Below are 57723 nucleotides of genomic sequence, written 5' to 3' on the forward strand. Positions count from 1 at the left end.
TCTTCTTCCTGTGGAACTGGACCAGCTACTTTCTGGGAAGTCATACGAATTTTGGATCCGTGGGTGACTTGCAGGCAAGTGGCTCAAGGACACCTCTCAGAAATCTGACCAGTTCGTGTGGTGGTGAGCTTACGCTATCCACTATTGGTCTTACGGGGACACTTTCCTTGTGAACTTTTTGTAAACTAAAAAGACGTGGTTGGATTGCACCTCTTCGGAACAACCGATACTTCTTGCCTTACCTCAGATGTTATGTCACTGAGCTTAGATACCTCCCAAATTCAACCTGATTCTTATTCATTATTGACGTAATCGTCGCGTTATCGATGTGTCGGTAACGCCCATCAGCTACGTGTTGTCCGACTTTCTGCAGATAGTCACTCTTATTCCCGACGACCGTGGTCTTTTGTCGGCCCTTGTAATTACTATACTGCCCACATGTTTTCGTGTGTTTAAGTCTCTTCGCTCCGTTGGTGCAACGTTTGGAACCTCTGGTTGCTTGGACTTTGGGACTGTGATCAACCGCATACGTAACTTCACCACTTTGAAACACAGACTCGACACTAGGAGTAATCTTTTCTGCCCTTATGATTCTTACAGCGAAATCCAATCCCTTCTATGACAGACAACGTTTTTCGTCACTTAAGGGCCCATCTGATAAGTTGACTACACTGGAATAGCTAGCAGATGGCTTACTCTTTTCTACTGGTCTCCTGAAACAGCGAGTTGTGGAAAGCAATTTCTCGAACTTGCGTATTTGTTTGTCTTTGCACCGTTTACCTTGAGCTGATTTTGCTATTTTCGCTTTGGTATCAAGTAATTCGAAATGGAAAGCAATTCTCGAACTTGCGTATTTGTTTGTCTTTGCACCGTTTACCTTGAGCTGATTTTGCTATTTTCGCTTTGGTATCAAGTAATTCGAAATCTGCGGGCGAGAGTGCGGACTGAAGATAATTGTTGAAACGACATGCGTGGTAGTGGCATCAATTAAACTTTGGGTCACCTGTTTGAGGAATGATTTGGCCACTGAAAAGATAAATCGGGCAGAAGCGATGGACGGAACTTTGTGGCTTACCAACCAGAGATTTGGGAATTATGTTGTTCTTCATGCATTTAATGTTGAAAACGCAACGGTTCTCCCAATTTGCCTCCAATCTCACCAATCTAACGTATCCGCTTGGCAGTTTCTGAACACATGGTCCGCAGATGCAATCATTTGGGAAATGTTTGGGACCGAGTGAGTAGCCATCGTTTTAGAGGTTTGGTAAACAATCGGTGGATTTATTGCTGTGGAACGTTTTACATTCAAACTCCACGAAAGTTCTTCAGTGGAGGATCGGACAGCAGGAGGCTGTGAGCAACTTATCTCCGCAATCAAGTGCTTCACAATTTGAAGTTTATCCCCGAAATTACAATGAAGACGTCGAGTTCGAATATGTAGAATAACTTCCGAAATCCTCCGCCCAGCCCTGTTCCACGGTTGACGAAATTCCTGTTTTCGCCATGTCGAAGTCTAGTTGTCGTTATTCATTAGCAGTTGCCACTTATTGCAACCGGTTTACAGGATGACAGAATATTTTTAGACAAAACAAAATCTCTCGGACCCAACGTTCATTCTGCCGAGTACAAAATCGTTTACAACTGAAAGTGGAGTCAGTCAATACTGAAAAGCATAGGTGTTTCATCCGTATTGGAAATCGTCAACAGCATGGGGTCAGCGACCTACCGGTCAGTAAGTGAAGAACACACCGTTCGACTAGGATTGGCTGATCAGCGGCCCAACTCGCATCTAGACAGAGTATAACGTCTTCATCCTCATATAACGAAGTCACGTGTTGATTGGCCCCTCGATTGATCGATTCTCACACGGAAGACTGGAGCTACTTGTGAGAGCTCTTCCTTCGTGAACAGACTACTAACGGTTGATGACTGTGAGATCGGAAATTTCGACCGACATTTCTATGCTGAAAGGCATGTGGGAAATGAAGTGCTTCACAGTTACACCAGATCCACTCCAAACGAGGGCCTGTGATACCGTTTCAGATGGTTTTATAAAGGGGCAATGATTTTTGTACTGGAGAACTTTAATGAAGGTCCACTACACTACTCCATTGGCTTCGGTGTTTCGCTGAACGGGTTTTGGTAGATAACCTCAACTAAATGAAGTCTATTTCGGCCGTCCCCTGTTGGTTGTTCTTGTTGGCAGGAATTAATGAATATTCATCCCAATACACTCTATTCGGGGAGAGAAAACAACGGTGTCCCCCGTGAGCCACGATCGGATGCTCCCCTAAAAAGCCACACCAAAAAGAATTCCCTATTCAGGGATAGTCCTTCTTCGAGGTCCGTACAAACCTCATCGTTTACTTTACTTCCGACAGTTTGAATTAGGATGAAGTGAAACAACGAGACCAAATCACCCAACTGTGTACACTAAAAACCCACTAAAAACCGAATCAGTTGATTGCAGTGACAACAGAGTAATAATAAACACAGATAAATAGAATACACGGGAAATCGGCAAGGTAAGAGACTCATTGTTGATGTTGCGTAGGAAAGACTTTGAAACCGAACCCAGGTATTGTAAAATGGAGATGCCCAAATCAGGGATGCAGACAGTAGACGCGTGCAAAGAGCGAAAGCTAGATGAGAGAAAAACAGCTAGAAAAAATCTATCAGAATGGACCCAGAGCTGTTTATGGCAGCATGTGATGATAGCTTCACGAAAAAAACAATCCATAGGAAATCTTCGTAAAGGAGTGAGTGGACAGAGTAGGAATGGTTGGGCTTCTGGATAAGAAAACTAAAGGTGATTTGATATCTGATTGGCGGCTATCAAGTATCTTTCTTATCTTCTTCCTGTGGGACTAGATACCGACTGATGAACAACTGCTGTGCTAGCTTCAGCGTGTCCTTTGGCCTTTGCCGTTTGAGTTCACCGTCCCTGAAAAGAAAAAGTAACAGTTTATTTAGAGAAACAATGAAGTCCCCACCTACTACCACTTCTAACCGGGAGTGGTGGGGGTGCTAAAAACACGCAGTTGACCTTCACTGCGTCAGCAATGCCATCGTCCAACGTGACTCAATGAATTTGTCCAGTATTTTTCAACGTTTTGCCGCAAACGCTGTCTTAAGCCACTGTACATTTTTTCTGTACTACAGGGTGAGGCAAGCGGGCCAAGGGATCAGTGTAGAAATTGAGGGACCACAACACACCATTACCAACCAAGAAAGCAAAAACATAAGAAGCACACGACCTAATAGAGCTTATGTCCAACTTTGTGTTCATTAACTTAATCAGGCTGCTTAAAAGGTGTGTCGGTTTATGCTGGTACAACGAAAGCATCTCAAGGGCTATATACTGACATATACTACATGTCAACTGAAAGTTATACACTAATTCAGTTGATATCTCTTTAATTGCTCTCCGCATACAGTTTACTTCAGCAGCAATGTTGATTGGGTTTTCTGAGCTTTTGCAGTGGTCGTTAGGTCTACGAATGCTCAGCAATACAGCAGTACTTCCGACTTATTTTTGGGTGGCGAACTAGGTGGGTCCCATTATTTCGTGATAGTTCAAATTTATGGTAAAAAAGGCAGTTTGCATATTGCTGGAGAGAAGTTTGGTGCCAAATTTCTAGGACATTTAACAAGAAATTGAGAGGGATTTAGGATTCGGTAAATTTCACGTATAGGCACTTTTGGAATATGTTTTAACTACTTCAGGCTTCGTCATAGTTTCAGAACGGCGAGTTGCTTGCATATTCTGTGTCTTTCGACTTCCCCTGTCTAGGCTTGGAAAACCTGGCAGTATCCCAGTCCTCTTGCTTCCTTCGGGTGGCATGGCAGCTAGGCACCGAAAGGATGCTATAGCTGGACGATTTACTTATTTATTTTTCATTTCATATACTGATACTGAGTTGCGTGACGAAGATGGGGAGGATATGACCACAATCGCACGCTATTCCCAGACAGACTATTTTAGCTGGAGAGGTACTCTTTCCACAAGGATCTTTCTTGGACGGATTAGAGTTGTTGGGAGGAAAAATCAAGTTTGTCACAATTCAAACAGCACAAACTGTCCCAATCAACGGCAGACATAAAATGTGTAATAGGGCGCAAAATCAACATCACTGGTGACAAAAAACGGCGTTCAACAATGGTGAACCACAAGAAACTTTGGTAGAAAGAAGTTCCTCTACGAATTCAGTTTTTCAGGGAGGTACCTTTGGTATGAAAACGGCAGTCGGGCAAGGTATCTAAATAGCACAATGAATAAAAACAAGATCAGGGGCGACACGTACCAGTTCATATTCAGCAGTCCACCGCAGTTTGCTATACTTTGTTGCACACGGCCAGCAAACATTATGCCATCTTCGTCATCGCGCATCCGAGTAGGTGGCAGATACCACACGTCGACAACCATGGCCCATGAACTCATGATTTTGAACGTATATTGTAGAAGGCTATCACGGCTACTGTTCCAGAAGCAGTCAGCAAACAAAGGATTGTACTGGCAGGATATGGGAAAGGAATGAGGAGATCGAGATGATTATGAGATAGGGTGGTGCCACGACTGACAGAGTGAGTTCGTAAGACAAAGTATAAAGTCAAAGGGAACTCCACTAATCATAGGTTCTGGCAATGTGCTTGTTGCGGTTTGCTGTTGCTCCAGGGCGGATAGGATCGACGTGTGCCAAAGATTGTTTTCCGCAGAGGACTCAGTGGGCATCATATACGCCACCTTCTGTGGCAAAAACTTGGCTAGCCATCCAGAATCACTTGGGAGATGGTGTGCCTAGACGCAGGACACACGATCAGTGCAATGTCAGCGAAGGATATTTACGTTAACACGAAGGTAAAGTGGCAACGGGTGAACTGACGAGTACTCAATCGGCTAACTACAATACCACGAAATAAGACACCAAAAATAACAACCATCAGTGGATATTGATTCGATGGAAGTTTTTCTGTCCATCAGTTTTGAAAACTGGCAGCGGTTCAAAAGAAGAAAAAACGTAACCTTAGATAAATGAATGTCCAAATCAGTGAAAATTTGAGCCGAAAATAACGCCGAACATAAAAATTGTCACTGTTTTGAGAAGAATGAAGCTGTTACGTCGCTACGCGACGTCCATTATAATTGGGCGGATGATAACAGCTGATAACCTCATCGTAAGCAGTGCAATCTCCAGACACAAACTGATTTACGTCTGCTGACATAAACTCCATTGCACTGGCGTCACATATATTGGTTCAACAGGTTGTTCTGATGAGACGACCAAGCAGCCATTATACACATGTACCGTTTTAGAACACGTAAAACATCAATACACTTACTAATAACAGAGGTCCCAACCATCGGTTATTTCAAGTGCACTATTTTTTCACGTTCGTGTATGTCCAGTGCACCAATCACGTGGTTGTACGGGTATTTATGTATAACACCTTGTAAAAGTCGTTAATTCCCATCTGATATTCCTGTAGGGAGCCACTATCGAGAAGGACGCTGACACAACGTTACATCGTCCGTAGTGGACTGCACTCAGGCATGAAAATTGGCCATGGCGATAAGGTAGTTTGACGTCTATGAACGGTCTTATTTTCCGTCCCTATACATACGCATTCACATGGCCCATAAAAATCCCTAGTGTCAGGAATTGAATCGCAATAGCTGCGGCATGCGACCACCGCGGAGCCGATTTCAGTTGTCCATGGTTACAAAAAACAGACAGGGTGTCATGAAAAGAGAAGACCAACAGGATCGTAAAAGACTCACAGAGTCCGGCCTGAGGCTCAGCGCGGTGACCGCTGAGACGGGTTGTGGTAACAGCTGGTGACGTGACGTACTTATATACATTGTACCTACTTGCAGGCTATTGTTTCCCGATAAAAGAAAAGCATACATGTGAGTGGCAGAATGCGCCAAATGAGTCGCAGTAATACACCCTTTCGGTGTCTAACTACCATGCCATCCGAAGGAAGCACGACGGCTAGGATACTGCCAGGTTGCCCAAGCCTAGACAGAAGTCGAGATGCAGAGACCGGGTTCGAACCACGGACCTTCCGATCAGTACATTCCCGCTCTAAACACTGAGCCATCTCGCCCCCATTAGACGGATCCACAGATGAGTTAACCCGAGTGTTCCCACAGTTCAAGTCTAAAGGCCCAAATCTGGCATTTTCATCACCTTAATTCATTAAGATGGTAGCTTTTGCATGCTGGGAAGGAACATCGTGCATGCACTGGAACGAAAAATTCGGTGTGACAAACCACCTGTCCAAAGTAATTAATTTGCCTGAAAATCTGCTACCGATCATATGAAGCCCATTTTGCGTTCGTTAGGCATGGCTTCTACTGTGGAGGCGAGCTTCAACGGTATAGTTTTGCATGTTTGACTAGCAAACCATAGACATTTTAACCAAAATCGTGGAAGTTCGTTCCAGTCTCTGGCTTATGAGTGGTAGCACTGACTGGTGGTATAGACACCTTGAGCATACGTATATTCTTCTGCCTGGAGATTCCGGCTGGTTGGACAGTCTGTCTCACCTGAAAAACTTTCGAAAAAAGCGACGTACCTTGATCGCGACAGGATGAATCGGCGCACCAACCTCAAAACAGCCCTTTTTGAACTTCATAACAGACGTGTTGTTGATACAAGTTCCCTCAGGAAAGATGAGCAGGGGTTCGGCGTTTGGACTCATGACGTGTTCTTTTAGACGGGCCGCAGTACGTTGCCTGTCCAACACTTCATCTCGATCAAACCACACGGCAGGGACGGCCGCGGAGATGATTTTTTCGGCCAAGCCGAAGAAACCGGAATGTTTTTGGCCAACCTACGGTAATGAGAAGATAGATCAAAGAAGGTGAACACACTCAAAGCAACGGATGTCGAAGTTGGTAGTGAACTTTGCGAAGCTTTTCTAAGAATTTTTTCGAAATCGATCACAAACCAGTAAGGTTCACCTGCCCAAACCAGAAACTAAAGGCTGTAAACAGAAATGCCCACCTAGTAATTCATTCCACACCGTACTGACAACGTCCATTAAGCCGATCATCGAACCGTTCAGCTTTAAGACCTTTTCGGTGCCTAGCTGCCATGCCAACCAAAGAAAACAGATTCGATAGATCCTGAAAGACAGAAGCACTTGGTTTTAATAAGATATGGACTGCATAGAATTCGAGAGAACAAAATGCAGGATAAAACTGGGCAGCCAGGAGAAGCCCGTTTGTCTGGATGGATGAGTTGGTTTCTGTGGAATGTGGTGTGCGCATGTGTGGATGACTTGATTTCGATCATAGTTCAAATATTCTTGAGAACCACTGAATATACGGTAAGATAACTATCACGCGGAAATACTGCGTGAAAAAATAAAACAACGTAGTGTACGGCCTGGTCCGTTGCAACAAAACTGAACTATAACTTGTGCGTACAGTCTGGTCAGAAGCTATATCCATGATGAAATAAAGTAGGCAGGTATACCTTGTCAGTACGAAATGAGATCATCAAGAACAAGAATAGGTCGATCGATTTATCCTAAACAAATCCTCATGAAAGGTGACTTCTTTCGTCTCTAACTTTTGCGCCATTGAGTTCCCCTTGCAGAGCGCCTAACAGAACTTCAGCTCATGTACGGTGCTTTCTCACAGGATTTTGGTGAAAAGATTGTCAAGACAAGACTGATCCAATTTAAACCAATTGTGGTTTCATTTTAAATCGCTCAAATGAACAACGACTACAGGATTCCGATTCATTGGTGGTGGAAGAGAGCGACACGTGACCCAAGATTGTCTGCATTGCAAAAACAATGAAAAAATGTCCACCGACCGACTGGAATGCATATGCGACAAGCAAAGCCCAAGAGAGAGCAGAAGATCCTAGTACCAAGTAATGAACGATATGTTCAAAGATGACATAGTGCGACCTGAGCGGTTAACAAGGTTGTATTTGCCGGTGTGCGAGATCCACAGTAGCCGATCCGTCGACAAAGGATCTTCATTGGGACTATGCTTCAGCAGTAGATGTGGTCTGAGCAGACGGGAAAATCGTAGTTAGCTACTAGACTAAGGCACTCCACTGTTATCTCTTTCCGTTTTGATGTGAAGGACAGGTAGCAAAAACGATGTTACGATAAGGAAACGCTTTAATCTGTTGTTAACAAAACCACTGACTTTCTTCCAGCCTATTCCCAGACTGTACTGCACACAAAATCGAGGACATCAACTCACCAAGGAGCACGTGAAGTATGATGAGGCATGCATAAAACAAACTCTTCAGTACCAAGGAGGCAAGTAGAGGATTCGTGGGAAGATAAGACTCCGAAAAAATAACAATGCATAAAATTTCTGTCCTTCGATTACGAGTGATTAGAAGATATTGCATGTGGTGGTTTCTGTACTTCGCTCGTTCTAGCCCTGATGACGTTTTGCATTCTTCTAAGAACGCAACAAGACGTGCATAACGAATCGAATTTAACAAACATGTACGATGAATCGCATATGTGGAAGGCCTGAAGCCTCTAGGATGAATGGGAACAGATTATATCAAGAAGCCATGGCCTTAACGGTGTTTCGCACGCTATACGGGCCTACCAACTGTACTTACAGATGACAGCTATGGTCTGCCAATGAAGCAGCAAGGGTTCTAAAAGTATGGTCTGTAAGGAAGTTATTCGAAGCGGTTACGCCTAGATATTTCACCGCAAATTTCTTGGGGGGTGGGAGGAGACATTAAAAAAAGGGGTCAACGGCTGGCACCCGGCACTGACAATTTTGTTACAAACGTTACGACAACGATCTAAGTGACGTAATTTGTGCGTAATTGGGTGGGGATGCGTCCTTGTTTGTGCTAGTGAATGGATCGTCATAACTTTGACCGGAAGTGAGAGAAAAGATAAGGTATCGGCATGCGGTGAGAGTTGAAGTGAAAAGCCATTCATCTAACCAGCACTATCCAGCATCGCTCATGACTGTGAGTTCTAAGCGCAGCTCTAAGCCAACGCCACCTCTCAGCGTACTTGCACGGGACGGAGAAGAGAGAATCGGCCGTCACGTGTGTGGATTTTACTGACTTTCAATTAGCATGGGCGGGCTCTGTTTATTGCATTTGTCGGTGAAAAGCTGGTCAACGCCATCAAAGGCAACTGTTGAACGGCATTAGCTTTTACATCCGGTGCTGAAGTGACAGCGTGAACCATGTATGAAAAACAAGGTCTATTACGGCGAGGGGGGAGACGATGAGACCTGATCACTTGACTTGAACGTTAAGCTTAATGATGGTATTGGCGAGCTTCAGAAGAAACCGAGACACGTTTCAACATCCAGGAAGCAGACATAAACATAGCGTCAATAATGGTAACAGGTGGACAAACATGCGTCAATCAACGTGAAAAATGAAATCTGAATTTCAACTAACAAAACTTCGCTCGCTAACATGTGCCACGTGCGGCTTCAACAAAACACAGTATTGAATATCAGAGGTCACATGTATGCGACTACAGAATGGGCTGAGTTAATCCAAGGATGCAAGACGTGACTCCTGTCACAGCCAACAGATTTTTGACCACCGACAGAGCAACAACATAGCTGATATGGTCAGACCAAATTTTAGTCTACCAAGAAGGTTCTCTGACAACTTTGGAGTGGAGGACAAACCCTAACTTGGCGGACGGGAACAGGGTAGACTACAAAATGCAGGTGCTGTTGGCACAATCCATCTATCGGTGTGCGATTCATTGGAGTAATCCTGGAGACACTGCAAGATACAGTTAGCAAAATGCTTCTGTGGTGTAGGCATTTCGACCATTCAAAGTTGGTTAGTGCTGACCTGCTCTGCTTTTTTATTTCATTTTTTCAGTCGCAATACTACGGTCAGTGACGCTCTCAATGGGTGTGGCCAGAAAACCAGACATCTGTGTTCGACATCTAAGCTCGTCAGTATACAACATAATACGATCATTTTCCAGGGTGAATAGAAAACGTTTCGAAAATCACGAACAATCCAGAAAGCATCAATATAAGAACATCATCTAGCATCTAGGCTATAAACCTGTCAGCACATTGCCAAAAACGAAATAATCAAACAGGAATACGGCATAATACAAGCACCGACTAGCACGTTAGCTGTTTGGTGTGAGTCACAAGCACGGTTAGTTCTTCGGATATCTCTAATCAGTAAATTAACACAATATCCAACCGCATGGAACTGCATAAAGAAAACCTCAATCTAGTACTAATATATAATGTGGAAAAGAAGACCCCTGGTAATCATGGGTCGCTTGTAAGATAAAGTGGACAACGTCATTGCAGTACCCCGTGACAGGAGCTGGATTCGACTTAATTGGGTTTGATCGATAAAACCCAGTAGGGTAGAATTTTGGGGCATATCAAACAGCTACACCATGGACTGGAGCTATGAAACGGAAGGAAAAGACATTGATCAAGTTCCGGATAACTGCACTCATTTCCATGTAGTTTTGTTCGTTTGTAACCTGAGGTCGAACCTAGTTGCGTCCAAGTAATTCGTTCCCAACCGATTGCTAGTCTACATGCTCAGCGTTTTGAAGCTCTATTATATGCCTCAGCTAGGATGAACAATTCATTTTTATAGAGGTACACGAACAGCGAGATCACGAAGGGTGGGTTGTAACAGAACAACTCATGGACTAAGTGTTGGTTATCCGTAGTTCGGGTAGTAACCTGACAGCAAAGCAGTTCAGATGAGATTACTGAAATCATCCAATGTTTCAAGGATATCTATATAAAAAAACGATGGAAAGTTTAGCATAGGGTTAAAGGAACTAAGCAGACCGTTCATTCAGCTGTGTGGATGAGTCCAGATCCGCTACGGAAAGACACATCTAGTGACAACATGGACACGTGGTCCGCTCACATATGTGTTGGTCGGAAACACGAGATGCTCGGTACTGGTGACCGGATGGATGTGGCTGTTATGCACAGCTGATTACGTACGTTCAGTTCACAAGAGTGAAATACCTAGTAAACGTGTGTTTCAAATCAACAGGACGTCCATTGGTTAGAACACAGAAAGTGACGGCCCAATCCTATCGGAGCTACTGTGGCTCTTTAACAAAGAACGCGTGTTTCTTAGATGTGCACCGACTTATTTTGATGTGGTTGTAAACAAGGCATAGATTGGAATGCAGCTAGCCTTGCGCAAAAGATGTCTTCGTGAAGCAGGTCCGTTTGAAAGACCACAGAAATAATAAAATCATACAGCATCCATCAGTCGACCCCGGTGAAAGGAGTAGACGATCGGACCAGATTAGTTAGAGCGGTGGCTTTAGCTTAGTTAGGTGAAGAAAGGTAAGCAAATCATGCCTGTTCGAACAGCCCCTCTCTTGTTCTGGTGCAGTTAATCTGGTGGGTCCACACAGGACACGCTTTCGCCTCATCAGCAGTGGGGATATTTGATCGTGTCAAGATTAGGAGTCACGGGTCACATGCGAGCTGACCGCGTCATCATAATTTCAGCGACGGACCTGGATTATCGCGTTTGGATAGGCGAACTTGTTCACGCTTGGGTGACGCCTCGAACGAGGATGATGAGCTTTAATCTGCGCGGAATTTGAGTTCGGTGTTCCCTTTTTTGGTGTAGAATCCCCAGAGTAACTGCGTCACGACAGAGGGAAGATTGCGCAAAGGAGAGTTATGTGAACATTATATATATATATATATATATATATATATATATATATGCTGAAACGAAGTGGATCCTGCATACGAGTGTTCTCGGTTGGACAATGTGCAGTCTGTGTAGCCACAATCCCCATTTGAATCCAACCCAAAATCTAACTAAAGGTCTGAACACGATAACTTCCGACAAAAGATCGCATAGGATGCTATAAATGAACACAGTTAACAAATTCCAGTCATCGTTTCGGAGAAGTTTGGTCAACAATCAGTAGATTTGACGCTCGGCTTGTCATAAGAAATCTCACAGGTTGGTTACCTGACTGCCTTAAAACACGATTAACCTGGTTACTTACTCACTTGGTCTGACGAAGCTTTTGTGTCAACCGCGGAACGTTGCCCAGCAATAAATTCACCAACTGTTTAGCAAACGATGACTACCCAATCGGTCCCAAACATTTTCCAATTGATTTAGAATTCTAGTCACCTTATATAAACTAGAAAACAGAACAGTAGGAGTTCATTCGAAAACGGCAGGATTCAAAACGACTTGAATTCCGTGAATTTACTTCATATCCAGTAATATAGATTGTCTCTGACTCGACGAGCTTACGTGCATACAGAGTTGAGCGAGTGTGCAGCCATTTTTATTGATATGCAAAAGGACTATCCAAAGTCACCATTTCAAATTTTTGTGGGTAAGTCGCCTGCAGAACAGTAAATTACTGTAAGATAAACGTATGGCGACAACGATGCAAGGGTAATCATTTTTCACTGGGGATCTACCCAATAGATTTTGAATTACCGAGGGGACGCACCGCCAATAAAATGCACCACTATGGTACAAGTAAGTCTCGTCAAGATGACAGGATCAGGAATAAAGATGATTTTTACACAAAGGAGAGTTTCGCCTCGGCCTCCGCAAAAAAAACTGACCATAAGTAGTCAGTCATTCCGTTGTACTCCATGAAATCACCTGCAAATAATAAGCTACGGAACAATCAGAAACAAGATTGGGGAGCAAGCGCTCAAACGCAGTGTGGTGGTCGCAACATGGTGGAAACTGAGTTAGCTTACAAACCACTGGGGCGCAAACCTTACAGAAGACCCACGCGGTCATGCAAAACATTGTTTACAAAGGTGCGACGGATCTACAGCTGGACCGCGTTCCTCGGAAGACGGAATTCCTCAGAAAAGGAAAGAACTTGATAATGTCACCGCTTTAGTAGAAGGTATGCGGATGAGAGAGAGAGAGAGAGAAACCTAACAATGTAATTGGAAAAAAGGCAGTTCAGCTGCGGGGAAATCCAGCACAACTATATGGGATGGTTACACAGGCCATATGGTCCTCCGCCGAGACGAGGGTGGTATTCCGCAAAGTAGCGCAAACTGTGGGATGCAATCATGGACTGGCAGGTGTGAAAGAGAGTAGGAGTTCGAATGTTGCTATTATAGTTAGCTTTAAACGATGGGGTTCTTGTGATCCTTCTTTGGGGCGTTGCGGATAACAGATCTCAGTGGTGATCGTGCTGCCAGTTTCCCGACAATGTGACTGAGCGTTTGAAGGTGTCGTTATCTTTGAGTGCTTAGAGAAAACTGACACCAGATCCCTCTACTGTTTGTTTCGTTATTGACTTAGACTTCAAACGTAACTAAATATGATTTGTGGGTGTGTGGCCGTGGAACATCAGTACCGACAACGATGTGGTTGTCCATGATGACCACCAAACAGGAGACTACCCAAAAAGCGGACCTATATACCTTCAAAAGAACAATGCCATGACATCAAATTAATGGCTAGCGGTGGCTATAAAATGGACACACGACGGGACAATACATGTGCTTTACCCAAGCAAAGAAGATTAGTCCTTGAGGCCAGATCATTTCGTCTGAACAACCTTGCACGTCACTACGGAAGTTACAGTGAAAAAATGTATGAATGAAGGGCGTCACTTCCCCTTTCAACTCGCGAAGGAAAATCGCCAGTCATTCATGGCCAGAAATTTTCTCATCACAGGTTACACCGAGGCACTTACCGTGCTTCAAACTCATTTATATCGAAGTTTTCTCAAGATGTTCAAAAATGGGTGTTCAAGAGAAGCATGATTTAATCCTTAGATTGTCTTTCAAGTCGACCGACAGACCCCCCGCACGCAATCATTTGACGAACACAGTTTAGAGGCGTCACATTTCAGTTTTGCCAGCCGCAGGCTACCGACAACTCACAAAAAGCTTATAACTGATGTCCACCCTTTTACCGTGTCACCCAGTCCCTGCATAATCTAGCAGGCTTTTCTATCGAAGTGAATAAATGAAGAACAAGGAACACTGCGTCTCTTAATATATTCCGTCAAGTCTTATAAGGTGGTTACAAGCCGCTTTTAGTAGAAATAAAAGTTCCCATTACAGCAGAGTAGCACGCTATACGGTAAGAAATATTAGTTGGAAACGATCGGAGGATATTGTTTCATCCGTCAGCCGGAAGAGGGGTGTCAGTCGGGTAATCGTTTCATCTTAATTTTCATCCGACGTTAAGATTTAAAGAGACGAATTTCATTGACATATTCCAAAACAACATCGATAGAAATTGCCCGCTAGGCTCAGCTTCGTGAGAGAAGGTCCGAAAAATGCCTCTAGAACATAGTACCACTTGTATTGTCGTACGGCTGCAAGACTTCGTTACATCGGGTGGAGTCTTTGACAACCGACGTTTCAGAACTAGAGCTGAAGTTGACTGGAACCAGCGAATTAATAACTAATTGATCAGGAGACGGGTTTTTGGTAGGACAGAGGGTATTTCCCTCAAAGAATGTATCCAGCAGTGCAAGCTACGGTAGCTGGGCCAAAAGTTACGTATGCTAAAAAGGGTGTTGGTTTACGTGCCTAATTTGGAGTAGTGGAATCCTATAGGTGGATAGAATTTGACACGGCAGAAGAGAATGAGAAATGCCACGAAAATTTTGTGTCGTTGATGCTGTTCGCCTCCCTGGACGGGGTCCACGTGACCCTGCTCGAACATGGCTGGAGACGATGGACAATACGACGACTGATCAATGTCAGTGGCGTTCAAGCTGTCACTTTCTATCCAAACTGTCTGACAGTATGTTGATGTGTAGGCCTCTCTGAATTTTGTAGTAAGCTAGCTTCGAGTCCTTCCCTGCCCCATTTTTTCTCCCTCTTATAAGGCTTTGTTCCAATAAATAAACATGGTTGCAAGGCACCAACGATCTCCTCTGATGATGCTTTCAATTATGATAATGACACCAATATATGAGCGTGGTTGAAATACATTAAACTGAGGAGCATATGGATACTACAAAGTTTAATGCACATGAGTAAACTGGGGTTGGCGACTGTTGTCCTGACGGACCAAAACATCACCAGTACGATTCAATTCTTGCAGAACGTTTGAAATCCTAGAAGGCAAAGCGGACCAAGGAAGTGCATTCGCTAAGAAAGAAGCAAACCCACGATTGCTATACACCTGAATCCAATACAATACAGTATAATCCAAAACTGGAATCCCGACATGGACAGAGTAGATGAACAAGATGTTTTATTTAGAAACTAATATAATTAATAACAGATATTCAGGAGATTGTTCGAAAAAAGAATCTACCGGGAATGAAAAGGTACATTGGTGGAGTTAAAATCAAGGTTACCATCAGGCTGCAGGAAAAAAGTCGAGGTTTCAAAAGAGGCCACGGTTAATTTACTGGCACATTTAAGTAAACTGTGTGAACATTTGCATTTGTCACATTTTTAACTGACAGTCTGCGTAGGGAAGGCGATGGTGTCTGACGAGTTTAGCACTTTCGGTCATGAGGATATGTAAAATAACTCAAAATCGATCAGCTTGGTGTTTCCATCACTGTGCGCGAAGCATGAGCTGTGTGAAGTAGACCAGTTAGCTGAGAAAAGCCCACAACTATATTTATTTAGCCACCCGCCGCTGTAGCGAAAATAGCGAAAAATGAATCTACTGAGTATGTGTCCAATCGAGGCGTTCCGTGACAGCTGCCGTAGCTACTCCTCAATGGTTGAGGAGAGAGACTTCAAGAAATCATACTTTTTTCAAAGTGGGTTATGGCCAAACAATTGAGCAACACTATTAAGAGTACCTAACCCCACAGTATCAGCTAACACAGACGTCATGTGGAGCTGTTGATGAAGGAAAAAATCTCCAATATCGACCAAACTGAAACTTCAGAGCCAGTCTTCGCTCTGCACGTTCGGTTGAGGAGAATTTAATAGAAACTCAACCGGATGCGACGGACTTTACTAAATTAACTGGCTGTTTTAATGACTCACGATGGGGCACAGGGACGTGGCCAGATATACACTTTTCACCGTCTGGAACATTGTACCGAAGGGACGCATATCTTGTACACCCAGTTAACAAGGGTACTGAGAGCTGAGATCCACTCCCTCCGAACGTGCATTATTACAAAAGAGTAGGGGGTGTTGGTAATTGATCAGGTGGCTGTTGATCTGTTCGCCGAGATTGGCAATTGATTTGCAAACGTTTCGTCACCATTCGAGGAGACGTCTTCACACAACAGCGTACTGAGGATGTCTCCTAGAGCGGTGACGAAACATTTGCAAATCAATTGCCAAGCTCAGCGAACAGATCAACAGCCATCTGATCAATTACCAACTAATACACCCGAGCTACCAATAGTACAACACATTACTAGTAGGGGATGCATTCCCGCTAAATTGCCAATGTATATCCCAGTTACACAGTCTCGATCAGTACAAATATGCGAACGAAACAGGAACCGAGAGGTAAATAAAACCGGTTTGAGTGCAGACATTACAGTCACTGAGTAGGTAGTATAACTTCCTCCAGCTGAAGCAAAGGCTAAACTCAGTTCGTGCATCCGGCTGAACAAGTCCCCTAGTGTACGAGCTAAAGGGATCAATCAATAAGATCACTCTATTCACTCTCCCATTTGGAAGGAAAGCGATACATTCAACAGTCCTGCTATAAGATGGGCGAATTCCTTTCACTCGATAAATTGCGTAGACTGTTGCTGCATGTGGCTGAATCCATAACGCGGATAAAAAATAACTTGTGGGCTGGTGAATGTCATTCTCTTTATTCAATCAATTATTCCCTCACCAGCGACACGTTTTGGCTTTTCTCTAATTGATCCCTGCTTGGATAATTCCAGATAGTACTTGGTGAACGCCCAGTGAGACCAAAATATGTGGTTGTCTGGAACAACAGCAGAAGAAGCATTTCATATTGGGGAGATGCTATTCTTAGTCACGTTGTGATGCGTTTTGCTTTTTGGATTAAACCGCGGTTAGCATTCTTAAGTTGGTCAAAACCACTTCATCCAGGGAGAGTTAACGTGCCAGGAGGCTGTTTACGGGTGTTCGAAGCACCGAGCGAATTGCGTTTCTAAACTACTGCAGGCATCATTTGGCACAGACATACCAGTGTGTCATACCAGTAGTGTCATGAAAATCGAGTGGGTTCCGTCGCGGCCGCGGATACATCAGTCAAATTTTCGCTCTTCGAGGTACCATAACAAATAAAGACCAAAAACTGTCGTCTTCTGAGAAATGACAACGGACTACACCCATAGTGCATACTAATTTGTTTTTAATGGGAGACCCAACTGGATCTATCGTTCATGATATCATTCCAGTGAATATGCTGAACAAAAACTGCTCCATGTTTTGGTGGGTACGATTTCGGGATATCACTCCTGCTTGATGAGCCCCAAGAAGATTGAAACCAGTTGTGGGCTATCGAAGAGTTTTGAGCAACCTTATGAATATTCACCGTCGAGAGAATCTACTGCGATATCTCGAACATCGTACCAACTGAAGTATAAAGCGATCTTTGTACAGTACATTCGGTTGAAGAATATGATAAACAAGCTATTCAGCTGGGATTCAGTTGATTCACTCGGTAACATCAAACCACTGCGCAAATGAGTGTTTCGAGAATCACGAACTTCTGGAAGAGTGCGCGACTAGGCTGCTGTCCTGTTCGCTGGAACCGAATAAAAATTTGTGCATACTTCTCATACAATGTGCTGGCGTAAAGCTGTTCACAGTCAAGTTGCTGATCACTCCATGTCAATTACTAAGCTGGCCACCAATCACGACCATTTTTCCGTCATATATACATCACGAGTAAACTTGCAGGGTTGCACAACCATGTGGTGCCAGGTCTAGTTCCAATTTCTGACTGTTCGTTGCACGAGTCTCTAACAGATGGAAAAAGTTGAGTGGCAAGACACAAGTTAGACCCTAGATATAAGTCCAAGGATAAACAAAATGCAAAACTAAGCGAAAGTTTAGGCTGTCTCGAGTGCCCATAGCTTACATACAGCTAGATCACGAGGCATATCAAATTCACTTGATGAAGTTCAACTCTCTGGAAAATGCATTAACTGTTGTAAGTGGCTACATGCAACATGCTACTGAACGAGAGAAAACGGTTCGGTTACGGTATATGTCAGTTATAGGCTGACAAACCACTTATAAAAACCCGAGGGTAAATGCAATATCAAGTAGTTTAACCAGGAGTAAGCGACAAGTCGGCGGATGAACGAAAACCACGAACTTTTCCGGATAAAAGTTTGTCCTGAAGTACTGGGATCAACCAGAGAGATGTAAGTCCTTAAACCAGGTATAACACGGCTGCTGGCTTCCCAATACACTGCGACGCCTAAATCCAGCATATGAAACGCAACCAGGATTACAAAGAAGTGGGGAATACACTAACCGTATCTTTACATTACGTAAAAATGCGTGAGCAGCGCCAAGTGTGCCGCTGAAAAAAAAAAAACAATAGTTCCTCTTGACTACAAAACGAACCTTCAACTGCGGAGATAGAATAGCCTTCCATTTTTATCCAAAGTCATGATACAACCACGAAATACAGCCTCTAGTTCCTCTGACTACAAAACGAACCTTCAACTGCGGAGATAGAATAGCCTTCCATTTTTATCCAAAGTCATGATACAACCACGAAATACAGCCTCCAAGGGACCGGAAGTCTAAGAACACGGACGGCACCCGGAAAAAAGATTAGTGGACTTGAATTATGTGAACATCGTTCTCCTATTCGATCACCAGCCTGTGCAACTTTGTGCTAATCAGAATGAATAAATTCGTCCCATGTGCCCCTTTGAAAATTCACGGTGAAGCGTTTGAAGCCACTGATCGGTCTGTGTATCTTGACAGTTACATGGCCGCGAGGGCAGAGGAAGTTAACGCAAAGCCAGCTTCCATATGTGGCGGCAAAGATGAATTTCACTGGAGCTGAAAGACTGTACATACTGTAAGTCCTACTTTGTGGTCGTGAAACCTGCGATCTGAAGAAGGTAAAAGCAGAAGTCAGCTGACTGCAGCGTGTACGTAGCACAGTTGTAACTAAGTGAGCACTTAGTGACAAAACACAATCACTGGAACAGCAAATGAAACTTGTCAGGTTAAGGTGGCTGTGGCGCGTACCATACATAATCAACCACCGTCTACCTGGGCAAGCGGTATTTTCCAGTCCGAATCCACGTTAGTGAAAGAGGTAAGGGCAGATCATGAAGTGGCTGCGCGAAACGAAAACCGCTGCGGTCGAACTGGGTGCTGTGGGGTCATTGTGTCCTCGTGGCTGTCGTTCACGTATTCCGTTTACACGTGACGTGAGGCTTAACCATGGTAGATTGACTGTCTACTTAAATTTGGTCTACTGTCGTGTCTTGCGCTTTTGTTGGGTGAGGTCTATCAAACGACGTTGGGTAAACCACACCGATGGCACCTTATTCCTGCATGGTGCTCAGATAGGTTTGTTTAGTTGCTGTTCCGAAGTGCGTATACCTTGTTCTTGATCGTCTCCCCTTAGGATGTAGTTTTTTCATGAGGACTATATTGGTTCCGTTTCATGCAACCTTGTATTGCGTTAGACACCGATATCGACTAATGGTGTATTGGGGTCGATGAGGTCAATGACTGCCCCGGGTTCGACCAAAATATCCAACAAACGCGACATTCCTATAGAGAAAAGTACACCGTTCTTTCCTCCACTCTTGGTACGAAATGAAGATTAACGTGAGCACAGGATGGCTTGCTAGCTGTGAGAGTGAAAACAACCAAAGGAAACAGACCTGTATAAAAGACCTGTGTAAAAGAGCAGAACCCGGGTAAGAGAAGCAGCTTCACTTGCCAAGCCGGTGCGACAGAATCTCAAGCGCAACAACCAAGGTTATTGCGCACAGATGGGGTGCTAAAACAGGGTGCTCTAACTCTAAGGTAGTTATTATTAAGAGTCAACATCACCGTGAATCCCCTTCTCGTGCCAGTCGCTGGCGCTTTTCTGTTATGGCTCTTGTGAATTGTGTAACCATCTACAACGAGGACTGACAACCTCGCACATTTCCCATAGACAAACTATTTATATCAATTAGTATTGCTAATAAGTTGAACATCCCCAGCGGCCAAGGTATTTCTCATATCCATTCAGTTAAGCATCAAGAGATGTGTCATTTCGGGAAGGTCAAATGGTAGGGAAAGAATAGTCTTTCGAACACTCATGTCCATACCAATTTGGTTTGGACGGGAGATTCACCTGGAACTCAGCTGAATGTCTCGTTTATGATGTTCTTAAGCACCTGAATGTGCTGCACCAGGCCGCCTCATGTTTTAGTTGCTACGATATTCGAGATGTCGCGATACATGCATATTCGTAATGCACTACTCATAAGGTTGCTGAGAATTCATCGACAACCCACGACCGGTTTCGCCCTTTTCGGGCTCATCAGGTAGGCACAGTCCCCGAGTTTCCGTCCAGTTACAATAAACTTTGTGACATATCTCCTTCTGCAGGAAGGAGTTCAAACCTCTCTATTCTGCATGGCGTTGTCCTCAAAAGGATATAGCGAATTGTTGCTATGAGATAGCCGGCCATTTGCAATTGGGTGGGGCAATGAAGTGCGCCGCCTGATAGTTCTGGTGATGAGGACCGAACCATCATGAAATGCACATGCTCGCACACCAATTTAATTTTATCAAGGAACTCGAGTGAATCCCGGCTGAATTTCTGGTTTACATGAAGTGATAGCGTTGGGTAGCCAATTAGATTCAAATTAGTGGATAAATGGGTGAATCTCGTGCAATTCGTTTTAAGAACACACGGTTGATGAAAACCCGGAGAAGGTGCCTACTTAATGGACCTCAGGAAGGGAGAAACGGGTAGTGGGCTACTGAAGGGTTCTTTAGTAACCTTAATTAAGATGGAACAGTCAGTTTTACGTGTGCAAAATTGCTGATGCAAACTATTTGTTTGCGATAGCAATAGTTATGACCCACCATCAGGTCACATGATTATGCACGTTTCTTCGGTGTTGTCATCATAACGCCTGTCTATAAATACGTCGTCTCTGTTAGTGATTGATGGCGAGTAAAGCGTTAACCTTCTCACGGTCACTTCACATGGGCTTGCCAAACGGATCGAGGGTTATTGATCACTCATACAACCGACATGCCTGTGTGCGTCACAGTACATGCTACCTAGTAGGCATTATCAAACAACGTGGCAGGGGAAGTCCTGGCGGAAGCTTTCTTGTACCGGAAGTTAACGAAGAGGTCCAGCAGCCGGTGCGTGAAAAGGGGTCTGTATACGAATGGACGCAACTTCCCCGCAATCAGCCTAGACGTTAAGGCGTCCTTTTCGTTACCCTGCTTGAAAGAATGGGAGAAATTCCCCATTGTCAATTTAGGACAGACATTATTACTAACACAAGTACTGGGTAGGCAATGGTATGTTTTAGGTATGTATATAGTTCGAAAATCAACAATGAAAGTTGGACACTCAAGAATCGTATATAAAACTGGATGAGGTGACAATTAACATGTATGGTAAAAGTGTTACGAAAGCTCTAGAGAAGTATGGTATTGCGCCTCTTAGTACTGAATGAAAGTAACGATTACTTGACGAAAATATGGGACCGCTCGAGCTCTTTTGTCGTAAACTGACATCCAATAAATAAAACGGAGCCATCTACAGTCTCAAGCAATCGGCTACATTAACCAAATACACTAGGTCGTTTTCTTGTGTTACAGAACATCTGCAGTTTTTCATGACTTTTGAGGGCACTACACCGGGATGTTTGATACTCTCGCGATTAAATATGAAGCCGTTTCAGATTACAGAATGTACATACTTGGAATAATGAAGACTGAAAAACACTAACTCCGTGCCTTTGGATAGTGAAACAATTACAATAGTTGCTTTCCATCACGAGCCAACAGTATGATGAACTAATTTAAAAGATATCACGGCGAGTCACACTTCTCCCCTCACCAAGATATGGTTTATGTTTTGCAGTGTACCGAATGACCCGCGATCCTGATATCAGAAACCCGGGAAGATAATAGCACACCGAATGTACAGGCGTAAAAAATCGTTCAGCTGTCGCACTCTTTCGGTGCCTAACTGTCATGCCAGGTTGCCCAAGTCTAGACGAGAGAAATCGAGAGGCAAAGTCTGGTTCGAACCAGGGACCTTACGACCAATAAATCCACACTCCAACAACTCGGCTATCTCCCCCCCCCCCCCCAAATACAAAAATGCGGGGTTTTGGGCTCCAATGTGCAGGTTTATGGCCTCCACACTAACCTCGCGGTCAAACTGAAAGTGTCGGAATATCAAATAAGATATCAGCCACGTACTCACTAAGTATTCTGAAACAAACCAGACGGAATAAACTATTGGAAAAAGTATCGCTATAAGGGTGTCTAGGTTTTAGTGTTTTTCGTCAGTGTCTTGAATATATATTCTGAGTAGTTCTCCGTTTGGGTTAATAATAGTAACAATTGTTCAGCTGTAACATCCTTTTGGGGTCTAGCTGCAATGCCACTCGAATAAAGCACGAGGGGTAACAAACTGCCAAGTTGCCAAAGCCTAGGTAGGAGCAGTTGAGATGCCGAAGTTGGGTATCGAACCACAGACCATCCGGTCAGTAAGTTCGCACCTAAACAACCTTGGACGGATTATATCCATCATTCAGTGAGCAAAAGTAGTTCCATTCTACCGGTTACTGATCAAGTTACACCGGAAAAGATGTATGGCCCTGTAATTCTATCACAGGGCTTATAGTAACCATGAAATGTACCAGTCTGTGCGTCATACGAGCGTCTTGCTGACTAACACAAGCACATTGCGTGCAGCTAACAAAACAGTACCAAGATCCATCATCACCATGAGTGGTGAAACATTCCCAGGCGAACCAGATGGATGACTTCCATGGAGTTCAAGCCGTTTTGTGTAATGATATTGTGCTGTCAGGCTCTTTTGCCATCTTTGTTTGAACGGACGTGTGTCTGTCATGTTTCTAGGTTGTCCAAATCCAGTAGAAGGGTGCATTTAGTAAGCCGAATCTCGTAAATACTGCGGCGAACGAAGGAAACAAAGCACTCCAAGAAATCCCGAAAGCTATCATTTTTCAGGTTAGTTATTCGGCCACAAACCACATGCGGAGGTTTTAGTTATTTTCGGGTTAGAAGGGGTGTTGGAAACTGAGAACAACAAACTCAGCAGTAGAAAAAGTTGGTAGCAGAGTGACGCTGGCTTTCGTTGAATTATGGGTTAGGAAAAGGGAATGGCAGCCTACCGGGTTTGATGCAGGAGAGTTATTGATCAAGATGGAGGCAACCCGTAACATACCATTCTCAAAATTCTTATACGTGTCGACTTGAATTAGTTTACCCCGTCACTAGAACGCAGTATTGCTGCTTCCAGTCAGACAAGGCTAGTAAATTAGGAACGGGCAGTCCAACCAGTGGTCCGGGGTAACATAACAAAACCATCTTCCTCTCAAGGAAATATTAATTGGAAACGGAAAAATGCATTTCAAGCGTGAAATGATCCAGTGAATGGTACGGCGCGTATATCCGAGGCTAAATTATCGGCTCTATCAAGTCTAGTCCGGTCAAAAAGTGCTCCGGTTAGTATGTGCTTATGACACACCCTTTGAACTGATAGTCGACTAATAGACCTGGGGTCAATGACACTGGACATTCCCACTGCAGTATGCCACTCCTGGAAATGTAGATTTGTCGCTTTGGGAACCAAGTGTCTCAAGTTCCGTTTTTGGAAGTTGGTTTCCTTGATGGCGGGGGGAAGGAGATTGCTGCCGTTCTTCTATCAAGTAGGAACTGCTTCGTTTGGAAACCACCTGACGTATGCCGGCATCATTCCATGCGTGTTCAATTAAGGTCATGTTGGATGTGAATATCATCCAGTGTACACTGAAGTTCGAATACCACGAAACCAGGACTAACATAAACCTATCGTTGAGCCAGCCTCATAGAGAGGTGAGGAGCGTCCGTTTCTATACTCAACCGGTGGCTAGTTTTCTAAATCATCATAGGATAACCCGTGAGCCTGATAGCGAAATAAGCTGTGTCCACGTGTGTGAATCTGTGGCGGTTGTACTAACTGTGTGGACTTGTCATATCTACGTTAATTCTTATGGAAGGTCTGACCTGCACCATCAAGGGAGGACTGATATGAATGTTGTAAACGGTTGTGTGTGGAAATAGCCAAGCACTGTTTCGATCACTTACGAAGGGCGTTTTAACAATGAATATACATTTGACCCGGTGTCGAGCACCACCTAAATCTTATTCCTCTTTACGACAAGAATGGATGTAGTCTGGAGGCGACTGTGCGGCTATCCAGTATGTGAACCTGACGCCCACATTCATCATTATCAATATACTTTGAATCTAGACAAAACAAGCTATCTAAGCTTGTCTCCAACATACTGAGGCGCCGTGTAGCTAGGCTGAAATGTCGATGGTTAATTAACTACGTTGTGATTTAGAATATCTTTGGCTTCAAATAAAAAGTTCAATGAGTAGGAACAAAGCCACAATTAGTTAAGGAGAAAGTACAGATAAAGTTTGGTGAGTATTTTAACAAGTTTCAGTTCTTAGGGAAATGAATACGAAAACAAATGCTTCCAAGCGTCATCTCGGGAGCTGCAAGCAGCGATGGCTTTGAGACTGCTCCAAGTTCGAAGTTGCGCCAAAATTAAGCAATACAGAAAAAGCTGATGGAGAGACTCTCAGGGGTGTGCGGGACAGGATGTACTGCTACGTGTGAACCCGTGAAAATGATGTTCAAGCATGACGGAATTAAAATAAGCATCGGAATAGCAGGAAATAACGATGTGTCTGTTTTCTGTCAGCCCACGTATGTTTCAGTATAAAGGTCTTCACACCCAATAACATAGAACCATGTTTGCCAAAAGCCGCTTAGTACGAACAATTTTGATCTTAATAAACAGATTTAGATACAGTTTACTTTGGACGATAGAGGTGCTTCCCTACTGCATCTATATCGCCCAATTATCCGGTAAAACACCAGTAACCCTGGAGTCTCTCCTTGGATTGTAAGTTGCATGCTTAGTAGCTGCATGTCCAGGAGCATGATATTACACTTTGTTGATGCGAAGCGCACACCAGTGTGGTCAGTTCATCCAAAAGCACTTGTGTCTTTCGCTCCTCGAAGACTAGAATCATCTCGTTTGCATATTCCAGATGGACAAGGTTTTCGTCAGCAGCTATGTGAATCCCAAGGTTTTGAAGACCTTCCACTGTTCGTCTCATTAAATCGTCGACCACGAAACTGAATAATGGAGAGTAGGCATACTTGTCGGGCACCACCTTTTGTGTAGAAGCTTTTTTAAGAACTTCCCGTAGACTGCCACATGCCCGCAAGTCTGAGAATACAGAGAACTCATTATATTGGCAAAATTCCGAAGCATTTCTTGCTGAGATAGAAACGGGCATTATGAAGGTTTAGTGTCAATGGAAAAATTGCAACGGTTGCTCTAAGGCTTATATAGGAAAGACGACCAGGGAACTTCACACCAGAACTGCAGAGCACAAGAGAAAAATAAACAGGCCACTGAGGAATACAGATGAATATTGAGGGTTAATGAGACTCAGCATCAGCGGAGCATTCGCTAGACATGGGACACAAAGTAGGTTTACAAAATGTTGAAGTTTTCAAGTGGGGAATACGGTCCACACCAGAGACCGATGGCCGATGTGGTGGAAATCGCTAAATATCCCAGTGTGAGTAGAATAGAAGGCGTAGAACTAGCAAGCGGATGGAGAAAGAACCGGCAAGACCCTTTAATTGACATTCAACACTGATCTAGTGTGTTAGTCTGAAGGGGTTTTACTGATTGGTTCTCCGTCTATCGTAACACCTGGCCAACTTGATGGTCTACTCATTTGGCCTGATAAAGCTTTTGCGTCAAAAGCTAAACGCTGTCCAGCTAGAAAAAAACACCAATTGTTTACAAAGCGCTTCTGAAACAAAGTGAGATTCATCGGGTACGGATATCAGACGCCACAGTTCCTCTTCGGAGTGTGTCAATAAAGCAAAATCGTCAGTAAAAATATACAGGTTTCCGTGTGGTGTAGCGTTCGGCTGGTTAGAAAGTGATTGGAGCTTAATAAGTGACCGGAGCATCTACGCCATGTCCCGAAATGCCACCAAGCAGACCGCATTTAAATGCAAACTAAATAAGGCTGGTGTCACTGCGTAGCTCCGTTTCACCCCCTCAATGTTGGAATCCGCAGATACAGTTCTATGAGATTACATTCGAGAATGAGTTGGTTTTGCAAGACAGATGAATGCGTCTGAGCAGCCAGATTTCTGAAGGATAGTCCAAAATGTTTCTCTGTTTACCGAGTTAAAGGCTATTGTGCAGTCAACGACAAAGTTATTGGTTGCATTTGTGGCATAAAAATGAGCAGAATCTTCACACGGACTATTCTCCTCCAAGTGTTTAAAGCTAATCGAGTGCTGACGAGTTTGTTGTAAATGGCTTACGACCTATATTCTATCTGTGACAGAGATCTCGATGCCTTCTAACTGATGGATCTAGCTAGAAGAAAGTAGTGATGTTGTCGACCTGAATCTCTTAATATCTTACTGTGATAGCGGCGAATCCTCCTTCGAGAGACAAGCTCAAACAAATAGGGATAATCAAGAGAAATAAGTTCTTCCAGTGAGGTACAAACCGAGTAGGGGAACGCAGACAAGGTGCATCCGGCCGACCAATCGTTCGGTTCGGACACCAGAGAGGGCCGAACCAATAACTTGGTAGATAAAAGTACAAAAGCGTTGGCCCCTGCCATCACTCCGGATAAGATACTCGAGCAGGATACAACAATGACCAGTACGCGATGCACATGCACAACCGGATCACGCAGCAAGTAGCGGTCGCATATCAAAACTGTTACCTTCAGCATGTACTTGTTCAAATTCTCACTTAAACCAGTAAAGTCATCGTTTCCGAAACGCGGCAGTGCACTCCGATCGGCTGAGAACAAACTGCTCTTGTAAACAATCTATAGCTGAATAGTAAGGTGAGACCAACTCATCTGACGGGCTAGTTCATCCGTGCGGTCAACGCTGGAGGTTGGAAAAAGTATATCTCACTCACCTTGCGAAAGGCGGGAGCACATCCAGTCGACCAATCACATAAAATTGTTGACCACACTTATTAGTTCCCTTGTAAATATGAAATTTGAGTTTGTTGATATCCAGCACTTCGTAGGTCTATAAGGCGACCGCATGTGGTGGTACAGATTTTTAAATTCCTTAAGGTAGAATGTATTTAAACACAATTCTATACTAGAAGCTCCAAACTGCTCACAGGCGAAGTGACGAAGGCGTTGTTTTATACCTTGCTGCTGCAAAGTCGTACAGTGTTTCGAACATTCCTAGCTTAGATCTGCGGACATCGTTATGACGGTCTGGAAAGCACCAGTGGCCCTCAAGCTAGGTCGCTGACTAGCTCAAATTTGCTGAAGGAAATCACGAGTGTACTGTTTCATAACAACAAGTCAACAGCCTCCAACTACCCACTGCGGTAGAAAGATGGACAATCACAAATTAAAAGGCGTTGAACAGTCATCCAACGTACTTATAAACTGATGCTCGTAAAATCATGCCTTAACTTTTAGATATTGCGCTTAGTGAAGTCCTGTAAATGGTGCTAAGTAGTCTGTAAGCCAGGGCAACTAAAACCTGTGTCAAACGTATGTGCTGGCGTTGAAAATAAGGCAATAGACGGTTACCACGGAAGTTTAACAGAACTAAGAGATTGTCTAAAAAGGGTCCAACTGTGGTAGCTACTTTACGTTAAAGTGTATCTTGATTACATCAGACCCACGATCTCATGATCACACAAAAAGTTTCCTGATATTCTCACTAAACTCGCGTTACATGCACACCTCGGTTAGAGCAACTACAGGTCAGTGTAGACGCACCATGCTTGTCGTGAATAAAGACTGGAGGAGATTACGCCAATTGGTTACATAAAGATGACTTACCACAGCGTATGTGACATCGGAGGCCAGAACACACCAATCGAATGGTGTTGTATGATTTGCGACGCATATAGTATTGGGTCTCGGACGGTTGTGGCTAAATAAAAAAATGCGTGATTATATGAGGTGCCAGAAAACTTGAGAAAACATAAACATTGCACATGAGGTCGAGGAACAACCGTACTGATGAGTACCGTAGCCAGATATGACCAGTCAGACAGGCAACCGTCTACACGCTGTTACACGCGACACAAGCCCGGAATTCATTCTTGAAGCATCAGGACAGTAAAGTGGATACTTGGCTACAGAATACACTGAAAGACGACAGGAACGAACCAGGATAAATAACCAGCCAAACTACTTGAGGTTCAAGCCAAACCACCTTTGGCCGACTGACCAAGACAGACAACAACAAAATCAAGATAAAGGACCTGAAGTGACCGACTACCAAATCGGACACGGAAAGCTTGCTATGGTAATGCTGCAGTGAGCGAACGCGTGAAAGCATTTACTGGGATGGCATCCAGGTCATCTCGTAGACAGTACTTGGATTCTTCTTCTTCGAATCGGGAACTAAGCTGGGAAAATACTGTTATTACACCAGGATACTAATAAAACCCACATTGTAGAAGCGTCGCGTGTAAGTAAATATGGTGTTTCACCTCGCCGAAGGACGCGGCGACGGGTAGTGTGAAGCGGAGCTTGCGAGAGTATAGAAAACAAATAAGACGACTAAAGAGTACCGGGTGGGGAATGGAAACCATTGGCTGCGTGAAATAGCCACGATAATGAGCACCAGTCATCAATGGATAGCCGATATCCCCAATTCGTAAACATGGTGGATTTTACATGACTCATCTTCAGTTTATGCGCTGCATGCCCTGTGTTACAGCCCGGTAAGAACCACAGTCAAAAGCGTGTAAATTGCAATTCTTTTGTCCTCTAAGAAGCCCGAGATACTAATATGATAATGATAATAAACGTTCAGCTGCAGCACCCTTTCGGTGCCTAGCTGTTATGCCGCCCGAAAAAAAACACGAGGGCTGGGCCGACCATCCGCCTGTGTTAACACTGCTTTCTAAATCACTGACTACATGTTAATAACGCATGTTTAGTCTTTCCTGGGCAGAGGACTGGTGGGATTAGGGACAGACGGGCCATAAAATAACACTGTTAATAGAACTCGTGCAGCACCCTTCGGTGCCTAGCTGTTATGCCGCCCGAAAAAAAACACGAGGGCTGGGCCGACCATCCGCCTGTGTTAACACTGCTTTCTAAATCACTGACTACATGTTAATAACGCATGTTTAGTCTTTCCTGGGCAGAGGACTGGTGGGATTAGGGACAGACGGGCCATAAAATAACACTGTTAATAGAACTCGTTATCCTCGGCAACATAGTCGTGTTCCCTTGCGAAGTTTAAGCTCGGAAAGCTCCTCAGATTCAGCAAATATTCAAAATAACCTAGTATCCTATTTATTCAGGAAAGTGTAGGCTACGCCCTCCTAAAAGGCCTAACTTTCGGAAGCTGTCAGGTTTTCCAAAGAACAGGAAGTTCTGTGTTAGTAATAGTGAGCATAACCCGTTTTGCATGAAATCAATGTAAACTTACACATCATGAAATCTTATCACGGATGAGAATGGACGAAGATTCAGTCTGATCGCTTTTTGAAGACCGTATTCGTGAAGCCATTGACGAATCCTTATAAACGAGGCAGCGTTATTAAGCACAAGATCCAGCACTTACGGGGCAACAGGAAAATTACGCGCTAAATAACCAACGATCCAGGTCAGAGGAATAGAGACTGAAAACGTAAAGACTCTGAAAGTGATATTATATGAAAACTCGAAGAGCAGTTGTGCTTACTTGCAAGGGAATAATAAACCGTAACGAACGAAGAACCCGATAAACCAGAGGAGATTCAGAACAGCAACTTTGTCGGTTCTACGATGAATGAATAAATTGTAAACCGTTGAACACCGACTCACTTCATATACACATAATTTTGGTTTCGACCGAGGAAGTTCCACACGCGTAGCTCGGCTGCTGAAAACCGCTTTGTTACCGAATCCTCGATTATGGCCTAAGGAAGATAGCAACCATGGGAAAACAGCGGCTCGTTTATTCACTTGAAGGCCTTCAAGTGCAAGTATCCGAAACAATAAAATACGAGCTCCGTCGTTCGGCAATGCGTACAATATCAGAAGAAATTATGAAAACATCTTGGAGGTAAGCTGCTCATTCAATCAAGTTTATCAATAATATCATTCGGCTGTAGCACCCTATCGGTGCCTCACTGCCATGTCATCCGTAGGACGCACGAGGGCTGGGATACTGCCCGGTTGACCAAACTCAGACAGGGGAAGTCGAGAGGCAGAAGTCGAGTTTGAACCACGGAACTTATGGTCAGTAAATTCGCGCCCTAACCACTGAGCGTGCATTGACCACATGCGGTTTCGACGGCTGGCAATGTAACAGATACGCTCACAAAGAGCTTCTAGGATAGGCCTGAGCTGACAGCATAAACTACGATGGTCTAAGGCAGTCTATTACCTCAAGTCGCCGTCTCAATCAGCTGGAGACGTTTCTCCCGACAGTTGGATTACACCCAAGCTACTGCTGATACCCATCTCTTCCGACGGAAGTTAACTCCAAGTGAATGAAGCCTTTCTCAAGAGAGGGGGCGAGATGGCCCAAGTGGTTAGAGCGCGAATTTATTGACCGGAAGGTCCGTGGTTCGAATCCCACCTCCACCTCTCGACTTCCCCTGTCTAGGCTTGGGCAACCTGGCAGTATCCCAGCCCTCGTGCTTCCTTCGGGTGGCATGGCAGCTAGGCAGAGGAAGAGTGCTACAGCTGAACGCTTCTCAACTAATTTAGACTATAACAAGATAACCCACTTTTATGCTATATTGTGGATCTAGCAGCCAGTTTGACTCGATAACGAAAGGCGAATGGGTAAATGGCAATGGACACAAGTGATTTCTGCTTGATGTGTTGGTCAGCTTTGGGTCAGCAATGACCAGCAATGACCTTGCGCCCTCATCAAGGCCTAAATGTGACCGGAAAGCTCTGCTGAGTATCAGGCTGTATTGCTACCAAAAGAAATGCTGAAGGGAGCTCCAGCCGAAGCTATATTTACTGCCTCTCTCGCTGTTTACTTATAAAAATGTAGAGGCAAAAGCGGATGCTCCGTACTATGAGGCTGACGGGTCCAGGGTAGTTGGCTGGACTTTGGTTTCAGACCAACAAACACAAGTATCTGAGGACAGCTCACGCGGGTCTGGCGGAAGAGAAAAATTCAGCCCGTTGGGAATAGTCATCGTAACAGCCGCGCACGCTCCCACCGTATATGAAGTTCTGTCAAGGATGAGTTCTGCGAATAACAGCTAAGTGGTCAACCGAAATCTGCACCATGACATATCATTGACAGCTGGCAGTTAGAATGCGAGAGTTGGTGCGTTGTGAGAACAGCGAACGGCCCCTCGATTCCACGGAGTACAACTGACTAACTGTATCCAACACCACTTTCAGGATCCCGGAAAACTATTTGCTCACTTGGTACTCGAGCGACAATTGCACATCGCAAATCGATTATGTCCTGAATTCCACACGATTAACCTGGTCAACACAGGACTGCTGATCCTGTCATCGAAAGGAGACAGGAAACAAATGCAGACGGGATCACAGTTAGCTGCCGTTCGCAAAGCGATATGGCGCAAATAAATGTCCAAAAACAAGGATTCAACTCTAGATGGGGGTGAAAACCACCGTCCGGTCTCCACCTACACATGAGATAATTTGCTGAAGAATTGCAAATTGCCGCAAAGAAAACGGCAAACCACAGTTTACAGCAAGTCTATTCAAGTGACTGGATTTTTTAAACTAGCTGCAGAGCCATGCATTTCTAACGCGTCAAACTTTCGCAACCCAAGATACCCTATTAACCACCTCGCAAGGAGGTCGTATAAAAAGAGCCGGAAATTACATCACTTGAATGCCTTTTAACCCTGATCGTCAGATTTCAAGACAGGACTAAGCACAAGGTTTGATGCCTCGGAACGCTCGGAGTAAACTGACACTGGACCCTGAAGAAGAGATGAATATATAGGCGGAGTAAGTTGACCCTACGCACTGAGTACCCGGCACAGCCCACACATTGTAGACATAGTACGGCTCCCGAATCAATCAAAGTTAAAGTGAAAACAGACAGGCTTCCGACCGACGTTTTTAGGACCAGTCTTACCAATGGACCTCGCAATAAACTTTTGCTTGATAACGCCTATTGCCTATAGTACTCTGTGGAGGGAGAGACCGAAAAAACAACGCCGACACATTAAAAAGACAAAACACCAGTCATAGGTTTAATACATGCAGCTAGAATTGGAAGAAGAGCATTGATTCGAGTCGAAAATAAATGAGGTCTGTAAGAAGCTGAAAAAAGGAAGTGGGAGTGCCCGATTTGTGCAGTTTTGAGAAGAAACAAAGAATATTGTGCGGCAACAGGGATTTTCGTCCCGTAGGATGCACGAGGGCTGGGATACTACTGGGGTGCTCAAGTCTAGAGAGGGAAAGTCGATAGGCAGAGGTTGGGAAGTGGAACCGAAGATACGAGTTCAGAAGGACACTTGGTGAGGTGGCGGCGGAAAACTAACAAGAAGGAGACTACGTCCTGACGGCAGGAAAGCAATCGAAATTCGAAAATCAGATTAAGGGATGTAACAAAGCAAAATGGATAATGAGTGCAAGGTAAGTGAGAGAAGCCCCCTTAATAAGCCACTGTGAGGATTTGTGGATCAGTAGAAATAGGGTCGGGGAGAACGCCTGAATGCGGGAAAACAATGCGACTTTTCTGAAGACCGCAGCGGCAACTAGTTTGACGAGATAAACAGGAATGGGAGGAAATTACAAACCGGAAAAGGAAGTAGGAGACTGTGGGACGAAACCAGTCACTTGGTTGAGTGTAGTTAGGAGTGGATCCAGAACAGACAGCATTCAGTATGATGACGGTTTGCACACTGCTGTCACTCAAATGAAATGAGAGTTCGATGGGTGCTTAAGCTTTGCAGGGTACCAGGATGCATTCGTAATACTTCTGATACGCACGTTAGGTGACAAGAGGATATGCAAAAACTACGGGGAAGTTAGCCCCATAAATCCCGCAGCCACATTATTCGCTACGTTATTCACAGGCTGTCTGAGATCGGATGAAAACCATATCACACCAAGGTGGAATCCGTCTCATTATGGAGCAGCAATTTAAATCCCCAAAATCTATGACGGCCTTTTCCATCGAGTTTCGAACAGCGTTTGATCCGGGCGGGAGAGACCTCCTCGTTAGGCTTAGAGGCTACCGGTGCTAATTAAAACCGGTTGCTGACCAACGAGAACCCAGTGTCGAATGTGTGATGAGATAGTTACTCTCAACCTCGGATCTGAAGTACGGCAAGTCTGCCGATCATCACCACTCTTGCTCGATTTTATAAAGAACTAGATGCGGGGTCATGGCCTACAAGATTATCCTGCCAAGTGGTCCATGAACCTTGACTAGGTTGACGGCGTGACCATTTTGTTAACATCCCAACAACAGCAGTTGATATGGGGCAATTATTGGACTGGAGAGAAGACTAACCCGAGAAAGCTCAATGGTTGCAGCGCGGAATTATTGAACGGAAGGGGTATGGTTCAGACCCAACCTCGGGATCTCCACTACTCCTGTCTATGCTCGGGCAACCTAGCTATCCTTCGATGGTGTGGCAGCTAGGCAACAAAAGGGTGTCGCAGCTGGAGGATTGGTCTAAAAATCAAAGAGGGAAATTCGTAAGTACAAGCTGAGAAATGGAGGTCAGAAAGTCCCACTTCAACCTCAAAGGAATTACTCGAAATATATCTTCGGAGTACTTGGGGGCCGGTAATCCTGAAAACTGGGCACGTGGAATAAGGAGTCGGTCCTTAAACGGGCAATGCCCAGTACGTTACCTTCTGGAGTTGCCTGGAAATTGACACCACTGCGTAACTGCACATATGCAAGGCGGACAGCCGGCCGATGCCAAAATTTGTGAAACCTGGCTCACTTGAGCTATTCAATTCAATTCATCAGCTACAAACCGTGTGCCATATGCACATTTGTTCAGGCTGCTACAGTTTCGATCACCGGGAAACGGGAAGGCGTAATACAAAACCAAGCCTTGGAAGCGAAGATATGCTCAGTTTGCTCGCATTGAAGGCGATAGCACCCATGCATGATCGCCACCTTTGACACAGCCATAGGGTCCCTAACCACTGATTTGTCCGTTCCAGCGGTCCCCAATTGTGGAAAAGGTAGTTACCAACGCAGCTCAGTTGGCTGGTGAGGGCTTTCATGCTTCGTTGCCACGTCCCGGACTGACCAATTGAGTCGCCTCCATCCGAAACAAGACCAGGTGAGGGCTCTATGAGGCAAACGGCCGTTCTGGCATACAAAACACATGGCCTAACTAGTGCAATCTGCGGTGTGTGACTAGGCGACCCATCAAAGGCGGGTGAACTATCCCAGACACCAACTGATGTGCCGCAGCATTACCAATCTGATGTTCTCATAAGACCTGCATAGTACTTCGGAGGCACCGATGGTCAAACAGAGAGCCTTCAAGGGTCTTCCACGCGTAGCGGCCACGTACCTGATCCCTAAAGGATCGATCAAAGTGTTTAGCCCATCGTTCGGAGATACTTTTCTGCAGAGGCGTTGAAGTCGTGTCCTTTTCGGAGATAATTTCACTAACAGCTGTTCACTTCAGATCAACTGATCAAAGTAGCTGGAACAAGGTGCGATTCTTGTCCGCTGCAAAACTTTATCCATTTCCTGGCACTTGCGACCAACCGGTGCTCTATATCAACCCTTAGGCTCTTTATTATTCCGTGGTGTACAGATCTGCGCGAGCCATCACTTTGAAATTTAAAATAATTGTGGAAGACGGCTTCAAAAGCTGTCAGTGTCTTCTTCCACCTTTCGCCGATCATCACCTGGAATTACCATTATGACCATCGTAACCATCAAGTTCTGGAAGCTTCTCAGCCAATGTAGCAAGATAACGCTGAGCAAAAGAGACTTTGCAGGTGATGGACTGGCTAACTTTGCATTAACCGATGCGCTCCAGAGAGGAAGAGAATGGATATGCGTGAACCCACAGTGCCGTAATCAGAGTCCAATGGTGTACGCAAAAATTGTATAGATGCTCTTCACATGATCCAACTGAATCCAATGCTGGTTTGTATTTGGTGATCAATTTACGGTGAAGGCTAGAAACAAAAGATGTTCGGCATATAACTAAGGAATTCGTTCCCCATTATCAGCGTGGCGAGCGTCAACCCCGAATTGGTTGTCAGGTTGAGTGTCATTAGGACTTGGTCGGCCAACCTGAGCATTCATATCACCTGCCAGAATCACAATACATACCCTTCTTTGGGGAGGAACAGTAGGATCTTGAATCGGTTCACTGACTTGACTATTCTACCTATCATGGAGGTGTATATGTAGGTATTCATGCCATCCATTGAAGTCTTGGTAGTCCTCTCATTTAAAGTCGATGTAAGGGTGAGATGGCTCAGTGGTTGGAGCGCGAATTTACTGACCGGAAGGTCCATTGTTTTAACCTGACCACTGCACCTCGACTTCCCGTGTCTAAGCTTGGGCAACCTGACAGTAAACCAGCCCTCGTGCTTCCTTCTGGCGGTATGGCAGTTAGGCACCGAAAGGGTGCTACAGCTGAACGAGTCCTGCAGCAGTGCTTTGCATTTGTGGAGCCCAGGCTTAGCCGTGATGCAAAATCATTAAGTTACTATTGTTTGGTGGTCGTTGGCTTGTTCGCTGAGCTGGGCAATTTGATTGCGAACGTTTCATCACCAACGAGGTGACATCATCAGTGCGTTATTGTGGAGCGTGGTAGTTCTGCACCATGACATATCATTGACAGCTGGCAGTTAGAATGCGAGAGTTGGTGCGTTGTGAGAACAGCGAACGGCCCCTCGATTCCACGGAGTACAACAACGACGGCGTCAGATCTAAGAAAAGCTATGTCGTCTGCGTACTCAATGTTCGTAAACAAACATCGCGGTTCACTTCGACTTCACAGGCACCAGAGACGGATGATGGGTCTCCTAAAATCGTGTCAAAGGCAAAGTTGAACAGGAAAGGTGAAAGAGGACAGCCTTGTCTGACATCACCTGATGTGGTGAACGCAGACAAGGGCTTCAAATAGCCCTTCACATGTCCGCGGTAGTTAGCGTACATTACCTTAAGGAGTGTCAAGAATTTATAGGGGACATTTTCGCACCATAGACACTCACATAGTGCCCGATGGTCCAGAGAGTCAAAGTCAGCTTTTAAGTCAAGGAAAACAAACATTGTTGGGCACTGGAAAAGGTGCCGCAGTTACAGAATCTGCCGGAGGATGAAGACTTGATCGATTTATCCTCTTTCATGAAGGGACCCAGCTTGGTTTTCTCTCCTTGTGTTCCGTCAATCGTCGAAAAATAAGGCCAGAGAGCGCCTTTGATGCCGCGGTGGCTTCCACACAGCCACACGTGCCCTCTTTGAGGATGGAACCAACTGTCGATATTCCATCCACAGAGTACACTTTTAGGATATTGTTTTCCCCGGGCTTTTATCAACGGTCTGACATAGGATATAGAAACCGACATCCTTATGTTCGCTGATGTCAAAAGTTGGCGACTGGATCGGATAGCCTTGGACAGATGGATCTGGACTGCCCACATAAGTCAGTGAAAACCTTATTAGCCTCCAAGGTTGCCAAACGCCCACATCTATTCTGCTTTATGCCGCTTAACCCTTACACACTCGAGGATGGAAGCATTAAAGGATCAACTGAGGAACAGAATACCAGTCTTGTAGGAAATTCTTGACTGTTACTTGCTCAGACTATTGCTATCACCAACGGCTAATTGCCCCCTCACTAAAACGTTTGCAAGCGTTGATAAAACCGTGTTTTCTGGAGGCGTACAGCAACCCACATTTAATATACAAGGTCCAAGTATGAGGCTCATGTTTAAAACGTGGAGACTTGTTGAAAAACGGCAGCCGAACTAATAAATTTGTCAAAGACTAGTGACGTGGATCATAGAACCTGGCTTTGGACTGTTTTCAATCAAATGCTAACGACTGCGCGATTATCCTTTGTCACGATGTCAAATTTTGAAAACTACCAAACACCCACAATAACCAATGACTGTGCCCTCACAACCGCCATTTCAGCAGTCATCTTGTTAGTGCAAAATACTCTAAGTGTTTGCTCTGACCAGAACTGTCTGCAGGAAGACATCGTTCCCGATTCATACATAATTTAAAAGTAAGTAGGATTTTATCCCGTTCATTGATGTTTGTCCAGCAATAAAGTTACTGTACGTTCCGTAACCGAACTTACACATCCCATCTGGCGGGACTTTCTCACACTATTTTACGATACAGATGTCTCAGAGCACCTGAACTGAGATCCCATTAGGATTCCAAAGGATGTTGTGGATCAATTATAGAACAGTGATCCAGTAAGAACCACCAATGGTCCGGCCAGTGATACTGAGCTACTGTACAACCCCATTGAGAGAAGTGCCAAATTCAACTAAACCATTTGGCCAACTTGACCGACAAAGTGGAGTCTAAGAGCTTTCCGCACTTTTGCGCGCAACACTGCAGAAACTTTTCACTTTGACGGGTGTCAGAGAAACCGGTTATACAGTCGAAAGAACTCACTTCAATTCCACACTTGACAAGGTACAAAGGATGGTGGAGCGTGAATCCTCTCTGCTCTCCAGAAACCAGTTGCTCATCGAACACAACGCCCTCACCGGTAAGTTGCACATCGCGTTTTATCAGGTCTTCATCTACACTACTAGTGGTGGAAAAACGAGTGCTTACCGTATGTTTCCAGGTTTTCTACACTTTCGCTAACCTTCAGTTCAAATCCATTTGTTGACTCCGGCGCAACAACAGAAGCTGCATACTAACAGAGTGATCTACGGCATTGTAACTTACCGAAAAGAGCTTTTCCAGGAGGGCTATATACAGGTGTTGAACAAACTGGACGTCGAAAAAGGCAGATATGAAGGCGCTTATGAAATATACAGTAAGAATCGTGACATAAAACCAAGCGAGACACGCGAAAAGGACCATCGAAACGTTGTACAGGGTATGTGTCCCAGTTGCGGCGCGAACGCTGCACAACCCACAGCAAGTGACAACACGAGTAGCGCCCCGACTGGTGTGCCCTCAGCCAAAGAAAGGGCTTGGTGACCTGGATCCTACTATTGGACCAATGATAGAGATGCAGTGAAATAATTCGCTGAGAGTTTCTAAAACTGCTTAGAACTAATGTTCTGAGAGGGTTACGGAATACTGCAAAGAAATGAACTTAGGTTTTCATTTCTTTGTTCAGCAGATGAAGAAACAGTAACCGTGTAAGTTGAACACCCGCGGTGGTTTCGAACTTCGTCTCGGCCTTTTCGCATAATTTGGGACCATTAGCAGCACAATGCTGTTTGTTGCAAAACCTTTGCAAATGAAATAAAACGTTTTGCACCAAAATGTTGCATTTTGTTGCGTATGTTCTCACGCTCAAAATTATCCTAATCTATTCAAAAAATTTTGCAGCCCACAGAAATTTTCTTGTACATCGAAGCAATCGTGCCCCTGCCGGGAAGTCTGGTAAAATGCTTTCCTAGCATCGTTGAAATGAGAAGTTTAGATGGGGCTTAAAAGTTTGGACTCGTAATCTGAACTCAATTGCCTATCTCTTTTAGTCCATCAGGGACACGTCGTAGCTTTCAAAATTTCAAATACATTTTGCGAAAACTGAGGGTCGCAAAATTTTTCAGTCCAAATTTGCGGTGCACGATAATGCGCTTGATGTCTTCGCGTCCCAAATGATGCAACGGTCACCGGTCACAATTTTGCGGCAATTATTGTGTCTTTACTCGGCTTGGCTCACAACTTGGTACAGTTGTTGCTGGTGAGACCAGCGGGGCGTTTGATTCACGAATTCACACACGGATACACACGAGCGATGCTTCCGCCCAAGTTTTCCGAGGTAGGTTTTGTTCTCGTCGTTCAGCGACTGTCGAAAGCCACAATAGAAAGAAGGCTGTAGCACTGCCCCTTAAGTTTTCAGCGTAGGGCAATATCCTTGCCAGCGCTCTGAACCGGGTTCTAGATGCAGGCCAGCCACCGTAGGAAGGTTATTCAGCTCAGGGACAACCCGAAATAAGAAAAATTACGCCTAATGAAAGTGCGAGCTCTGAGTTTGAAAATTTCCTACAATTTCCCAGCTGTTCGTTTGCTGGTTCAACGGTGAAAAACCTGTTAGATAAGATTTGTTCAAGCAGGGCAGAAGTAAGAAGTAGGTCCTCTCGGAGGTGACGATGCTCCAGGGGGAAGAGGGTAAACACCGCGCGACGTCTATCGTAGTGCACGTATGAAGGATCAGCAACCATTTTTGTAGCACCTCGCTGGACACGCTCAATTGGGGTCACGTCGTTTTTTCGTCCTGAGTAGACAACTTTGTTGACATATTCAAGGGGTGGTCTGGGGTAGGCCCAATGGGAGATTTAGATGTCCATGAGAGTAGTATGGCAGAAGGCCCGCTAAATCGTCCAAAAAACGGTAAGTGTTTTTGGACCAATTTCTCATGGTACAGTAAGAAGGGCATTTTGAAGAGAGTCAGGTGCCCATATCCTTTCGGGAGTCCATCCCTGTGATGTGATCTGGTCCTTTCTCATCATCATGAAAAAGTCATTCGCTGATTCTTCGCCGAATGAGGTGCGGACGAAGTTTTCGTCACTCAGAGGAAGGTGCCAATCCAACAATCATTATTTTGCAGCATCTACATCCATATGGAGGTAACTGACGTTGTAACTGCAGGAGTTTTGGTCGTCCGCAAAAGTAGACATGAACTTGCAAGAATGTCTGGAAGGCGGACAGCCGGGCCAAATGGGAGCATCTGTTGTTGGCTGCTTATATGGACACTCGTGGACAGTAGAACAGGTGACACCGGCCTGAATGGATATGCCGGAAGGCGATCTCCATTTCATCGCCCTAGGAGTTGTTGTTCATAGTAGCTAAGCCTTATTTAATGGATGAAAATTACAAAGAACCAGTTGTGGAGTTCATAGCGGGTTTTACTGCCCACTTGTGGTTGTGATAGTTTCCTGTCTTTAAACTGTCAGAAATCATGTGGGTAAATGTAGAACAACAGAAGGATGCTTGAGTGCAGGAAATCTTATTGCGTCAAAATGCTTTTTGGACCAACGAAGCCCATCTATGCTTATTCAGTTCCTACACTCGAGAACCGCCCTTTACCACAGGAATGCCGACCTAAAATACCAACTGACTTCCGTTGTTGACATTGCAGTTTTGTACACCATTGCCTTGAACAATCATGAGCCAAAGAACCAGACTTAAAAAGTAAGTTAGATTTTGTTGTTGATATTTCGGTGGTTCCGTTTTCCTGCAGTAAGGTCAGATGCGTCGCGTAGCAGCACAAAGTTTGACTTGCACCAAAATCGCGGATCCCCCGTTAAAATTCCTACAGGACCGGCCCACTTCAGTCGGGCACTTATCGCTAAGCAAGTTCAGCTTTGTGCTGAACTTTTGAACAATGTTATGTTGGAAAGATTCGCCGCTAGTTGTCTCTGCGCCGAAGTTATGAGGGGCCGCTATTGGCACAAAGATTTTTGGAGATTTCAATAACTCCGCCGCATGAAGTGGTTTTGCACGTCTTGCTCCGGTTTTTGTATTTTCGCATATATTTGTCAGTGACGAATAAATAGGTAACGTGCGTGAGGTTTTTTGCTCCTTGTGTGGGGCAGTAAGGAAGCCCTGTAATCCACGTTTTTATTTCATACCGGACACAACTTCGCTTTTTGATAGATGATGCGATACAACGATCCTGGATAATGAGACTTACACAGGCGCTCAGGATTGTGCTTGACGTCATGATATCATGACACAAAGCTTGAGCTTCTTGAACTTGAACAGTAAGATGAAATATATCAAGAAGGACCGACGGTCATACTCAGTCCAGTTTGATCTACTACGAGATGAAAACCTTATCGTTAAAAATGATCGCGAAAATCTAAATATTTCTATTGTGAAAAAAGTTCATCATGCCGTCCAACAACATGGAAGAGGAGCAAGTGGCTACTTTGCCCCATCCTTTTGTGCCACCGACAGGGAGGAACGCCCGGCTGGCTTTTTCTCATGACTAAGTAGTTGCAAAATGATCAGTAATCCTCAGTCTCGGGAAGCGTACCCGAGCGCAAAAATGTGAAATAGGATTCCTAGACTTTGTGATTGCTCTATTTGTGGCGTAATTAAATTAATAATCAGAAGGTGACAAGCACTAAAAATGTCTGTTTTACCGGAACGATGATTAAAATGGATAGGTGTGCCTCGATAAATGAATACGATGCTAACAGTGGATTAAAGCAAAGGTGAATTATCGTTTAAAAACAAACGCTGATAGTTTCTCAGTGAAGTTTCGGACGTGGGACGCGTTTCTTCTGCAGTATGGATGGGACACTTGTTTCGAAGCTGTCCTAGAGACTAATGGAGTTCACTGATTTCCTGTATCGTGCACGCGTTTGTGTGTTGATTCGAGTTGCATGCCCAGTTATTGTGTGCTATGTGAAGAGAGTGGTGTCCATTAATTTTTGGTAATTGCAAGACTGTGAATAAAACTTGACCTGATGTGCTGAAATTTGTAATCCTGGCGCACGACGCAGATGGTAGTGGTGCAAACAAAATTTGAGCGAAATCCTAATGTGCAGGTTGTCGTATAAGGTTGTAAGTAGGACAGAATGTGTTGCGTCATTCGAGTGTTTGTGACGCGTGACCCAGTGAGTGACCGCTGCGACATACATGAACTTTCATACGGCTTGTCAACAAGTACCACTCAAGCATTTAGTACCAACCATCTACCTAGGTCGGACAACCTTAACCAGTCACATACACAAGGGCTACAGTCCGTGTGGGTGAACGCATTGAAGGTAGAACAGTGCGATCCACAACTGGTTAGGTCACAATTAAACTGACTGCAAAGTGGTGCGAAGTCCATATCAAGCTTCACAGTAAGAAAAACGCTATTATACGATATGGCGAGTTTTGAATTTGTCTAGATGATATTCGTCGTCACACTGATGGTGGTTTCAATCATGGTGCTCTGGGGATACAAGCACGTCATCACTTTCGGTTCTAGGCGAAATTCGGAAGGCAAGCGGATTCGGACCTTTGTCCCAGCCTCAACATTGAACACTGCACATGGTTCAAACAATTTTCCCGGTAATTTTGACGGGCACATCGTTCAGGTAAGGTGTTACACAAGGCACGGTCCTATGTCACTGGCCGGTATAATGTTGAGTCTGATCACCAAGCTTGAATACATTCACAAAACATGAAACATCCAATAACAGCATTAGAACTTACGACGCCACTGGCAATAATTGGGCCATTCTAGATAGTTACCACAGATGGCAAGTTATTAGGGGCGAGTAATTCCAATGGTTGACTACACTGATGCCTAGTAATATCACGCACTGGTCCTCAAATGTGACCGTGGTTACGTTGTCCGAACTAGTATGGTCACGCCAGACGGTATGTCACCCACAAGTTGGGAATAAACATTATCATTATTATCATTATAATCATTATCATCGCTGACAGCACACCATCAGCGATCGGCGCGGGTGCTTCTCTGCCGTACAATCATAGTCTATTTGAAAGGCATATCGTGAAGAAAAGAATAGAGGTGGACGAGAAGGCGACTTGGCGCCAGCGTATGCAATCATCACGAGGTCCCCATGTGGTTTCAATGTGCTTGTGTTTGTCAGTACCGGATGACGCGCAGATGTTGCTTGCGAAATTGAATTGTCGTCAGTCCAAAGTAATGGATCTAAATGGGCCAGTCCCAGTAATGCGATTGGGATAGGGTGGATTAAAAGTACGTAATGGGGAAAGAAAGGGCGACAGAAATAGTCTGTTATTGCCTATCTGGCCCGCAAAATACAAAATTGAGGACACCACGCGATGGCCGATGTACGTGTGTAAATTATGGTCATACACGGAAGACAGGCACCATCACACCACTTTATGGTTCGATCCCTTTTATAGATGAGTTAGCGAAAATACATTGTAACGTTCCGCAGACCCGATGAATAAGTGAAACTTGAAAGGCTCAGGATGTTTTAGATGAAAAACGAGTGAGGTGTTCTCCAGTCGCTGGCTCTATAGAACGACGCCAAACATTTTATTAAAGTTACTCCAGTAGGTAGTAGCTGAACCTACTTTATTCAACTGTATTTTTCAACTTATACTTTCCCTTTTCGAAGGTCATCACTTTGGTCCTAATAATGTAAAAAGCATTTATGTCCCACAGAACCAACAAGACTTTCGACTCTGACTAGCAATCAGCTTAACGGCGTCTTCAAATTTTCTCGCCACTCTGCGTTGTGGCAATCGGAAATTTTTAGTTTACATCTATTCCAACTTGTGCTAGACGTTTATGACTTTGGACGAACCATCAGGCCGATAGGGCTAATGGTACTCAACTCATTACCATTACTTTTGCAGACGGAGATAATCTTTCCTTTTTAAACCTATCTAAAGAGTAAAGGCCGTCCATTAAATGGTCAAACATTTTCTTCTCCTGTATAATTAACGCAATGGTGATGAGAAAGCTTTTGGGATCCTAGTATCTAACGTGTGTGCATGCGGCAACAGAAACTCCCTCCGGGTGTCACGGATGCACTCACAGCTACTCTGAATCTCTTTTTTCGGAACACCTCAGAGTCCCATGACCAACTTCTTGGTGTCTGTTTAGGCATGCTTTATCCCGTTTCGAACATATCTGTATCACGATTCCTTGTTTGGATGGTGCATCAGGTATGCAGCTTGGGGTAAGCTGAGACAAATGGTGAGCGTAGACTTGAGCGCGTTGCATTATCCTTTGACTGTTTTTCGTTGGCTTTTGGGACCATGAAGGTTTGATCGGGTGATGTTTCACAGCAAGTCCCAGGTGCCTCCTGCAGTAGGTATTTTGAAGTGCTTGCGGGACAGGCTGTTAGTAGCTTTGTAACTACATAGGAAACTCACATAAAGCCTATCATTGTGAAAAAACAAATTGTCTGCGTGTAGGTGCAGTAGGCCGTCTGTATTTGGTTCTGTGTGTTCATGGCAAAGAGGAGTATGAAGAGTTTTTCAGTGCTTTCGGTAGTCTACCGGCATAGAGGAAGTGGATATCTGTAAAAGGAGTAGGTCATTTTTATTGGTGCTAATGAGAAGGATCCCACGTCTGACGGTTATGACAATTCCTGTAGCGTGGGGTGTCTCAGAAATTTTACTGGAATCCGAAGGCGGAAGACTTGAGTATGCAGTCAAATTTACAGGTTGGAAGAGATTCAAACTTAAATATGAGGAGCTAATGCAGTCAGAAGGGCAAATGTCTTCAAAAGCAAGCATAGCTGAGAAGTGTCCCTAGAGGATCCATACCACTGCGTTATTAGAGCAACTTTGATAGTCAACTCAGTCAAGTAACGCATATAACGTTGCTGGTTTCGGGAGTGCATTCGCCCGATTTGCTGGTGAGTCGGGACTTGTGGATGGCCTTTGCTGCCTCGATAGTGAATGGTAACTTATTTCAGCGGTTTTTCATTCCTTTGCAGCACAATTTATCTGGCAGCGCGCCTCAATGCTCTGTTTCTCAGGTAAATTTCGCTCATGGCCTCTTATTCAGACAGGCTTTTTAGCCCAACTATATGGACAAAAAGAGTGATAAAGGTTAATTTTTTTGCGGACAAAAGAGGAATATGGGATTCTCTTTACTCCGCGTCCCTTAAACAAAGATTTTAGTGCTTATGGGGGGACCTTTTATCTTCGTGAATTATCTGGTTAGACGCGGTGTGTTTATTTACCATGAACATTTGGACTGCAAGCATACCTAAATGTAGCCGGCCGAAAGATTTCGGTGCCAGAAAAACATTTGGTGCCCTGAAAATCTATGTTGGCGAGGGCCCATATATACTTTCTACGCGGCCACCGGAGATTGTCCACCAGGTTTGAAATCCTCACCAACTTGTGTCCTTGGGCCCTGGTGACTGACACCATATGCGGGGTTCGTTACCATAGTTCGTCCTAATCTGTCCAGCACCATCGAGTATGGGTGGACATAAATGACATGCGACATTTTGTCACATTGAAAGGGAAAACCACTTCATGTGGCTGTATTTCGCGACATTTATTTTGAATGAGCCCCAAAAGACTTAAGCACGAGATTGCATCATGAATGTTTCAGTTCGCTAATGAGATAAGATTCGAACACAGAAAACAACTAAGGCCTCATGTGGATTCGATTTCCGTAAGGCTCCACCTCTACGGCGAAGGATAAATTTTGATGTTTGTGCGCTCACCCCTGAGTCAACGAGAGACCAGTATAAACTGCGGAGTAACAAGCAACTGCTTGTAGATCTAATGGGGTGTCGAATGCCAAAGTGGAATTGGCTACTTTAAATGCCCCTTTTCTCGATGGGGTTTGCTTCCAAGAAGCACAAGTGTTCGCCCTAGAAATAAATGTGGTTACCGGGTTATGCGATTACTTCATTCTAATGATTGTTTAACTATCCTCCATACTTCGAGCCTAGAACATCAGGCCCGTGGGTTTCCTCCGATTATCTTCACCTTAATACGTCGTCTTGGTAGTTGCGTCATTTTTAACTAATGGTGGATCGATCAAGCGGGCTAATTTTCGTTGTAGAAGTGCCGGCAATTAGACAGGGTTTCTGCAATGGGCCTTAACACCGCATGCTTGAATCATCAGGGACGACAGCCTTAAGCGGTAACAGGAGTCGTTCGCAGTCGGTCTAATTTTTATAAGTTACAAGCGGGTTATCACCACCCCTTCCTGAGTACTAGACTAACAAGGCAACCTGAAGCGGATCATTGCCTCTCCCTAGTTAAAAGAAGTGAATTCTTTCTTCCGACAAATACACTCATTTGCAGAGTAATTTGGTTTTCACGGGTGACCCAAATGAATCTGTCGTTTATGTGCTGCACACAGGCTACCTCCTATTTTTCGTCCTGCCTGAAGGTTTTATACCGCAAATTACTAAATTGGGAAGAATTATGTTGTGACTTAGGGGTTCGTACGGCTTGTTTCATTGCCATCCGATTATGGCGAGCATATCTGGCGTCATGAGTGATTCAGCAGGGCTGTGAATATGCACCCAACTCTACTCTCCGGTTGGCTACAGTTTCTCCGACATAAGATCGTCTGACTAATCTTACTACTGCTACCACTTCTACTTTATCGCCTACTCTAGTAATGAAGTTCGGTATGTATATCGGTATAACCAGACGAACTAGAAATCCAGAATTTAGCACGGCTTAACATGTGACACATATGTGTTCGAATTTGCGTATATTTGCAGCATTCGGAACATTAAATCAAGAGAATAATGAATAGAACAATGAACAGAGTTTCAATCATTTCATCACACCTTCACTCTCAGTCACTTGGGCGTGAATCCTATGGCAACTCAGGTTACACCATTTGCACCGTCAGATGTACCAATTTGTTCATAATTTTTTCTTTACATAGTGCCTGAGAAACTGCAGTTGCAAGGATGTTTTTGGCTGCTTTAACGCGGCCGACTAATTCACACTACTCCTTTTTGTAGGTATCCGTCTAGACTGAGAGGTTGTCCAGGAGTCATTCTCTCAAACTTTTGAATTCGCATTAATTTAAGACCACGAAGCCGACCACTCTCAGGGGTTTTAGCCAAAAGTCGCCAAATTATTTTGACCTTTGGATAGCAGGTGTTTGATCTGGACACCATGGACTCCATGTAAAAGATATCACGGATTCACGGATTGATACACAGGATCGAGGCTTTTGCCCAAGTTTCCCGGGTCGGTTTTGTTCTTGTCGGTCAGTTACTGTCGTTCGCCTGAAAGGCACAAGTGGGAAAAGGGTGTAGCACTGCTCTTTGTGTTCTCAGCGTGAGGCAGTATGCTTGCCGGCGCAAGGATTCGCATAAATAAATGTCTAACAGTGCTCTAAACTGGGTTCTAGAATGAGCGTAGACAACCGTCGGAGGAAGGTCATTCCACGCAGCTACTACCCGAAATGAGAAAAAATTTTGTCTAATGAATGTGTGCTCTGAGCTTAAAATTTTTTTTACTATGCCCTTGTCGGGTGTTTGCTGGATCAACGGTAAAAACCTGTTTGCTAAGCTTTGTTTAAACAGGGCGTAAGTAAGAATTAGGTCCCCTCGGGGGCGACGGTACTCCAGGGGAAAGAGATCAAGCATCGCGAGACGCGTTTCGTAGTCCACGGATTTGAGGCCGGCAACCATTCTCGTAGCGGCCCGCTGGACACGCTCAATGAGGGTGACGTCTTTCGTGCGTCCTCAGTAGACAACTTGGTTGGCGTACTCCAGGAGCGGTCTCACGTAAGCCCCATAGAGTATTTGGAAGTCCATGCGAGGAATACGGGAGAAGGTGCGTCGGATCATCCGTAAAATGGCGAATGCCTTTTGGGCCGGTTTCTCATGGTTCAGTGAGAAGGACAAGTTTGAGGAGACCCCGATGCCCAATTCCTTTTTGGCATCTATCCTCATGATGTTTTATATTATACTATATTGGTCACTCTATAACCTTCAGCGTAAGCCAAACTAGCATCCATCTGACATTGAAAACCCTGGGTGGTGCCGATTCGAATTTGCCTGCCACTGACGACGTTGTTGTCATCAAGTGGCGTACTGATGATAAGAGAAACACAACAGTATCTGAGGGCAAAAACTGCAAACCGAATAACAATTATATAATGATAAGTTCGCAATTGGGCGCATCTTCAAAAAATTTGCTGGGTCCACTGATGCAACACAATGTTTAATGACGTTCCGCACGAGTATATGCACCTGACTTTCTGTTAACGCCATTAGGGTGGCCTCAATCTACCACGGACGGCCTCAGTTCATTTTTAATAATAGTTTGTTTACGGCAGATGAAGCGGAATCATCAAAACGTGTCAGATACGAAACTAGCAAAAAGAAAAACTGGCAAGAATCTGGGAGCAAAGTCAGTATATGACAATTCCAGTCATTAAATAAGACAAAAAAACAGTATTTTGGAATGAAGCGTTCAACGACTGAAGAGTGTACCGGTTAAAGCGCAAGTTGTCTGAGTGGCAGCTAGAACATCGTCAGCTGGACATCATCAATGCAGGGTTGAATGCACTGCCTGACGATGTCACCTCGATTGGTGATGAAACGTTTGCAATCCAACCGCCAAGCTTGGCGAGCAGACCAACAACCAAGCAGCGCACCCAAGCTACCTACATTGTTAGCGAGTCCATTTTATCGTTGATCTACATCGGTGCTAAGAATGAGTTGCGCACCCAAGTACCTACGTTGTTAGCGAGTCCATTTTATCGTTGATCTACATCGGTGCTAAGAATGAGTTGAAGAGTACTATTTTGAATTAGGAAGGCCATAAGACCACGAAATCAAAAGATCTCTAACTCAAGGTGAGCTGGTCAAGAGAGGTGCACCAAAATGAACATTGTCGGAGCATGTCTCGTCAGGTTGGGCCACTGTTTCAGTCACTATTGATACAGTGAACTTGAATGCAGCACTTGTTTTAGTTATTTGCGACCATCGAAGTTATCCTGAGGATCTGAGGCTCAATCATTGTTTCTGAAGTAGATGTATGGACAACAGCCTGGAATTAACCGAGACAAGAAAAAATGAACACTTCTAAACTAGACTGTTATACATTTTGAAGGCGTTGTATGAGATACTATTTTTATACACTACACAAATAAAAAAGAGATGTGAGCTCAAAGAAATGCTCGAAATACTGATTAGGCAGAGCTGCAGACGCATGTTATGGTAGCCTGAGTATACGTCGAGGAGAATATCTACGTCAAGTTCGATGAATAGATGGTAATTAGTGGCTGCAAGCATGCGTGGGTGATAAAAAAGATAAATTGGTGAGTTGATTTCTGGTACATCGTATTTCCACCGCCAGTACTTTGATTTGTAAGTAGGTTATATGATCCGATCTTGCAATAGAAGACTGTAACGAGTAAATGGTCCTGCGGCTTAGCGAGATGAAGCAATCCTCGCTCTTGATGGAGGTCGTTGAAAGTCTGGTGTTTCTCTGGAACACAAGTCTGGCCTTCCTGTCCATGGATCCAAGGCGTTTATGCGTTGCATGTCTTTCATATCTCGAGTGTTTATTACCAATGCAAAATGCATGCCTCATTATGTGGCTCGGGCGTTGTTTCATGGCCTTGTTTGCGCAATCCCACTCCATTCAGTCTAATCCAGCAAGCTCACTAACTTGTTGTCGTGCTGGCATCTGTTAGCAAATGCCTTAATTGTTTCAGTACTGATTCGGACAGCAGTCGCTTAGGAAGACCGTATTCTTGGAATTCGTGTTTCCGGATTCATCAGTGTAAAAAACAATTAGTTGTTTGTTAATGACAGTATCTTCCTACCCAGTTCGGGGCGAACTGGATTTTGTGGCACGATGCCAAATGCGTGCTTGGACATTACATCAAATCGAACCTTGACATAAGAAGACTCATCTCATCTACCGGCTGTTGGAATAAGATTGAAGATACGAATTGTGTCTGGAATCTGTTGAATGCGGGCGTTATCGTAAACTTAAGCGTTTTGAAAACACGATCCAACGAGCAGTAAGTTGGTGGCTTTTGGGCCTACCACGGTCCGGGCTGTTTTTGGCTGAACCAAAGTTGACCGCCAAAATAGAGATCAGCCTAGATAATCTAAACAAGTTCAATGCCGCAAGAGTTTGTCGCTTGTTCAAAAGGTTTTCATGCTGCATAATGCGGTAAGAAGGGTCCAGTCGTGGGAGATAACGGGAATACCTGAACGCATACGAATCGACGCATTGCTTATGTGGACACTGAAATTCGAAGAAAGTACACCATGCGAAATAGTCGAAATTATTTGCTTTAGTAGACGCTCATCAGCGGAGGGTAGCAGAATATATTGAAGGCAAAGGTCGGAGTGTTGTGGACCACTGATCACATCCAAAACCATAAGACAAAGAAATAAATACAGCGACTTCCAGTCAAATTTGTACAATGTAGGCATATAATTATGCACAGAAATCTCTAAGTGATACACTCAGTTGCATGCCATTTTGGTTTGTATCTCTCTCTCACTTGTAATGTTCTTTAACTGAACTTTCTGCATCAGACCTCATCTTGTTTCAGTTGGTACAATATTCGCGTCGTCGCAATGCATTGTATTGACGTAACACACTTAATTTTGAGGGAAACTCGGGGACTGCTCCTACCCAATGAGCCTCAAGAAGGGTAAATCGTGGGCCACAACCCTTACAGTGGCATGCCACGTCCATATACTGGTCTTTGTTCGAAGAGGAGGAGAAGGCGCAAGTATTCTTGGATGAACTGACCAAATTCATCCCGTCCTTTGGTATGCACTTTGCACCCACAAAGTGTAAGGTCATGCTTGTGGACGTGCAGTCACTGAACACGCCCCTTACAATCCAGGGAGAGGTACTGGAAGTTGTGGAGCGTTTTACGTATCTTGGAAGCTGTATTAGTTCTGCCTGTAGTGTGACAGGTGAGGTGAATGCACGTATCTGCAAGGCTCGGGCCGCGTTTGCTAATTTGAAAAACCTATGGCGTCAGAATGGTTTACCTCTGAATCTGAAGGGACGTGTGTATCAAGCTACAGTACGGGCTGTTTTGTTGTATGGCTGTGAGACTTGGCCTATTCGAGCAGCGGACCTGAGACGTCTTCAGGTGTTCGACAATCGTTGTCTCAGAACCATAGCTCGTGTGGGTTGGTGTCAGCGAATCCGTAACGAGGCAGTTAGAAAGCGTGTTTTCGGTTGTGTAACGGGTATTTCCATTGAAGAATGTGTCCAGCACCAGAAGCTGCGTTGGTTGAGACATGTGTTGCGTATGCCGAACCATCGTTTGCGGAAGAGAGCGCTGCTTTCCATGCCCAATTCGGAGTGGCGTAAACAGAGAGGTGGCCAACCCTTGACTTGGCAGAGGAGTATGAAGGAGATCACGAAACGCTTGGGTGCTGTCGGTGCTACTCGCCTTCTAGGATGGAGACCGCGTGATCCTCACTGTGCCTGGTTGGAGACACTACAAGATATGGCTGCCAACCGATGTCAGTGGCGTTCTTGTTGTCAGTTTCTATCCAGATTGCCTGAGTGAATATCTGGAGGTGTAGGCACCTCGGAATGATTGTGTTAAGCTAGCACTAAGTCCCTCCCCCATCCACCTTTATTCTTTTCTTCACAATAAGGCTTTCAAATAAGTCGTGGTTGTACGGCAGTGAAGCATCGGTGTTGAACACTGATGTCATGCTGTCGATAATGATGATGATGGTCTTTGTTTTCATAGGGTGAAACTGGTGGCTAAAAATTGCATGAAACCACGATCTGTTGGCATTAGGTAGGATATGGGTAAGGCTTTCTGGGGATAAAAATATTGTTCACGTGTGACCAGCTGATAAGTCCGGTACTTCCATGGCCACTGATCCCGGTTATCCAGCGCTGGTAGCTAGGGCGAGAAACATTAGTTCTTGTTCCAGTTTTGCCACTGGGATAAGCTCTGAGCAACTTTAATTTGTTGTTTTCGCATAATGGCTATACAGGCACTTATTTGACAGGATTTTAAGGAGCATATGCGATCCCTTACATATTTATTTCTGCCCATACGTACAAAAACCGTGTGTTTCGTCTCAAATGTAACTCAGGCTAGTTGAGATACATGTAAAGCTTGTTTTGGTCTAGATCAGGGTGTGGTGCATGATTTAGCCCCCGGGATTCTGACGTTGATCAAACAGACCTCTTCGTTGAGAGGGAAACCACAGAACTCTAACCAACTTGCTCTGCACAAGAGCATATCCACCCCACTGAAAGGGACTTTTGTGTAAAATAGGGCGATTGAATGGTTTGAACTAGCATGATATCTTCTATAATGAGAAAGCGCAAACCTCAGTCCAAATGAGAGCAGGCTGTGACCTGTACCAGATATTACATGTGAATTTGTCGTGTGCTCGTCCAGAGGTGACGGTCATCAAAACCGCCATACCTTCCTGAGTAATATTATTGTTATAGGTCCGAACAGAATAGACAGTGAGCAGGAAGGGGAGTGAGTTTTACGAATCTTTTGTTGGTGGCACAGACGTTAACGCCGCCCACCGTTATGGTGCCCATTTGACGGAGAGGTAGGATGAAGATATGGTTAAGATAAGAACAGACTGTTCTCAAACTAGACGAAAGAGTTGGCAGGTAAAGCAACCTAGAAGCCAGCTGTCCTGACTCCGTAGAATGCAGAGAGGTGGTTTTTGAAATTGCGTGAACTATTGCATTTATTTTATCATTTCGGCACATACAAAAAAGCTTCCCTGTGAGGAACTGGATTGGACCAGGTTGTAGCCAAAGTTGTACCCTAATGTTCCTTGAAATTTTCTCCTAATCAAATAGAACTGATGCACTCGTTACGAGCAGCGTTGGCTCACAGATGTTGGTAATGATTCTGACGCGGCTGCAGCGTGGGCTCGCATTTGAGGTTTTATTCGTGAACATGAATCATGAAAAGTAGAACGTTCCGAGTAAAAGCTGGGTACACATAATGTCCTTCTGCACCCTAAAGTTCCTCGAAGTTTTGCCGTGAGACCATTCTTTTTTGATCACCGTTCCCCAATCCGTTCTCTAGTCCATGTGTGCTTCCCGTGGAACGCCTGAAATCATGGACTTTCATCGCCAGTGCACTCCAAATAGTTGTAGAGGCTGCAAAGCCATGACCACTGGAGTGACATATTCCTCTGAATGACGATGAGTGTGTCCATAAGACATTCAGAGAGACTCGGTGAACACCCTTGCCGTGCATGGTGAGAACGAATCGGAAGGTATTATGAAAATATATGCCAAAAGGGACCCTTGCATATCGCTCACTACAAGCACGTCGTCTTCATTCCATCACGAAAATTCAGCTCACAAACCATTCGTTTTTCTTTGATTGATTGAGTGCACTTTCCTACGTATTACCCGTGTGGTCTTTCAGATATTTTATGCGACGTAAGCCAGACAGCTGCCACGTTTTCTACTCCGTAAACTAAACGGACGTACCTCTCCTTAAGACTATCCAGTGAGCCGCTACTAGGATGTTGCCTCAAGTCAGCTTAGTATGAAACGCGTCTGGATATCCTCGAACGTTTTCTTCTAGACTATCGTCACCTCCGGGAGGATCAGACGCCCACTTGTACTTCTTTTTAGTAAGTTTAGCCAAACAGTCGTTCGTAAGCAGCGGGGATCTGGTAAGAAGCATGTCAAAGATTAGAGCACACAATTTTGTAAGACAACAATAGTTCTCATTTGAGGCAGTTGTGGAATAATCTTCTTCCGGAAGTTGCCCACGCTGCATTTGGGATCCAATGGTAATCACTTTTAAATGCTTTTTTTAATTGAGTACCAGTTCTACAAAAGGTTGTTGCCCAAAACTGGAAAATTAAAGAGGGTTGATGTTTCCTTTTTGTTTGTGCCTTTCACGTATACGAAAGCCATTGGACAAACTTGACCTGAGAAGCGGGGATAAAAATTCAACCCTGTAAATAAATCTGTGACTATAAAAGAAGCAAAGGAAAGTTCATGCAACCAAGAGGTTAACAACAGATAGCGGTTGTCACTAAAGCAAACCGTAAAGATGAGACGGATTCCGCAAGCAAAACGTCTAAACAATTAAGACTGCCTGATACGGAAATTCGTTTGGTAGTGGGGAACTTTCCAAGCAACAAGAAGTTGCATAGTAAAAGTGTCAGGCAAAAAAGAGAGGTTTCTGAGATTATACCCAGTAGTAGGCTCGGAATATTTATGCAAAAAGAACGCATGGTTCTGCACTTTAGAGCAGTTTGGCCGTAGCGGATAAAATATTGGTTCATTCGAGGGCGGAAAAAAGGGGTGAATCACCGAAGCTGAAATTGTACAATAGGATAGTGTTACTGTAGTTGAAAAAAGCATAAAAATTAGCAAAAATCCATTTGAAGGCTGTTTTGAGAAATAATGCATCTGTCTTAGATCGAAAAAACTTTTATGCGTCAGAAAACCTGCGCAAGAGTACATAGAGTAAACAAAGACGCAGAATAAAAGGACCTTTTTTCGAGAAGATGATCACATTTGGGATTTTCATCTGATAGTTGTGTGACCGGAAACGTTGTTGGTTATTCAGGTTTCCCTGAGATTCAAAAGTGCATCTTTGACGGGATGTTTTTCTTCACAGTTATGTCGGTTTTGAAGGGCTTTTTCGTGTGAGCCTGCAAACTTTTTGTCCCCCTTGTTGCTTGGGAGGCAGACAAATTTTATTCCAAGTTGTGATGATCCAATGAGTTTGTGTTATAGTAACTATGACTGAATCCAAAAAAAAACAATTTTCTTTATGAAGCGACACTAAGTGAAAGCAAGGAACACAAATCAATGCTACTTTCCCAGAACTATAGCAGTAAAATATGCATATAATTTTCTGGGCAAATCAGCCAGCCGGTCGGAAATGCGGGGGTAATCTAGCCAAATTACATTCTTAGCTTTTAGCAACCGTTTAGTCTAAAACTGTCACGCTTTGGGAAGCATAATTTCCTCGAAACCCAACTAATGATAAAGTTTCTTCCATACTTTTTCCATTGCTTTATTCATTTATGGATGTTGTCTTACTTTATCCACGTAGAAATGTCTATGAATATTGCAAATTCACCCACAGTAGGCGTTGGACCAAAACAGGTGTCGGGTGATTGGCGTAACCACAATACTTCTCAAGACTCAAATATGCTTGATGAAGGCTGAACTAGAATGTGGCACTGCTGAACAGGTGAATGTGTGTGCCCACTGTTATATCATCATGTTTGGAACGATCGATGACTTGCAACAGGCCTCTGTCCATCGTTCTTATTCCCTTGGGTATACATTGCCGCCCAAGGCTTAAGCACAACACCATGCTCGACTCAGTGCAAACCGTCCGTAGCTTCCTAATGTTTACAGGAGTCCGATGGTTTGACCAATATTGATCGGCCAATCCGATTCGGATGCTCGCTGACACATAACAAAGTCACCAATCAGTGAAGTCGAAAGACAGACGCTGCCTGGTCTTCATACCTTGAGCACCTCAGTGTGTTCAGAATGGTCGCGCGGCTGTTCTCCATAACCCAATAGGGCACGCAGCAGCGATCACCAAAGATCAGGTAGAGACTACGCGACAAAACATTTGCAAACAACCTACATATCATCATTTTCAGGGTAATGAAAAAGAACAAATATTGTTTATTTAGTCATATTGATCTAGTTATGAAGGCAACGAAATATACAAGAAGCATAAATCCACTGTTTCGTGGATACAAATTGTCTCACGGAAGAAGACCGATGATCGGAACTACATGGTGATTTGAAACACACCAAGACCGTAATGGTGAATGGCGCCGTATAATTCAGGCTTAGTCTCTTATTTTTTCGCAGACTCATTTTACTATAGTTGGAGCAAAGTGCTTGACTCGGGCCGTTACATTATGAACGCTAACAGACTAAGCATTCAGCAATCTTGGACACGATGAAATCCAACTAAATTAGCCACGCAAGAATGAAACCAATTACTGATTTCGATTTGCCGACTGATCGATTAGGTGTATTGAGACTACACAGCCACCACAAATGAGCAACAAGCGTCGTCCTGAAAGTACTCCGCGCAATTTCATAATATAGTTCAAACGGATCTAAAGCTTTTTGCATCAATTTGTTCTGCTTTAATTATTTACTATTATTACTGTTACTATTACTATTATTGCTATTATTATTTCTCATTTGATATTTATTCGAACACGATAGATTATCAATTAGAATTTGTCGCGAGGATGTTAGGGACTGTAGTCAGGAGGTTCAACTTTTTCTGCGTGCGGTCTGAATTTTGGGCGTGGTCTGTACTAATCGACAAAGTAAAAACTGCAAACTAAAGATGGGCCAAGGGAAATGTATTCCGCCATATATTCGTTTCATGGTGAACCTAATTTGCACTCTCAGCTGATTTCTGTACACCCAGTTAGCTCACAGGGCAACAGGCATCCTTTCTGGAAAGTCTACTTCACCCCAGAAATTTCTGTGAAAATGTGAAATTTGGCAGCCGGTTTGTTTACTGAACAACATTTTCAAATACACACAAATTTTCTTGACTAGGTGACCAGCTTTTCGTAACAACTGTGTCTAGAGAGCGTCTCGTGAATCCAAACCAGTAAGATGTTTCCCTCATATACCTTCCCGGGAGAGTTTAACGTTGAAGCGTGGAGGATATTCGACTGTTCATCTTCCTTTGCTATTCTCGTGGTGCAATCTAGAAGGCAGGATGCAGATCATTACTGCTTACGGGAGCTTCTAATCAGGTAAGTTCACACATTGTGTTTCAAGTGACAAAAACTGATGCAGCAAACACGCAAGAAGAGGAATTAAACCACAAGAGGAGGAATTATGTAACCACTTATTAGTAGGAGTGAGGTGCTCTCTAGTCGGAGGGTGTAAAATGGCTTGAAAATCGTCGAGTGATTAAACCAAACTTGACAAATGAACTATGGGTCTGTCCCAGTTACGCTTCGTTTGCTTAACAGCCTATTAAACCGTGTACCATCTTCACAGTAGATAAATCTTCGTTAACGGCCAACTATCAGTCTTTCGCTTCCAATTCATTAATCACTACTACATCCTCATTCTATTGTTCCCTAATATTTTCAGAACGGGGTCTCGAGAACATATATTTCATTATGAACCTAAGAGATCTTTATGGGATCTCGAAACTGGACGGCGTTTAACTTTGTGTCAAGCCGAGGAGATTTAACAGGGGTATAAATTAGAGGTTTTGGGATTAAAATTTATCATTCCGATAAACTGAACACTCAGAATATGCACCAAAACTGTTTGCCGGTTGTGATCCAGCAGTACAGAAATTTGGACCAAAACAGTGTTTTCTTCGTCAGGGGTACTCCCCAATGAAAGAAACGTTGACGAAGGGACAACAGTGCCAGATGAATAAGCAGCGAAGATAATCTACTGCGGAGCAGGCATCAAACACGCTGCCGTCCTTTAGACGTCTGCTCCCTCGAGGAGAAAGGGAAGTCATCTGGAAAAATGCGGTTTATTCAAACTACACACTAGTATCGTACATCGTTTTTTCCCAAGGAGCAGATTTATGGTTTGAACGAACGAATCACTATTCTAAGGGGATATTTACCACTCGGTACTGTCATAGTCATTTTGAGCCTACCTGCATTTCGAGCAGTAAGAATATCGCTAAAATGTTCAACCCTCTCTGGTCAGTTGAGCTGAGATTAGTATGAAGCAAATCAACTTGACTGAACACGCTCAGGATGAAACAAGTGATTTTAAAATGTACTAACGACCTGTCACTTTTTTCAGACAAATTGTGAGGTATTCACACTTCAAAAATATTCTCTTAATCCTGACAGATGGGGATTGTTTAACTGAGCTCTTCTGAGAGAAGTGAGCTTTCAAGCTTATCTTATACGTCATTTTTAACTGAAATATAAGACGGTCAGGTGAATACGAGCATAAACGAGAATGTTGGTCCGGTTTTTCATCGTTAAGGTTTACAAGT

At 44.2% G+C, this 57723-nt stretch overlaps 1 protein-coding gene across 1 annotated transcript; it reads right to left on the reverse strand.

Annotated features, from left to right (window-relative positions):
* Positions 1-2473: 2473 nt before the first annotated feature.
* Positions 2474-37906, reverse strand: T265_02153 (hypothetical protein; the record flags this gene model as incomplete). The annotated part of the gene is made up of 7 exons (XM_009166327.1): positions 2474-2944; positions 4305-4513; positions 6580-6837; positions 25139-25398; positions 28031-28124; positions 29640-30111; positions 37773-37906. The coding sequence occupies 5 exons, from the start codon at positions 28095-28097 to the stop codon at positions 2836-2838; spliced, it is 903 nt and encodes a 300-aa protein (XP_009164591.1).
* Positions 37907-57723: the final 19817 nt, after the last annotated feature.

Source organism: Opisthorchis viverrini (assembly GCF_000715545.1).
Source record: "Opisthorchis viverrini unplaced genomic scaffold opera_v5_25, whole genome shotgun sequence".
Lineage (NCBI taxonomy): Eukaryota > Metazoa > Platyhelminthes > Trematoda > Opisthorchiida > Opisthorchiidae > Opisthorchis > Opisthorchis viverrini.